The sequence below is a fragment of the Arachis hypogaea genome, chromosome 19 (assembly GCF_003086295.3).
Source record: "Arachis hypogaea cultivar Tifrunner chromosome 19, arahy.Tifrunner.gnm2.J5K5, whole genome shotgun sequence".
NCBI lineage: Eukaryota > Viridiplantae > Streptophyta > Magnoliopsida > Fabales > Fabaceae > Arachis > Arachis hypogaea.
In genome coordinates this window covers 141,890,111-141,962,199 of record NC_092054.1, presented here as the reverse complement: position 1 = coordinate 141,962,199, position 72,089 = coordinate 141,890,111, and the positions used below count along the sequence as shown (strand labels likewise).

The 72,089-nt window shown below is 36.0% G+C and overlaps 1 protein-coding gene and 3 non-coding genes across 4 annotated transcripts; 3 read left to right on the top strand and 1 right to left on the bottom strand.

The window, feature by feature from the left end:
* The first annotated feature begins 8,541 nt into the window (after positions 1-8,541).
* Positions 8,542-8,649, top strand: LOC112781738 (small nucleolar RNA R71). Its single transcript, XR_003192497.1, has one exon. It is a non-coding gene; the product is annotated as a small nucleolar RNA R71 (small nucleolar RNA).
* A 7,998-nt stretch (positions 8,650-16,647) lies between these two features.
* Positions 16,648-16,755, top strand: LOC112781737 (small nucleolar RNA R71). Its single transcript, XR_003192496.1, has one exon. It is a non-coding gene; the product is annotated as a small nucleolar RNA R71 (small nucleolar RNA).
* A 17,635-nt stretch (positions 16,756-34,390) lies between these two features.
* LOC112780110 (GDSL esterase/lipase At5g03610) lies at positions 34,391-40,980 on the top strand. Its single transcript, XM_025824451.3, has 5 exons — positions 34,391-34,534; positions 34,612-34,806; positions 38,965-39,227; positions 39,971-40,280; positions 40,614-40,980. Exons 1-5 carry the CDS (start codon positions 34,462-34,464, stop codon positions 40,826-40,828), a joined length of 1,056 nt encoding a protein of 351 aa, XP_025680236.3. The 5' UTR covers positions 34,391-34,461; the 3' UTR covers positions 40,829-40,980.
* Positions 40,981-59,611: 18,631 nt separating this feature from the next.
* On the bottom strand, positions 59,612-59,719 carry LOC112781233 (small nucleolar RNA R71). Its single transcript, XR_003192022.1, has one exon. It is a non-coding gene; the product is annotated as a small nucleolar RNA R71 (small nucleolar RNA).
* Between the last annotated feature and the right edge of the window lie 12,370 nt (positions 59,720-72,089).

Genomic DNA, 72,089 nt, shown 5'->3' with positions numbered 1-72,089 from the left:
ATGGTGAAAAAGACAAACAGTGTGAGGTTTGTAAGAAAAAGCTAGTGAGTGGAAAAAGGCAGAGTGTACAAAATTAAAGAAAAATCCATAGGTGTCTTAGAGGTCCTTTGTACATCTATGAGTTGTGTATCATGATTCTGTGGGAATCTCCTTGCAAGTTGGGTTAGCACTTAGCAGTTGAAAGCTTGGTAGTGACTAAGTCAAGTTCAGAATTGGGGATAGATTCTGAACTTGTCCCGGATAGGAAGGGTAGTTCCTAGAGAGAATTGGTATCTGTAATCTGTTTGATTATAGTGAAATTCCATCATTGTTGTGATGGAGATTGGACGTAGGCTGCATTGCACTTAGGAGCTGAATCAGGATACTTCTTGGTGTGATTCTCTTTTTCTCTTCTACTCCATTTCAGTTTCTGTTGCTAAGGAGACAAAATTGAAAATATCTCCTGATTGGGTATGAGACAAAAAGAAAATGTCTCGTATCTGATTATGAGACAAAATGCAGAAAAATCTCCTGAAACTAATTTAAAAGGCAGCAAGTTTTACTCAGCAAAAAGTGGCTAAGATTTAACCCCCCTTCTCTTAGCAACTGATTACCATCAATTGGTATCAGAGCTTGGTCTCAAAGAGATCAAGCTTTGCAGCTTGGAGAAATGATCCTGATGGTAGATAACAGCGGCTCAAACCTGGTGGCCTACGCTCTGACAGAAGGGCAGTCAAACAATAGACCTCCACTCTTTAATGGAAAGAACTACACTTATTGGAAGGAAAAAATGAAGATTTGTGTCCAATCAGTAGATTACAGACTCTGGAAGATAATTCTAGAAGGTCCTCAATTTCCAACAACTACAGGAGCTGATGGTGTGGTCTCTCTTAAGGGTGAAGCCAGCTGGACAGAAGAAGACAGTAAAAAGGTGGAGCTCAACGCCAAAGCTATCAAATTGCTCAACTGTGCGATCAGCTTCGAAGAATACCGACGGGTATCAAGATGCACAACGGTAAAGAAAATCTGGGACAAACTTCAAATCACTCATGAAGGCACAACCCTAGTGAAGAAGACCAGAATAGACATGCTGAATAGAGAATACGAAATGTTCTCAATGAAGGAAAGAGAATCGATAGATGAACTGTTTGAAAGGTTCAACATCATCATCAATGGCTTGGATGCTATGGGGATCACATATCCTAAATCTGTGCTTGTGAGGAGAATTTTGAGAAGTCTCACAAAAGAGTGGAAAACTAAGGCAATAGTAATTTCTGAGAGTAGTGGCCTTGATTCTATGGCTTATGATGATTTGAGAGGAAATTTACTTGATTTTGAAAACACATATTTGAAAAAAGATTCAAAAAGGAAAAGAATAGCCCTCAAATCTATTACTAACCCTCTGGATGATGAATCCAGTGATAACTCATCTAAAAATGATTTTGTTTTGTTTGCTAAAAAATTCAGGAGAATGGTGAAGCTAAAGGAGAAAAACAAAGGAAGCAGCTCAAGGAAGAAGGATCTCAGCAAAGTGATCTGCTACAACTACAAAGAAGCTAGGCACTTCAAATCTAATTGCCCAAAACTAAAGAAGGAGGAGAAGCCGAAAAAGAGAAAGAAGACGGGACTCATGGCTTCTTGGGAAGACTTGAAAAATGACTCTGATGAAGATGAAGAATCAGAAACCAAGTCTCAAACCTGCCTTATGGCCGATCACGTAGAGTAGGTAGTTTTTTATAACCCTGACACTGAAGATCTTCATCTCATGATTGACCATCTTTCTGAAAAAATCAAATGCTTCCTGAATGAAAACCAATATCTTGAGTCTCAAATTGCTATTTTAAAAGCTGAAAATGGTTTTCTCAAGGATAAATTAAGGGAGCTGAAACTGCTGTTGAACTTGTTGAAGAAAACAAGCAGTTAAAATATAACCTTAAAAGCTGTGAATACCACCATTCTGTGACTGCAAATCTGAATTATTTTGAAGAAAATGAGTGGCTGCATAAAGAGATAAAAAGGCTTAAGGAAGACTTAGCCAACTTTGCACAAAGTTTAGAAAATTTAAATCAACTCTTGGCTAGTCAAAAACCTCTTTATGATAAAGCTGGTTTGGATTTTCATAAAACTACAAAATCTGTTGAAAAACCTTATTTTACAAACATGGAGTCATCTTCAAATGATGTGAGGTTTCAAAACCCAACAAGATTTGTGAAAATAGCAACTCATAGATTTTGCAGATTTTGCAATCGGAATGGTCACTTTCCTATTCAATGTTTCTTTAGTAAAAGAATGATTGGAAATAAAGTCTGTAAAATTGTTTGTGATTACAATGGATTGGGACAAAGGAGATGGTTTGACGTCAAAGGATCCAAAAAGATTTGGATACCTAAGGTCACTTGAGCTTATTTTGTAGGTTTGCCTAGCATCCAAGCGAAAGGACAATATGTGATATATGGATAGTGGATGTTCTAGGCATATGACCGGAAAGGCAACCTTCTTCATTAAGCTTGATGAATATGATGGAGGGTTTGTCACTTTCGGTGATAATGAAAAAGAAAAAATAGTGGCCATTGGAAAAGTTGGTAAAATTTTCTCTTCTTTCATAAATGATGTTCTACTTGTTGATGGTTTGAAACACAATTTACTAAGCATTAGCCAATTATGTGATCTTGGTTATGAAGTTATTTTTAGAAAATTGGATTGCTTAGTTATTTGTGAAAAATCTGGTGAGATATTGTTTGAAGCCAAAAGATGTAATAATGTGTATGGATTGACTCTTGAGGATTTAAAAGATCAAAAAGTGACATGCTTTACATCACTTGAATCTGAAAAATGGCTTTCTGGTGCGCAGAAATTGTGATTACACTTTAATTATGTAAAATTCATCGCTCTTTTTTTCCCTGGTAATGGCGCCAAAAACATGATGCCAATACCATGGTTCACAACTTCGCACAACTAACCAGCAAGTGCACTGGGTCGTCCAAGTAATACCTTACGTGAGTAAGGGTCGAATCCCACGGAGATTGTTGGTATGAAGCAAGCTATGGTCACCTTGTAAATCTCAGTCAGGCGGATATCAAATAGTAATGGGGTTTTCGAAAATTAATTAATAAAAGAAGGGATAGAAATACTTATGTAAATCATTGGTGAGAATTTCAGATAAGCGCATAGAGATGCTTTCGTTCCTCTGAACCTCTGCTTTCCTGCTGTCTTCATCCAATCAGTCTTACTCCTTTCCATGGCTGGCTTCATGTAATGCATCACCATTGTCAATGGCTACTTTCGGTCTTCTCTCGGGAAAATGATCCAAATGCCCTGTCACGGCACGACTAATCGTCTGGAGGCATCACCCTTGTCAATGGTTACATCCTATCCTCTCAGTGAAAATGGTCAACGCACCCTGTCACGGCACAGCTATTCATCTGTCGGTTCTCGATCATGCTGGAATAGGATTTACTATCCTTTTGCGTCTGTCACTACGCCCAGCAATCACGAGTTTGAAGCTCGTCACAGTCATTCAATCATTGAATCCTACTCGGAATAACACAGACAAGGTTTAGACTTTCTGGATTCTCTTGAATGCCGCCATCATTCTAGCTTACACCACGAAGATTCCAATTAAGAGATCTAAGAGATACTCATTCAGTCTAATGTAGAACGGAAGTGGTTGTCAGGCACGCGTTCATAGGGAATGATGATGATTGTCACATTCATCACATTCAGGTTGAAGTGCGAATGAATATCTTAGAAGCGAAATAAGATGAATTGAATAGAAAACAGTAGTACTTTGCATTAATCTTCGAGGAACAGCAGAGCTCTACACCTTAATCTATGGAGTGTAGAAACTCTACCGTTAAAAATACACAAGTGATAATGGAGTTCATTGGTCTCGGCCCCAGAGGGGAACCGGAGTAACCAAGACTCTGAATACAATGATAAAAAGTTCTATTTATAATAAACTAGTCACTAGGGTTTACAGAAGTAAGTAATTGATGCATAAATCCACTTCCGGGGCCCACTTGGTGTGTGCTTGGGCTGAGTTTTAACTTTCCACGTGCAGAGGCCATTTGTGGAGTTGAACGCCAGGTTTTGATCCATTTCTGGTGTTCAACTCTGGTTCTTGATCCATTTCTGGCGCTGAACTCCAGAATTGGGCAGAGAGCTGGCGTTGAACGCCAGTTTACGTCATCTATCCTCGAGCAAAGTATGGACTATTATATATTTCTGGAAATCCCTGGATGTCTACTTTCCAACGCAATTGGAAGCGTGCCATTTTGAGTTCTGTAGCTCCAGAAAATCTACTTTGAGTTCAGGGAGGTCAGAATCCAACAGCATCAGCAGTCCTTCTTCAACCTCTGAATCTGATTTCTGCTCAAGTTCCTCAATTTCAGCCAGAAAATACCTGAAATCACAGAAAAACACACAAACTCCTAGTAAAGTCCAGAAATGTGAATTTAACATAAAAACTAATGAAAACATCCCTAAAAGTAACTAGATCCTACTAAAAACATACTAAAAACAATGTCAAAAAGCGTATAAATTATCCGCTCATCACAACACCAAACTTAAATTGTTGCTTGTCCCCAAGCAACTGAAAATCAAATAGGATAAAAAGAAGAGAATATACTATAAATTCCAAACTATCAATGAAACAGAGCTTCAATCATATGAGCGGGACTTATAGCTTTTTGCCTCTTGAATAGTTTTGGCATCTCACTTTATCCATTGAAGTTCAGAATGATTGGCATCTATAGGAACTCAGAGTTTAGATAGTGTTATTGACTCTCCTAGTTCAGTATGATGATTCTTGAACACAGCTATTTTATGAGTCTTGGCCGTGGCCCTAAGCACTTTGTTTTCCAGTATTACCACCGGATACATAAATGCCACAGACACATAATTGGGTGAACCTTTTCAGATTGTGACTCAGCTTTGCTAAAGTCCCCAATTAGAGGTGTCCAGGGTTCTTAAGCACACTCTTCTTTTGCTTTGGACCTTGAATTTAACCGCTCAGTCTCAAGTTTTTACTTGACACCTTCACGCCACAAGCACATGGTTAGGGACAGCTTGGTTTAGCCGCTTAGACCAGGATTTTATTCCTTTAGGTCCTCCTATCCACTGATGCTCAAATCCTTGGGATCCTCTTTATTTACCCTTGCCTTTTGGTTTTAAGGGTTATTGGCTTTTTGCTCTTGCCTCTTGGTTTTAAGAGCTTTGGCTTTTTCTGCTTGCTTTTTCTTTTTCTTTCTATTTTTTTTTCGCCTATTCTCTTTTTTTTTTTCTGCAAGCTTTGTTCTTTGCTGCTTTTTCTTGCTTCAAGAATCATTTTTATGATTTTTCAGATTATCAAATAACATGTCTCCTTGTCATCATTCTTTCAAGAGCCAACATATTTAACATTCTTAAACAACAACTTCAAAAGACATATGCACTGTTCAAGCATACATTCAGAAAACAAGAAGCATTGTCACCACATCAATATAATTAAACTAAGTTCAAGGATAAATTCAAAACTCATGTACTTCTTGTTCTTTTGAATTAAAACATTTTTCATTTAAGAGAGGTGATGGATTCATAGGACATTCATAACTTTAAGACATAGTTACTAACTACTAATGATCATGTAATGAAGACACAAACATAGATAAGCACATAACATAGAAAACGAAAAACAGAAGAAATAAGAACAAGGAATGAATCCACCTTAGTGATGGTGGCGTTTCCTTCTTGAGGAACCAATGATGTCCTTGAGCTCTTCTATGTCTCTTCCTTGTCTTTGTTGTTCCTCCCTCACTGCTTTTTGATCTTCTCTTATTTCATGAAGGATGATGGAGTGCTCTTGATGTTCCACCCTTAGTTGTCCCATATTGGAACTCAATTCTCCTAGGGAGGTGTTGATTTGCTCCCAATAGTTTTGTGGAGGAAAATGAATTTGAGGCATCTCTGGGATCTCTTGATGATGAGCTTCTTCATGTGCCTGTTGAGATCCATGAATGTGCTCTCTTGTTTGCTCCATCCTTTTCTTAGTGATGGGCTTGTGAGATGAATCTTTCCATCTCCCATGGCTCAGAGGTAGAAGCAATTGTCTTTCCTTTCCTCTTTCTTGAGGTTTCTCTGGCCTTAGGTGCCATTAATGGTTATGGAAAAACAAAAATGCTATGCTTTTACCACACCAAACTTAGAATGTTGCTCGCCCTCGAGCAAAAGAAGAAAGAATAGAAGAAGAAGAAGAAGAAGAAGAAGATATGGAGGAGATGGAGGGATGTGTGTATGGATGTAAGTGGTGAATGGAAAACAGAAGGGATGACCATGAATGGAGAGAGAGAGGGTGAGGTGGGTGGGGATCCTGTGGGGTCCACAGATCCTGAGGTGTTCAAGGATTTACACCCTTGCACCAAATTAGGCATGCAAAATACCCTTGCACGCAACTCTGGGCGTTCAGCGCCAGGTTGGTGCCCATTTTGGGTGTTCAACGCCCATTTGTTGGCCATTTCTGGCGTTGAACGCCAGAACCATGCCTGTTCTGGGCGTTCAGCGCCAGCTTTTCTCCAGGGTGCTATTCTGGCGTCCAGCGCCCAGATGCTGCCCATTTTGGGCGTTCAGCGCCCAGACACTGCCCATTTTGGGCGTTCAGCTCCAGAACCATGCTCTGTTCTGGCGCTGAACGCTAGACAGATGCTCCTCTAGGGTGTGATTTTTCTTCTGCTGTTTTTGATTCCGTTTTTAATTTTTTTGTTTATTTTGTGACTCCACATGATCATGAACCTATAAAGACATATAACTAAGAAAAATATAGTTAGATAAATAAAAATTGGGTTGCCTCCCAACAAGCGCTTCTTTAATGTCAATAGCTTGACAGTGGGCTCTCATGGAGCCTCACAGATGTTCAGAGCATTGTTGAAACTCCCCAACACCAAACTTAGAGTTTGGATATGGGAGTTCAATACCAAACTTAGAGTTTGGTTGTGGCCTCCCAACACCAAACTTAGAGTTTGACTGTGGGGGCTTTGTTTGACTCTGCTTTGAGAGAAGCTTCTTCTGCTTCCTCTCCATGGATGCAGAGAGAGATCCTTGAGTTGTAAACATAAGGTTGTCTTCATTCAATTGAAGGATCAATTCTCCTCTGTCCACATCAATCACAGCTCTTGCTGTGGCTAGGAAAGGTCTTCCTAGGATGATGGATTCATCCTCTTCCTTCCCAGTATCCAGGACTATGAAATCAGCAGGGATGTAAAGGCCTTCAACCTTTACTAACACGTCCTCTACTTGTCCATAAGCCTGTTTTCTGGAATTATCTGCCATCTCTAATGAGATTTTAGCAGCTTGCACCCCATAGATTCCCAGTTTCTCTATTACAGAGAGGGGCATGAAGTTTATCCCTGAACCAAGGTCACATAGAGCCTTAAAGATCATGGTGCCTATGGTACAAGGTATTATGAACTTTCCAGGATCTTGTCTCTTCTGAGGCAATGTCAGTTGATCCAGATCACTTAGTTCATTGGTGAACAAGGGAGGTTCATCTTCCCAAGTTTCAATACCAAATAATTTGGCATTCAGCTTCATGATTGCACCAAGAAACTTGGCAGTTTGCTCTTCAGTAACATCCTCATTCTCTTCAGAAGAGGAATACTCATCAGAGCTCATGAATGGCATAAGGAGGTTCAATGGAATCTCTATGGTCTCTAGATGAGTCTCAGATTCCTTAGGTTCCTCAGAGGGAAACTCCTTGTTGATCACTGGACGTCCCAGGAGGTCTTCCTCCTTGGGATTCACGTCCTCTCCTTCCCTTACAGGTTCGGCCATGGTGGTTATGTCAATGGCCTTGCACTCTCCTTTTGGGTTCTCTTCTGTATTGCTTGGGAGAGTACTAGGAGGGATTTCAGTGATCCTCTTACTCAGCTGGCCCACTTGTGCTTCCAAATTTCCAATGGAAGATCTTGTTTCATTCATGAAACTTACAGTGGCCTTGGACAGATCAGAGACTAAGTTTGCTAAGCTAGATGGATTCTGCTCAGAATTCTCTGTCTGTTGCTGAGTAGATGATGGAAAAGGCTTGCTATTGCTAAACCTACTTCTTCCACCATTATTAAAGCCTTGTTGAGGCTTTTGATCCTTCCATGAGAAATTTGGATGATTTCTCCATGATGGGTTATAGGTGTTTCCATAAGGTTCACCCATATAATTCACCTCTGCTATTGCAGGGTTCTCAGGATCATAAGCTTCTTTTTCAGAAGATGCCTCTTGAGTACTGTTGGATGCAGCTTGCATTCCATTCAGACTCTGAGAAATCATATTGACTTGCTGAGTCAATATTTTATTCTGAGCCAATATGGCATTCAGAGTATCAACTTCAAGAACTCCCTTCTTCATAGGCGTCCCATTACTCACAGGATTCCTCTCAGAAGTGTACATGAACTGGTTATTAGCAACCATGTCAATGAGTTCTTGAGCTTCTGCAGGCGTTTTCTTTAGGTGAATGGATCCACCTGCAAAAGTATCCAATGACATCTTTGATAACTCAGATAAACCATCATAGAATATATCCAGGATGGTCCATTCTGAAAGCATGTCAGAAGGACACTTTTTGGTCAGCTGCTTGTATCTTTCCCAAGCTTCATAGAGGGATTCACCTTCTTTCTGTCTGAAGGTTTGAACATCCGCTCTAAGCTTGCTCAGCTTTTGAGGAGGAAAGAACTTGGCTAAGAAAGCCGTGACCAGCTTATCCCAAGAGTTCAGGCTATCTTTGGGTTGAGAATCCAACCACACTCTAGCTCTGTCTCTTACAGCAAAAGGGAAAAGCATGAGCCTGTAGACTTCAGGATCTACTCCATTAGTCTTAACAGTATCACAGATCTGCAAGAATTCAATTAAGAACTGAAAAGGATCTTCAGATGGAAGTCCATGAAACTTGCAGTTCTGCTGCATCGGAGAAACTAGCTGAGGTTTCAGCTCAAAATTGTTTGCTCCAATGGTAGGAATGGAGATGCTTCTTCCATGTAAATTGGAATTAGGTGCAGTAAAGTCACCAAGCATTCTCCTTGCATTATTATTATTTTCGGCTGCCATCTCCTTTTCTTGTTCGAAAATTCCTGACAGGTGCTTACTGGTTTGTTGTAATTCAGAGTCCTTTCAGGTTCTGGATCTGCTTCAACAAGAATATTCTTGTCCTTGCTCCTGCTCATATAAAAAAGAGGGACAGAAAAATAATAATAATAGGGATCCTTTTTACCACAGGTATAGAGGTTCCCCTGTGTGAGTAGAAGAAAAGAAGGAGATGAGAGAGAAAGAGATTTTTCGAAAATAATTTTTGAAAAAGAGTTAGTGATTTCGAAAATAGTTTTTGAAAAAGGTTAGTAGTTTTTCGAAAATTAAAATAAAAAATCAAAATAATTAGTTAATTAAAAAGAATTTTTGAAAAAGAGGGAAGATATTTTCAAAAATTAGAGAGAGAGAGAGAGAGAGTTAGTTAGGTAGTTTTGAAAAAGGTAAGAAACAAACAAAAAGTTAGTTAGTTAGTTGAAACAAATTTTGAAAAGATAAGAAGTTAGGAAGTTAGAAAGGATATTTTGAAATCAAATTTTGAAAAAGATAAGATGAGAAAATATTTTTGAAAAGATATGATTGAAATTAGTTTTAAAAAAAAGATTTGATTTTTAAAATCACAATTAATGACTTGATTCACAAGAAATCACAAGATATGATTCTAGAACTCAAAGTTTGAACCTTTCTTAACAAGTAAGTAACAAACTTGAAATTTTTGAATCAAAACATTAATTGTTATTGTTATTTTCGAAAATATGATGTAAAATTAGGAAAAAGATTTTTGAAAAATATTTTTGAAATTTTCGAAAATAACTAAGAAAAATGAAAAAGATTTGATTTTTGAAAAAAATTTTGAAAAAGATAAGATTTTTAAATTGAAAATTTGATTTGACTCATAAAAACAACTAGATTTTAAAAAGTTTTGAAAAAGTCAAATCTAATTTTCGAAATTATGGGAGAAAAGAGGGAAAGATATTTTTTTGATTTTTTGAATTTTTAATGATGAGAGAGAAAAACATGAAAATTATGCAATGCATGAGAATTTTAGATCAAAACATGTGATGCATGCAAGAATGTTATGAATGTCAAGATGAACACCAAGAACACTATAAAGATCATGATGAACATCAAGAACATATTTTTGAAAAATTTTTAATGCAAAGAAAACATGCAAGACACCAAACTTAGAATTCTTTAATGCTTAGACACTAAGAATTCAATAATGCATATGAAAAACAAGAAAAGACACAAAACATGCGAATGCAAAGATCAAACAAGAAGACTCACCAAGAACAACTTGAAGATCATGAAGAACACTATGAATGCATGAATTTTCGAAAAATGCAAGATGAATATGCAATTGACACCAAACTTATAACATGACTCAAGACTCAAACAAGAACACAAAAAAATATTTTTGATTTTTATGATTTTCTAATTTTTTTTGTATTTTTTCGAAAATTATTTGAAAAACAAAAATAAGGATTTCAAAATCTTTAATATGAATTCCACGAATCTTGTGCTCTTTAGTCTAAAGCTCCAATCACAGGGTCAGACATGGCTTAATAGCCATTCAAGCTTTAGAATGGATTTACATCCATTGAGGTGATTAGTTGAAGACCAATCCCAAAGGAGTTTGGGTATGGCTTTTCAGCCAGATAGGATTCAACATGTTACCATGAAACTCTAGAATTCATTCTTGAAAGTTTTGAAGCCATAGAATAATTTATTTTTGAAAACATTTTTATTTTAATTTTTTTTTTCGAAAACAAAGGAAAAATTTTTGAAAGATTTTTGAAAAATTTTTGAAGAGAAAAAAAAAAGAAAATTACCTAATCTGAACAACAAGATGAACCGTCAGTTGTCCAAACTCGAACAATCCCCGGCAACGGCGCCAAAAACTTGGTGCGCAGAAATTGTGATTACACTTTAATTATGTAAAATTCATCGCTCTTTCTTTCCCTGGTAATGGCGCCAAAAACATGATGCCAATACCATGGTTCACAACTTCGCACAACTAACCAGCAAGTGCACTGGGTCGTCCAAGTAATACCTTACGTGAGTAAGGGTCGAATCCCATGGAGATTGTTGGTATGAAGCAAGCTATGGTCACCTTGTAAATCTCAGTCAGGCGGATATCAAATAGTAATGGGGTTTTCGAAAATTAATTAATAAAAGAAGGGATAGAAATACTTATGTAAATCATTGGTGAGAATTTCAGATAAGCGCATAGAGATGCTTTCGTTCCTCTGAACATCTGCTTTCCTGCTGTCTTCATCCAATCAGTCTTACTCCTTTCCATGGCTGGCTTCATGTAATGCATCACCATTGTCAATGGCTACTTTCGGTCTTCTCTCGGGAAAATGATCTAAATTCCCTGTCACGGCACGGCTAATCGTCTGGAGGCATCACCCTTGTCAATGGTTACATCCTATCCTCTCAGTGAAAATGGTCAACGCACCATGTCACGGCACGGCTATTCATCTGTCAGTTCTCGATCATGCTGGAATAGGATTTACTATCCTTTTGCGTCTGTCACTACGCCCAGCAATCACGAGTTTGAAGCTCGTCACAGTCATTCAATCATTGAATCCTACTCGGAATAACACAGACAAGGTTTAGACTTTCCGGATTCTCTTGAATGCCGCCATCATTCTAGCTTACACCACGAAGATTCCAATTAAGAGATCTAAGAGATACTCATTCAGTCTAATGTAGAACGGAAGTGGTTGTCAGGCACGCGTTCATAGGGAATGATGATGATTGTCACATTCATCACATTCAGGTTGAAGTGCGAATGAATATCTTAGAAGCGAAATAAGATGAATTGAATAGAAAACAGTAGTACTTTGCATTAATCTTCGAGGAACAGCAGAGCTCTACACCTTAATCTATGGAGTGTAGAAACTCTACCGTTAAAAATACACAAGTGATAATGGAGTTCATTGGTCTCGGCCCCAGAGGGGAACCGGAGTAACCAAGACTCTGAATACAATGATAAAAAGTTCTATTTATAATAAACTAGTCACTAGGGTTTACAGAAGTAAGTAATTGATGCATAAATCCACTTCCGGGGCCCACTTGGTGTGTGCTTGGGCTGAGTTTTAACTTTCCACGTGTAGAGGCCATTTGTGGAGTTGAACGCCAGGTTTTGATCCATTTCTGGTGTTCAACTCTGGTTCTTGATCCATTTCTGGCGCTGAACTCCAGAATTGGGCAGAGAGCTGGCGTTGAACGCCAGTTTACGTCATCTATCCTCGAGCAAAGTATGGACTATTATATATTTCTGGAAATCCCTGGATGTCTACTTTCCAACGCAATTGGAAGCGCGCCATTTTGAGTTCTGTAGCTCCAGAAAATCTACTTTGAGTTCAGGGAGGTCAGAATCCAACAGCATCAGCAGTCCTTCTTCAACCTCTGAATCTGATTTCTGCTCAAGTCCCTCAATTTCAGCCAGAAAATACCTGAAATCACAGAAAAACACACAAACTCCTAGTAAAGTCCAGAAATGTGAATTTAACATAAAAACTAATGAAAACATCCCTAAAAGTAACTAGATCCTACTAAAAACATACTAAAAACAATGTCAAAAAGCGTATAAATTATCCGCTCATCACAACACCAAACTTAAATTGTTGCTTGTCCCCAAGCAACTGAAAATCAAATAGGATAAAAAGAAGAGAATATACTATAAATTCCAAACTATCAATGAAACAGAGCTTCAATCATATGAGCGGGACTTATAGCTTTTTGCCTCTTGAATAGTTTTGGCATCTCACTTTATCCATTGAAGTTCAGAATGATTGGCATCTATAGGAACTCAGAGTTTAGATAGTGTTATTGACTCTCCTAGTTCAGTATGATGATTCTTGAACACAGCTATTTTATGAGTCTTGGCCGTGGCCCTAAGTACTTTGTTTTCCAGTATTATCACCGGATACATAAATGCCACAGACACATAATTGGGTGAACCTTTTCAGATTGTGACTCAGCTTTGCTAAAGTCCCCAATTAGAGGTGTCCAGGGTTCTTAAGCACACTCTTCTTTTGCTTTGGACCTTGAATTTAACCGCTCAGTCTCAAGTTTTCACTTGACACCTTCACGCCACAAGCACATGGTTAGGGACAGCTTGGTTTAGCCGCTTAGACCAGGATTTTATTCCTTTAGGTCCTCCTATCCACTGATGCTCAAATCCTTGGGATCCTCTTTATTTACCCTTGCCTTTTGGTTTTAAGGGTTATTGGCTTTTTGCTCTTGCCTCTTGGTTTTAAGAGCTTTGGCTTTTTCTGCTTGCTTTTTCTTTTTCTTTCTATTTTTTTTTCGCCTATTCTCTTTTTTTTTTCTGCAAGCTTTGTTCTTTGCTGCTTTTTCTTGCTTCAAGAATCATTTTTATGATTTTTCAGATTATCAAATAACATGTCTCCTTGTCATCATTCTTTCAAGAGCCAACATATTTAACATTCTTAAACAACAACTTCAAAAGACATATGCACTGTTCAAGCATACATTCAGAAAACAAGAAGCATTGTCACCACATCAATATAATTAAACTAAGTTCAAGGATAAATTCAAAACTCATGTACTTCTTGTTCTTTTGAATTAAAACATTTTTCATTTAAGAGAGGTGATGGATTCATAGGACATTCATAACTTTAAGACATAGTTACTAACTACTAATGATCATGTAATGAAGACACAAACATAGATAAGCACATAACATAGAAAACGAAAAACAGAAGAAATAAGAACAAGGAATGAATCCACCTTAGTGATGGTGGCGTTTCCTTCTTGAGGAACCAATGATGTCCTTGAGCTCTTCTATGTCTCTTCCTTGTCTTTGTTGTTCCTCCCTCACTGCTTTTTGATCTTCTCTTATTTCATGAAGGATGATGGAGTGCTCTTGATGTTCCACCCTTAGTTGTCCCATATTGGAACTCAATTCTCCTAGGGAGGTGTTGATTTGCTCCCAATAGTTTTGTGGAGGAAAATGAATTTGAGGCATCTCTGGGATCTCTTGATGATGAGCTTCTTCATGTGCCTGTTGAGATCCATGAATGTGCTCTCTTGTTTGCTCCATCCTTTTCTTAGTGATGGGCTTGTGAGATGAATCTTTCCATCTCCCATGGCTCAGAGGTAGAAGCAATTGTCTTTCCTTTCCTCTTTCTTGAGGTTTCTCTGGCCTTAGGTGCCATTAATGGTTATGGAAAAACAAAAATGCTATGCTTTTACCACACCAAACTTAGAATGTTGCTCGCCCTCGAGCAAAAGAAGAAAGAATAGAAGAAGAAGAAGAAGAAGAAGAAGAAGATATGGAGGAGATGGAGGGATGTGTGTATGGATGTAAGTGGTGAATGGAAAACAGAAGGGATGACCATGAATGGAGAGAGAGAGGGTGAGGTGGGTGGGGATCCTGTGGGGTCCACAGATCCTGAGGTGTTCAAGGATTTACACCCTTGCACCAAATTAGGCATGCAAAATACCCTTGCACGCAACTCTGGGCGTTCAGCGCCAGGTTGGTGCCCATTTTGGGTGTTCAACGCCCATTTGTTGGCCATTTCTGGCGTTGAACGCCAGAACCATGCCTGTTCTGGGCGTTCAGCGCCAGCTTTTCTCCAGGGTGCTATTCTGGCGTCCAGCGCCCAGATGCTGCCCATTTTGGGCGTTCAGCGCCCAGACACTGCCCATTTTGGGCGTTCAGCGCCAGAACCATGCTCTGTTCTGGCGCTGAACGCCAGACAGATGCTCCTCTAGGGTGTGATTTTTCTTCTGCTGTTTTTGATTCCGTTTTTAATTTTTTTGTTTATTTTGTGACTCCACATGATCATGAACCTATAAAGACATATAACTAAGAAAAATATAGTTAGATAAATAAAAATTGGGTTGCCTCCCAACAAGCGCTTCTTTAATGTCAATAGCTTGACAGTGGGCTCTCATGGAGCCTCACAGATGTTCAGAGCATTGTTGAAACTCCCCAACACCAAACTTAGAGTTTGGATATGGGAGTTCAATACCAAACTTAGAGTTTGGTTGTGGCCTCCCAACACCAAACTTAGAGTTTGACTGTGGGGGCTTTGTTTGACTCTGCTTTGAGAGAAGCTTCTTCTGCTTCCTCTCCATGGATGCAGAGAGAGATCCTTGAGTTGTAAACATAAGGTTGTCTTCATTCAATTGAAGGATCAATTCTCCTCTGTCCACATCAATCACAGCTCTTGCTGTGGCTAGGAAAGGTCTTCCTAGGATGATGGATTCATCCTCTTCCTTCCCAGTATCCAGGACTATGAAATCAGCAGGGATGTAAAGGCCTTCAACCTTTACTAACACGTCCTCTACTTGTCCATAAGCCTGTTTTCTGGAATTATCTGCCATCTCTAATGAGATTTTAGCAGCTTGCACCCCATAGATTCCCAGTTTCTCTATTACAGAGAGGGGCATGAAGTTTATCCCTGAACCAAGGTCACATAGAGCCTTAAAGATCATGGTGCCTATGGTACAAGGTATTATGAACTTTCCAGGATCTTGTCTCTTCTGAGGCAATGTCAGTTGATCCAGATCACTTAGTTCATTGGTGAACAAGGGAGGTTCATCTTCCCAAGTTTCAATACCAAATAATTTGGCATTCAGCTTCATGATTGCACCAAGAAACTTGGCAGTTTGCTCTTCAGTAACATCCTCATTCTCTTCAGAAGAGGAATACTCATCAGAGCTCATGAATGGCATAAGGAGGTTCAATGGAATCTCTATGGTCTCTAGATGAGTCTCAGATTCCTTAGGTTCCTCAGAGGGAAACTCCTTGTTGATCACTGGACGTCCCAGGAGGTCTTCCTCCTTGGGATTCACGTCCTCTCCTTCCCTTACAGGTTCGGCCATGGTGGTTATGTCAATGGCCTTGCACTCTCCTTTTGGGTTCTCTTCTGTATTGCTTGGGAGAGTACTAGGAGGGATTTCAGTGATCTTCTTACTCAGCTGGCCCACTTGTGCTTCCAAATTTCCAATGGAAGATCTTGTTTCATTCATGAAACTTACAGTGGCCTTGGACAGATCAGAGACTAAGTTTGCTAAGCTAGATGGATTCTGCTCAGAATTCTCTGTCTGTTGCTGAGTAGATGATGGAAAAGGCTTGCTATTGCTAAACCTACTTCTTCCACCATTATTAAAGCCTTGTTGAGGCTTTTGATCCTTCCATGAGAAATTTGGATGATTTCTCCATGATGGGTTATAGGTGTTTCCATAAGGTTCACCCATATAATTCACCTCTGCTATTGCAGGGTTCTCAGGATCATAAGCTTCTTTTTCAGAAGATGCCTCTTGAGTACTGTTGGATGCAGCTTGCATTCCATTCAGACTCTGAGAAATCATATTGACTTGCTGAGTCAATATTTTATTCTGAGCCAATATGGCATTCAGAGTATCAACTTCAAGAACTCCCTTCTTCATAGGCGTCCCATTACTCACAGGATTCCTCTCAGAAGTGTACATGAACTGGTTATTAGCAACCATGTCAATGAGTTCTTGAGCTTCTGCAGGCGTTTTCTTTAGGTGAATGGATCCACCTGCAAAAGTATCCAATGACATCTTTGATAACTCAGATAAACCATCATAGAATATATCCAGGATGGTCCATTCTGAAAGCATGTCAGAAGGACACTTTTTGGTCAGCTGCTTGTATCTTTCCCAAGCTTCATAGAGGGATTCACCTTCTTTCTGTCTGAAGGTTTGAACATCCGCTCTAAGCTTGCTCAGCTTTTGAGGAGGAAAGAACTTGGCTAAGAAAGCCGTGACCAGCTTATCCCAAGAGTTCAGGCTATCTTTGGGTTGAGAATCCAACCACACTCTAGCTCTGTCTCTTACAGCAAAAGGGAAAAGCATGAGCCTGTAGACTTCAGGATCTACTCCATTAGTCTTAACAGTATCACAGATCTGCAAGAATTCAATTAAGAACTGAAAAGGATCTTCAGATGGAAGTCCATGAAACTTGCAGTTCTGCTGCATCGGAGAAACTAGCTGAGGTTTCAGCTCAAAATTGTTTGCTCCAATGGTAGGAATGGAGATGCTTCTTCCATGTAAATTGGAATTAGGTGCAGTAAAGTCACCAAGCATTCTCCTTGCATTATTATTATTTTCGGCTGCCATCTCCTTTTCTTGTTCGAAAATTCCTGACAGGTGCTTACTGGTTTGTTGTAATTCAGAGTCCTTTCAGGTTCTGGATCTGCTTCAACAAGAATATTCTTGTCCTTGCTCCTGCTCATATAAAAAAGAGGGACAGAAAAATAATAATAATAGGGATCCTTTTTACCACAGGTATAGAGGTTCCCCTGTGTGAGTAGAAGAAAAGAAGGAGATGAGAGAGAAAGAGATTTTTCGAAAATAATTTTTGAAAAAGAGTTAGTGATTTCGAAAATAGTTTTTGAAAAAGGTTAGTAGTTTTTCGAAAATTAAAATAAAAAATCAAAATAATTAGTTAATTAAAAAGAATTTTTGAAAAAGAGGGAAGATATTTTCAAAAATTAGAGAGAGAGAGAGAGAGAGTTAGTTAGGTAGTTTTGAAAAAGGTAAGAAACAAACAAAAAGTTAGTTAGTTAGTTGAAACAAATTTTGAAAAGATAAGAAGTTAGGAAGTTAGAAAGGATATTTTGAAATCAAATTTTGAAAAAGATAAGATGAGAAAATATTTTTGAAAAGATATGATTGAAATTAGTTTTAAAAAAAAGATTTGATTTTTAAAATCACAATTAATGACTTGATTCATAAGAAATCACAAGATATGATTCTAGAACTCAAAGTTTGAACCTTTCTTAACAAGTAAGTAACAAACTTGAAATTTTTGAATCAAAACATTAATTGTTATTGTTATTTTCGAAAATATGATGTAAAATTAGGAAAAAGATTTTTGAAAAACATTTTTGAAATTTTCGAAAATAACTAAGAAAAATGAAAAAGATTTGATTTTTGAAAAAAAATTTGAAAAAGATAAGATTTTTAAATTGAAAATTTGATTTGACTCATAAAAACAACTAGATTTTAAAAAGTTTTGAAAAAGTCAAATCTAATTTTCGAAATTATGGGAGAAAAGAGGGAAAGATATTTTTTTGATTTTTTGAATTTTTAATGATGAGAGAGAAAAACATGAAAATTATGCAATGCATGAGAATTTTAGATCAAAACATGTGATGCATGCAAGAATGCTATGAATGTCAAGATGAACACCAAGAACACTATAAAGATCATGATGAACATCAAGAACATATTTTTGAAAAATTTTTAATGCAAAGAAAACATGCAAGACACCAAACTTAGAATTCTTTAATGCTTAGACACTAAGAATTCAATAATGCATATGAAAAACAAGAAAAGACACAAAACATGCGAATGCAAAGATCAAACAAGAAGACTCACCAAGAACAACTTGAAGATCATGAAGAACACTATGAATGCATGAATTTTCGAAAAATGCAAGATGAATATGCAATTGACACCAAACTTATAACATGACTCAAGACTCAAACAAGAACACAAAAAAATATTTTTGATTTTTATGATTTTCTAATTTTTTTTGTATTTTTTCGAAAATTATTTGAAAAACAAAAATAAGGATTTCAAAATCTTTAATATGAATTCCACGAATCTTGTGCTCTTTAGTCTAAAGCTCCAATCACAGGGTCAGACATGGCTTAATAGCCATTCAAGCTTTAGAATGGATTTACATCCATTGAGGTGATTAGTTGAAGACCAATCCCAAAGGAGTTTGGGTATGGCTTTTCAGCCAGATAGGATTCAACATGTTACCATGAAACTCTAGAATTCATTCTTGAAAGTTTTGAAGCCATAGAATAATTTATTTTTGAAAACATTTTTATTTTAATTTTTTTTTTCGAAAACAAAGGAAAAATTTTTGAAAGATTTTTGAAAAATTTTTGAAGAGAAAACAAAAAGAAAATTACCTAATCTGAGCAACAAGATGAACCGTCAGTTGTCCAAACTCGAACAATCCCCGGAAACGGCGCCAAAAACTTGGTGCGCAGAAATTGTGATTACACTTTAATTATGTAAAATTCATCGCTCTTTCTTTCCCTGGTAATGGCGCCAAAAACATGATGCCAATACCATGGTTCACAACTTTGCACAACTAACCAGCAAGTGCACTGGGTCGTCCAAGTAATACCTTACGTGAGTAAGGGTCGAATCCCACGGAGATTGTTGGTATGAAGCAAGCTATGGTCACCTTGTAAATCTCAGTCAGGCGGATATCAAATAGTAATGGGGTTTTCGAAAATTAATTAATAAAAGAAGGGATAGAAATACTTATGTAAATCATTGGTGAGAATTTCAGATAAGCGCATAGAGATGCTTTCGTTCCTCTGAACATCTGCTTTCCTGCTGTCTTCATCCAATCAGTCTTACTCCTTTCCATGGCTGGCTTCATGTAATGCATCACCATTGTCAATGGCTACTTTCGGTCTTCTCTCGGGAAAATGATCTAAATTCCCTGTCACGGCACGGCTAATCGTCTGGAGGCATCACCCTTGTCAATGGTTACATCCTATCCTCTCAGTGAAAATGGTCAACGCACCCTGTCACGGCACGGCTATTCATCTGTCAGTTCTCGATCATGCTGGAATAGGATTTACTATCCTTTTGCGTCTGTCACTACGCCCAGCAATCACGAGTTTGAAGCTCGTCACAGTCATTCAATCATTGAATCCTACTCAGAATACCACAGACAAGGTTTAGACTTTCCGGATTCTCTTGAATGCCGCTATCATTCTAGCTTACACCACGAAGATTCCGATTAAGAGATCTAAGAGATACTCATTCAATCTAATATAGAACGGAAGTGGTTGTCAGGCACGCGTTCATAGGGAATGATGATGATTGTCACGTTCATCACATTCAGGTTGAAGTGTGAATGAATATCTTAGAAGCGAAATAAGATGAATTGAATAGAAAACAGTAGTACTTTGTATTAATCTTCGAGGAACAGCAGAGCTCTACACCTTAATCTATGGAGTGTAGAAACTCTACCGTTAAAAATACACAAGTGATAATGGAGTTCATTGGTCTCGGCTCCAGAGGGGAACCGGAGTAACCAAGACTCTGAATACAATGATAAAAAGTTCTATTTATAATAAACTAGTCACTAGGGTTTACAGAAGTAAGTAATTGATGCATAAATCCACTTCCGGGGCCCACTTGGTGTGTGCTTGGGCTGAGTTTTAACTTTCCATGTGCAGAGGCCATTTGTGGAGTTGAACGCCAGGTTTTGATCCATTTCTGGCATTCAACTCTGGTTCTTGATCCATTTCTGGCGCTGAACTCCAGAATTGGGCAGAGAACTGGCGTTGAACGCCAGTTTACGTCATCTATCCTCGAGCAAAGTATAGACTATTATATATTTCTGGAAAGCCCTGGATGTCTACTTTCCAACGCAATTGGAAGCGCGCCATTTTGAGTTCTGTAGCTCCAGAAAATCCACTTTGAGTGCAGGGAAGTCAGAATCCAACAGCATCAGCAATTCTTCTTCAACCTCTGAATCTGATTTTTGCTCAAATCCCTCAATTTCAGCCAGAAAATACCTGAAATCACAGAAAAATACACAAACTCCTAGTAAATTCCATAAATGTGAATTTAACATAAAAACTAATGAAAACATCCCTAAAAGTAACTAGATCCTACTAAAAACATACTAAAAACAATGTCAAAAAGCGTATAAATTATCCGCTCATCACTTTGGCATAAGAAATTGGGTCATGCTAGCATGTACCAAATTTCTAAGCTTGTTAAGAAAAACTTGGTGAGAGGAATTCCAAACATTAAATTTGATAAGGATATTACTTGTGATGCTTGTCAATTAGACAAACAAGTAAAATCCTCTTTTAAACCAAAAGATAGAATTTCTACCAAGAGGCCATTGGAAATGTTGCATATTGATTTTTTTGGTCCAACTAGAACTCAAAGTTTAGGAGGTAAACATTATGGTTTGGTGGTGGTGGATGATTACTCTAGATTTGGTTGGGTTCTCTTCCTAGCTCATAAGAATGATGCTTTTCATGCTTTTTCCACTCTTTGCAAAAAGATTCAAAATGAAAAGGATTTGAAAATAGCCCATTTGAGAAGTGATCACGGAAAAGAATTTGAAAATCATGATTTTGAAAAATTATGTGATGATTTTGGAATTGCTCATAATTTTTCATGTCCTAGAACTCCTCAACAAAATGGGGTAGTTGAAAGAAGGAATAGAAGCCTTCAAGAAATGACTAGGGCTATGCTTTGTGAAAATGATGTTCCAAAATTTCTATGGGCTGAAGCTGTAAATACAGCTTGTCATATTTTGAATAGGACTATCATTCAAAAAGGGTTAAAGAAAACTCCTTATGAGCTATGGAAAGGAACCCCACCTAATCTTAAGTATTTCCACATTTTTGGATGCAAATGTTTTGTACTTAACAATAAAGAAAATCTTGGAAAATTTGATCCAAAATCCTATGAAAGAATGTTTGTTGGATACTCCATCACTAGCAAAGCGTATAGAATTTACCTCAAGGAACATAGAAAAATAGAGGTATCCATACACGTGTCCTTTTGTGATACTAATTCAATTCCTAGTGTTGTAGTTGAAGATGATGCAGGTTGTGAAGATATTGTCAACCAGGAAGTCAGTGAAGAAAATCCCAAAACTGTCCCAAGTGAAGAACCTGTCCGTCCAGAAATGTCTCATCAAGATGGAAGAGACATTTTAATTTTGTCTCCTGAACCAGTCAGAGAATCCGGAACAGACCATATTGCTGAATCTCATCAAGGCAAATCCTTACCTCAAACGCCAAGAGAATGGAAGTTTTTGAAGGGTTACCCCTATGATTTTATCATTGGTGATCCTTCCCAAGACGTGACTACTAGATCCTCAAGCAAGAAGCAAGTTGAACAAAGCAATGTTGCTTTCTTGTCCCAATTAGAGCCTCTCAATGTTTAGCAAGCCCTTGAAGACCCCTAATGGGTTAAAGCCATGAAAGAGGAGCTTGCTCAATTTGAAAAGAATGAGGTTTGGACACTTGTACCCCATCCTAATGGTAAGAAGGTAACCGGTACAAAGTGGATCTTTAAAAATAAATTGGGTGAGGATGGTAGTGTTGTTCGTAACAAGGCTAGATTAGTGGCCCAAAGTTACGATCAAGAGGAAGGTATTGATTTTGATGAGTCTTTTGCCTCGGTAGCAAGAATGGAAACAATTAGGTTGCTTCTTTCCTATGCTACCCATAAGGGTTTTAGAATGTTCCAAATGGATGTTAAATGTGCTTTCCTTAATGACTTTATAGATAGAGAAGTATTTGTGGCTCAACCCCCTAGTTGTGAAAATAAAGAATTTCCAAATTGTGTTTTTAAACTTTCAAAAGCTCTTTATGGGCTTAGGCAAGCTCCAAGAGCTTGGTATGAAAGGCTTAGTGCCTTCTTGTTGGAAAATCACTTTCAAAGGGGTACCACTGATACTACCTTATTTATCAAAGAATCTAATGATGATATTCTACTTGTTCAAATTTATGTGGATGACATAGTGTTTGGTTCGGCCAATGAAACCTTGTGTGAGGAGTTTGAAAAACTTATGACTAGTGAGTTTGAAATGAGTTTATCGGGAGAATTAACTTTCTTTCTTGGTCTTCAAATTAAACAAACTCCTAGTGGTATTTTTATTCACCAAGGTAAATATGCAAAAGAATTAATCAAGAAATTTGGCCTTAAAAATTCTAAACCAATGGGAACACCTATGCATCCGAATACTAAACTTGAAAAGGATGAAAATGGCAAAGATGTGGATGAAACACGGTATAGAGGAATGATAGGTTCACTCATGTATCTTATATCCTCTAGACCGGATATTGTTCAAAGTGTGGGTGTATGCTCAAGGTTTTAATCTCACCCAAAAGAATCCCATCTTTTAGCCGTCAAAAGAATCATTAGATACATTAAGGGAACTTGTGATTTTAGCTTATGGTATCCTAGATCTAATGATTTTTGTGCGGTAGGATTTTGTGATGCAGATTATGCAGGAGATCGAGTGGATAGAAGAAGCACATCCGGAATGTGTTGCTTTCTTGGAAGCTCGCTAAACATGTGGTCAAGTAAGAAACAAGCCACAGTTGCTCTATCCACGGCTGAAGCCGAATACATATCTGCCTCTGCTTGTTGTTCTCAATTAATTTAGTTAAAAAATCAGTTAGAGGATTATAAATTAAAAATCAATAGTATACCTTTGTTCTGTGATAATATGAGCGTAATAAACATTTCTAAAAAATCCTGTTCTGCACTCTAGAACTAAGCACATTGAGGTTAGATATCATTTTATTAGAGAACATGTGTAAAAATGTACTATTGGTATTCAATTTGTAAAATTCAAAGAGCAACTCGCTGATATATTCACTAAACCTCTGTGTGAAGATAGGTTCTGTTCATTGAGGAACAGTTTGGGTATGCTGGATTTAAGTTCTGTTGAAAAATTGTAATTTTATTGATTCTGGTTATTTTTGTCTCATAGGTTGGAAGGAGACAAATCTGGGAAGGTAGTGAACAAGCCAGGAAACAAGGGGAGACTGATCACAGGCGTTTTTAAACTTGAGCCCAACCAAACCTTTTTGACCCACTCCATGTCTCTGGCCCATTTGAGTTCTTCATCACATTTTTTTGAATAATTTATGGAGGTTATCACATCATATCTTTATAGGGGGAGTTAATGTCAAATCAAAATCTTTTTCCTTTACTCTCTCCCTTGATTCAAGGAAAATATCTTTCAATTACTTTTTAATTTTAAAAAGATTTCCTTGATGATAACCGCTCCATTAAATACCCATTATTCTATTAATCCTCTCTCCACTCAGCATTAAATGCAGTTATAACCTCTCTCCACTCTCCAATCCATTCGGCCATCCCTTCATCTTCTCACTTGCTTCTTCATTCTCTATCATGAAAAAGAAGTTGGCACCTAAAAGAAGCAACCGAATCCCATCTTCCAAAAATCCTTCATCCGCTCCTCAAACCCACACCCATATCCATATACATTCTACTTCATCTTCTTCCCCTTCTTCACAATCAACCAAAGCCATGAGGAGGAAAGTAATTGCTCAGAGAACCTCTTCTCGTAAAAAGATTGGAAAAGAGAAAGAGCCTATGGTCGAAGAAGAAGAAGCTTCACAATCCTCTCCACCTCCGTCACCCCCAAGGCGATCAACTCCTCATCCATCTGGCCGAAGCTCTAAGCGTCCAAAAGGCTACATTCTTCACAACACTAGAGAACCACCAAACTTGGATTCTCTAGACTTCAAGAATAAGTTCAACAAGAATCACTCCCACTTTGATCCGGCACGGTTCAACTCTTGCGTTGCCTACGAGTTCCATGAACAAGTTCTGGTCAACCGTCAACTGTGTGCCTCTCACATAGTGAATTTAGAGACTCTGAGTACAAAAGAAATTGACTTCTCTACTCTGTTTGACAATCTCAAGTGGACTCCATTGTTCAAGATTCAAAAGCCGGTTTATCCAAATCTAGTTCGCGAGTTCTACGCGAATATGATATACCATGATGGAGCAATTCATTCTTATGTCAAGAAGGTCCATATGACTCTGAACAGAGAGACTATCAGCGTTGCCTTAGGGTATACTGATGAAGGAGCCACAGCATATATGTCAGGAAAGTGGGACTCTCAAGTTGGGATTTCTTATCAGATTGCTCTAACTCAAGTCTGTGAAAATTTCTCTGCATTGGATGGGACTGTACTGACTCACAAAGCTCTTGGGCCTGTGAGAGCTCTGCTTCACCGAATTATCAACCACATTCTAATGCCATAGAGCGGCTCTTATCAGAGAGTAACAGTTTGCAATACCCTAGTTCTCTTTTCTATTCTTACTTCTTCATCTATTTTATTTGCTTATTTAATGGTGCGTAACATGTGGGTCTGTGTGCGTAGTGATAAGAAGGCAAATCTGTCTTATGGTATTTTTCTCACATGTATCTTTGAACATTTTCATGTTGATTTAATAAACGAGCCTGTAGAAAACAGGGTATCTACCATCAAAGGAGGCGGAGTTTCTGGAACAGGGAAAGGAAACAAAGGAAAAAGCTCGATGCCAGCCATGTCATTTGACAGTTATCTTGAAAGTCGTCCTTCTGAGCCATCTAAGCTTGCTGAGTCACTCAAGGACGTTGTAAATGAGCTTTCACATATGTCCAAACTGATGGCACGTTCCTACAAAGAAGCTCGTAAGCAGGCTTACCAAAATGAAAAAGTTTAGAACAAATGTAATGAAAGGATCAATCTACTCCAAAGCTTTGAAAAGGATATGGCTCCCTCCGACAAAGACAGTGATCTCTCTGACTCTGATGTGAATCTGTCTGATGCCTAATTGTTAGGCTCACTGCTGCCCATTTTTTGAACAATTTCTAGTTTACTGCTCCTTTGGATTAAGTACTATTTTTTGTGTTGTTGGTTGACTGTACTTGAATAATTTGGACCCTTTTTCTTTGGTTATTAAACTACTATTCTGTAGTTTGGCATGTTTTTTTTTTCATCTATTTTGTAGGACCCCCATTGATGACAAAAGGGGGAGGAATTAAAAAGAGAAAAGAAACAGGGTTGAATCTATTGATAACTGGACAGGGGCTGAAATCTGAATGATTAATGATTACTCCTGTGCTTGTGCTCTAAATTTCTGATTTTTATTTCCAATAATTCAATGGTTTATGCTCTGATTTCTGCTTTATCATGTTTTGAATTTTTTTTGTGCTCTGATACCTTTTGCCAATTTCTGATCTAAAATTCTTTGCCAATCTTTTATGAAGCTTTGTTATTGATAACTGAATCTGAGAAAATGCTTTATTAAGCCTGAATTATTGTTTTGCAAGAAATTTTACTTGGGAGGAAATAATTTTGAACATGTTGATATAAGTATGTTGAATCTTGTTTATTTGTTGCTATGTACTCTGAAAGTACTCTAGCATACTTTGTTTTATTGAGTAGTAAGATATCTAAAAAGATAACAAATCAAGTTTTGATTATCTTATTCATCTGCTCAAAAATCAAGACATTCAATATTCTTATGTTCTATATGTTGAATACATTTTTCTGGAACTGTATCAAGCTTAGTTTTAAGAATGTTACAGGTATTGCTCCCACTAATAAAATAGCACATATTAAGGGGGAGCTATATAACAGATAGAAAGGGGGAGGCTTCAAAATCTTCAAGGGAGTACTCTTAATCCTTACCCTCTTTCAATTTAATTTTTAATAATGTTTGTCATCAAGGGGGAGATTGTTGAGTTTGAAAAACTTCAAATTATTGTGATAATCAAACATTGTTAAAAATATTATTTACAAAATTGTTAATTTAATTTTTAGTTAATTACCAATTAGTTGTTTAACAAGTTTGTTGAAGTGTGCAGATTTTGGTATTGGGCAAAAAGAAAATTAAGCCCAATATGATGACAAGGGTCAGCTTTTGCAAAAATAAAGTTCAAGCAAAGTGGCTGTGAATTATTTTGATGCTAAGCTAATGCTTATTGGGCCAGAGAAATAATGAGAAGCCCAAAATAATTTCTTTTTGATCCAACATTGGGTTGGTCCGAATTGAAAGAAGAAAGAATGAAATGGAACATGAATGAGTTCGGTTACCCACTCCCCTCTTTGAATGGAATTCAAAGTTAATTAAATGGATTTAATTGCATTGGTAACAGGAAAGAGAAAGTTGAAAATGATTTGATTGCTTTTAATGAGTTACATTCATCAATTACTTTGAAAGCTTTTCTCTCTTCTCTCTCCTCTCTCTTTCGGTCATGTCTAGCAGGAAAAGAGGATTGAAGCAAGCTATAAAAGAAAATCATAAGGAAGTTATGAACAAGCAAGAGGCTAAGGTGATGATGGCCTTAGCAAAAAGAAGATCCATGGTATGGCGTGGCTGAGATCTTTTCCACTTAAGGCAAGATGTGGTGAAGAAGCCTCAAGATCTCCATACCTAGAAATGGTAGCAATCCATTTCGGTCAGAGAAGAAGATCCCGTGGTATGGCTCGTTTCTACTTTTTGTTCATCCATCACAGAAGGTAGCTACTGTAGCTACGTGGAGGAGGAAGCAGAAGTGGAGCAGGTGGAGCTGTCAAAGATCAAGTGTTCATCAAGGGTCACAAATCCTTCTTGGGGACCAAGTCAACATGGAAGGCTTAGATTGATAAAGCTTGAAGAAAAGGGATGAGAGAGAGAGGTAATTGTATGTTGGTTTTGCTTTTGGTTCCCTCTCTCTTCTCTCTGTCCGAACCGGATTTGGTGTTGAAGAAGAAGAAGTTGGCTCGGTTAAACCGTTTCAACCTTGGAAGCTTCTCCTTCTATAATAAGGGTGAACGGCCAAGGCTTGAGACAAGGAGAGTAAGCACAGAGTTCTCATAGCTACCCTAAGCTAACAGAAGTTCTTCTCTTTCAATGTTTCATTTTGTATTTTCTTTAGTTTTGTCTGTCTGAGTCTCATGGTGAAAAAGGCAAACAGTGTGAGGTTTGTATGAAAAAGCCAGTGAATGGAAAAAGGCAAAGTGTACAAAATTAAAGAAAAAGCCATAGGTGTCTTAGAGGTCCTTTTTACATCAATGAGTTGTGTATCATGATTCTGTGGGAATTTCCTTGCAAGTTGGGTTAGCACTTAGCAGTTGAAAGCTTGGTAGGTGACCAAGTCAAGTTCAGGATTGGGGATAGATTCTGAACTTGTCCCGGATAAGAAGGGTAGTTCCTAGGGAGAATTGGTGTCTGTAATCTGTTTGATTATAGTAAAATTCCATCATTGTTGTGACGGAGACTGGACGTAGGCTACATTGCACTTAGCAGCTGAACCAGGATACTTCTTGGTGTGATTCTCTCTTTCTCTTCTACTCCATTTCAGTTTCTATTGCTAAGGAGACAAAATTGAAAATATCTCCTGACTGGGTACGAGACAAAAAGAAAATGTCTCGTGTCTGGTTATGAGACAAAATGCAGAAAAATCTCCTGAAGCTAATTTAAAAGGCAGTAAGTTTTACTCAGCAAAATGTGGCTAAGATTCAACCCCCCTTCTCTTAGCCACTGATTACCATCAATGCATACAATATCACTAGAATTAACATAGAATTCACTAATCCAAAAATTCACAAAGGTTTAATAGTTTCTTACCGTATCTACGAATGATTGAGACAAAATCTAGTAATTTCTCACCACTAGAGCACACCTAGCATCATCAAAACACAAAATCCCTCAACATTCAATATCCAAAATCACGAAATTAAAGGGGGTGAAAACTAGGTGAGAAATTTCAAATTCCTTACCACTTTGTTCTGATGGATTTGAAGAAAATTCTAAGACGAATGCGTGGCGCTGACGGCTCGTCAATCGGAACTCCGGATTGAAAGTTAGAAGGAATTGAAGTTAAAAGTGAAATGAAAGCTAGGGTTCCATGGCTTCCCCTTTCTTCCTTCAGCGTGCTTCAATGTGATTATGGGGAAGAAAAGTTGAGTTAAGCTATTTTTATGTTGGACTTTAGGTCCAGTTTGGGTCCAATCTGACCGGTTCGGTCTGTTAGTCCAGTTTTGGGCCAAATCTTTAAAACTAGCGTTAAAAATTCGTATTTTAAATATTTTTACTTCTCTAAACTATAAAACTTAATTTTATAATTTTTTTAAATAATAATTAATTTATTAATTAACTATTTATTAATTTTTTTAATTTTACACATGACTTCTTTCACAATAAGAATATTGTCATGAATTTTTCGTCCCAATATGAAGCTTGATTGATGGGGAGAGATTCTGCCACCAAGAAAAAGGTTTTATTCACTGAACAAGGATTTTGGTGATGATTTTGCATTTCACGTTGCACAAAGCAATGGGTCTGAATTGATCAATGAACTCTAGGTATTGTACTTTTAGAATGAGTGCTAGCAAAGTAGTGTTTATATCCTTAATAAAGGTAGGATCAGCCCTGCAAGCTTTGACAAAGCTGCGATCTCTTTAGTAATTTTCAAATTATTTTTTAAGAAGGCTAGGGAATTCATCTTCTCCAGAAGCTTTTAGAGACCCAATACTAAACAAACCTTTCTTTATTTCTATTCTGTCAGCATAGCTTCTAGGTACCTGTAGTTTGAACAATCAAAATTAGATATGTCACTATGTTTAAATTTATAGGACTAGTAATTACCTCCTCTTTGTAGAGCTTTTGGTAGAAGTTGGAGATGTGATTCTTTAATTGTTGTTCTTCCTCTATCCAATTTCCTCATTGATCTCTGAGCTTTAGAATCTTATTTTTCCTTCTTATAATAATGGTCCTAGTGTGATAGAACTTCATATTTTGGTCTCCATCCAATATCCACTGTTCCCTTGATTTTTAAAGCCAAAAGGCCTCTTCTTTGTCAAGGAACTCATTGAGCTCCTTATTGAACAATGCTTCAAGTTCATCCAAAAAATGGTTACGGCCGTAGCTATTGCTTCTTTGAATACTTGTTCACCTGTTTAAAATAGTTCTTTTAGTTTTAAAGATGTTTCCAAACATTTATGAATTCCACTTTTTGAGCTCTTCTCTAATGTTGGATAAGGTCGAGTTAAGGTTGTTACTATTGCTCCAATGGTTGTTCAAAAAAGATTCACATTCTGGGTGAAAAGTCCACATAATTTCGAATCTGAAAGGTATATTCTCTCTTTGGTTGATGTCGGTGCTGTCCTTTATGAGGAGAGGGTGATAGTCAAATTTTGTTCTAGAAAGAACTCTCACAACTGCTTCTTGGTACTTGAGCCTCCATTCTGTATCAGAGAGTGCCCTGTCCATCTATTGCTCCGAGCAGTTGATCTACCAAACGTCAATCTATGTTTCTTGCTTGTAACGCAGTGCTTACAAAACGGTAAGTTTACCGATTTGAGCATGGGAATGAGATTACGTTCTACAAGAATCTTCAAGCCTCGTTCTGACATGTGACCCAGTTTGCAATGCCATATCATCGTCATTTCTTCTTGGCTTGCTGAAGCAACTGATGCCTATGCCTCTTGCAAAGTATCTCCCACAAGCATATATAGATTTGCTGCAATCTTTTCTGCTTTTATTACCACAAGAGCTCCTTTCAAGATCCCACCTTCAATATGGGTCTTACAACCAAGTTCATCCAATTGTCCAATTGACAACAAATTTTTCTTCAAGCATTTCACGTGTCTTACCCCTTGAAGTAAACGAATAGAACCATCAAACATTTTTATTTTGACAGTACCCATTCCAACAATTTCTAAGGCATGATCGTTTTCCATAAACATCGATCCTTCCAAGACAGGTTCATATGTACAAAACCAATCACGATGAGAAGTCATGTGCCATGTTGCTCCTGAATCAACAATCCAAATATCAGTAAGCTGTTTGCTGCCGTTAGAACCAATTGTTGCTTCGCCATACAGGATTTCTCCATCATCAGAGGTGCTCGCAACACATCCTTGAGAACTTGATCCTTCTGGAACCATCTCTATACTCTTCTTATTCCAACAATCTTACTTGAAGTGCCCTCTCTTACCACAATTGTAGCATTTGACATGCTTCTTATTTTGTGACTTTGGTCTACTTTGACTCCCACTAGAACCATGCTCCATTGATCTTCCTCTTGTCATCAACAAAGCCTCTACTTGTTTTGAGTTCTCTAATCTATCTTCTTTATTCTTGTGCCTAGATTCTTCTTCAAGAACCGCAGCAGCCATGTCATAAAAAAAAAAAGATATTCAGTCAAAAACATTATTAGTTAAGTTAATGATAAGCTAATCATATGAATCCGGTAGACTTTGAAGTAAGAGCTCTGCACGTTCGTTTTCTGCTATGGTATATTCCAATGATGAGAGTTGGGAAAATAGCGTATTTAGATTGTTGATGTGATCTGTTGCCGACGTGGACTCACTCATTCGAAGAGTATAAAATCTTCTCTTTAAGAATATCTTGTTGTGAAGTGACTTGAATTCATATAATTTGGTGAGAGCATTCCAAATTTCTTTTGCTGTCTTTTTCTCTGCTACACTTGATAAAACTGAGTTAGCTAGTGCCAAGTGTAAGTTTGCAACAACATTATTGTCCATCTCCTTCCATTTTTCATCTGTAATTCCAGTGGGTCTACCTTCAATTGCTGTAACGCAATTGTCTTTTCTCATAATGGCTTTTATCTTCAATTTCCATACGGAAAAATTACTCCCACTGAATTTTGGAATTTCATACTTTGCTGCCAGTTTTTTTTAGATGATAACTCGCAGCGGAGAAAAAAATATTAATCAGCAATCTTTGGCTCTGATACCACTATTAGGTACCAGACAAATGACACATCAAAATATAGAAATGAAAAATTAGAAATTTGTATAAAATATGGAAACAATTGAATAACTTTCTTTGAGAATTACAACTTCTCTCTATCACAAGGAGACTACAATAATACTCTTTCTTGACAAAAGGAGAACATACTTCTCTCTACATATATAGGAGAAAACTACTCAAAGAAATATTATGTTATTCTATTTGGATGACTTGATTGAAATGAATTAAAAAAAAAACTCAATTTATAGGCGAGTCTCTTCAATATGAATCATCCGTCAATTAAAGGTATATAATTCTTCTTTTTTTCAACTATTAAAATTTTAAGGTTATAAACTAAAATTGTTTATTACCTATTAGTTATTATTTATTTATTTATTTATTTTCTAAAATTAGTTTTGCTAATTTTCACAGCAAAGAACTAGTACAACCACACAACTAAGATCTCTTAAAATTACATAAAACACACCCAAAACCAGCAATAATAAAATAAAATAAAATATATTAGAGTAAAATTGGACTTCTCCAAAAATGAATGATCAGACTAAGAAAAACTGTCAAAAAATTAATAATAATTATTTTTTTCCAAATGGAACAAGAAGCATAACAAATCAAATTACACTTTGGATAAGCATCGTAGTTCGAGCTAGGCTCAAAACTTGGAAAGAAAAACATCAATCTATACAAAGGGATATACTCATCAAACTTGGGAACAAACTAAAACTAAAAGAATTATAGCATCATCACAAAAGGACATTGATTACATTACAGCTGCAAATTTACTACTCACCGGATGTGCAAAAACAATCAAGGTGTACTATCTCAGATGATAAAAAATTTTCCAACATTCTTGTAGCGATGATCTACAATTTCAGAAAGAGCAAGCACTAAACACCTTCAAGCATTTTGATTTTTATCTTTTCGTTCTTAAAACTTTTATCGAATATCTTATTTTTCTACTTTATTTTTATGTAAAAAGCAAAAGACAAACTTAACGAGGAATCAATGCAAAAGCTTTGAAAGGAAAAAGATAAGAGAGATAGATAAGAAAAATTATAAAATTCTTCATTTTTGTAAAGATGGTTTCGGGTAGATGAACTAGGATGGTTCCTTTTTTTTTTTTTTTTTTTAAGTTGGGTTAGCATTATTGACTAAACTAAGTTGAAATTTAGTTGTGTTTTGAGCTTGGTGAAATGTATCGGAATACTAATTAAATAGATTAGGGTGTAATCTATTAGTATTTGGATGATATTTTTGCTAAAATTATAATAAAAAATCTGCTATTATCACATTAAAAATTAGATGTAGATTTTACTGCATAAAGAAATTGAATCAAGATGTATAGTAATGTCATATTTTCTTCCATTCTTTATTTTGCATTATTCGAAATGAACAAAATGAAAAACTTTTTTAAATCTTCATTTTGCAAAACTAACAACAAATATATTTAAAGTTATAAATTTATAAAGAATTCTCGATTCAACCTCTTTTTTAAAGCCATACAAACACTTTAAGAATAATATACAAAATTTTGTTTCTGTTATGTAAAAATAAATCATTTAAGTTGATAAAAGAATTAAACCTTTTAAATATTAAATGCTATATGGGTTTTTTTTTTCCTGTCTGAATCATGTTCATGCTATATAGCAATTTGTTAGGTTTAGTATTTGTCATAATATAATAATTTTAATATATATAATCTATAAAGTATTGATTAATGAAATACAAATACTAAACTAGGACCCCGGCCCCCTCTAAAAGAAAACAGAAATTAATTATTTCTGTATTTTAATATTGGAAGGAGGATCCTCGATCTTTAATAGATTCCCTTATTTAACTTTTGGTATCATCAAGTAAAATAAAGTATTCAAGTTATAAATTTAGTGAAAAATGAAAATGGATAATCTCAATTTGATGATAAGGATCTTACATCATATTCATTAGAAGATTATTCCATGCATATGTTTCAGATTTTTAATCATCTGATAAGATTGACCCACACAATTAAAATGGTGAAATAAAATTATTTATTTTAAAATGCATTTAGTTTTTTTGTCTTGTTAAAAAATTTTGACAAAATAGTAGTAAAGTCGAAATGTTTAAAAATATTAAGAATAAAATTGATAAAAAAAGGATAAAATTTAGAAGTAATAAAATTAAAATAAAACATTGAAAATAAAAAGAATATTTTTTTCTCATAGTATTACTTAGTTAAAAAGTCTTATAAGTACGCTTGTTAAGAAGAAAATAATAAATTCTTTTTTATTATTAATTTCTTTTAATAATATTCTTAATTAATGCCTTTAAAACATTTGCCAACAAAAATAACCATAACAAATGTATTGTAATGAGGAAGTATTGTATGGAAAACAATCAGTGGAAAATTATAGATGATGAATCCTTTTAAATGCAAGGAGATCGAGTTTGGCATTGTTCCATTCCATTTATGCCATCAAATAAATTATATTTTCACGTGTAGTTATATTAATATAAAGTTAATAATTAAAAATTATTAGATAAGAGGATAAGTTTGATTAAATTATTATTTAATAATTTTTAGTTATTAATTTTATATAAAATAACTATAAGTAAGTTTTTGTATTATATATATATATAAAAGTTGATTATGTTATGTATATATTAAAATTAGTTATTAAAATTGTTAATGAATTATAGTTCAAATGATATAGTCAATCTATTTTTATCTAAAAGTTTTGACTTTGAATCTTATTTTTAATTAAAAAATAATTACTAAAATTAAATATTAAAATCAACTATTAATATAAAATATATATTAAAAATAAATTAAATTACACATATTTATATATAAATATTACAAATAGTAATTTTTATATATGTTGAAGTAATTTAATAATTAACTTTTGGTATATATAATTTTTTATGTGAAAATTTAAATTCGTTTTATGAAAAATTTTATAATTAAAATTATTAAATAATAATTTAATTAAATCTGTCAAATTATTTATAAGCTGTAATCTATCACCTGATTTTTTTCAACTATTTATACAACTTTACTGCCTCGCCTAAATGTGTGGAAGCAAACGCGGAATTGATGGTTTGCTAGTACTCTCTCTCATCATTCAAAATCAAAAGCTCATCACAGTCCCAATGAGGAAGAAGCAATCTCCATTCATAATCACCCTCACAACCCTTTTTGTTCTCCTCCTCTCCATCTTCACAGGTACAGCTCAAATCAAAGCAATATGATTCTTAGCTTTACTTGTTGGTTTTCATTTCATTGTTATTGTTATGGAACAGTGGAAGGGGCTAAGAAGACATATGGGGTGGTTGGCAGCAGCAATGGGAATGTGAAATTGTTTGTGTTTGGGGATTCATACGTAGACACTGGCAATTTCATTCACTCGCAGTCTTATAAGCCTCCCTGCGGAATCACATTTCCTGGCCATCCTGGCGGAAGATTTTGCGACGGTCGTGTCCTCACCGATTATCTTGGTAACTGCTATGAAACTTTCTCAACATTAATTATATTTCTGCGTCCTCATTCTTCTTTTTCAATGCTCATAGAAATAGTAAAAACGAGCCCATTTTTCGTTTCCTCTTTCACTCCCTTTAATCAATTAAGTTGCCTTTGTTTTTTCCTTCAAAAAAAAAAAAAATAGTTAATTTTAGAATTTAGAATTATAATTTAAGTTTTATGATTAAAAATTTACGATTTAAAGTCTAAAATTTAAAATAGACATAGTAATCTTTAGAAAAATTAATTAATATTGACTAAAAAATATTAATTACTTTACATTATTCTTTTTCATTCAATGAATTTGAAAATTAATTATATAATAATACATGATTTTAGATGTTTGAATAAAAATTTTATAGTATGAAAATTAAATTCTTTAAATTTATTACATAATTTGTATAATTATAAATTTCTCTCATTTGTATACATAAGTATTTGAGGATAGTTGTTAAAATTGTACTTTTGAATAATATTTTTCCTTTTGTTATTATGGATGATGTCATATTTGCTGCTATAGTATTTTTATAATTAATAATAAAATATGATAATAAACTAAGAAAAAGCGATAAATGATTGTTATTTTTAAATAGATCATTTTACTATCTCATTAGATAAATTATATTATTTTACAATGAAATTAATCTAAGAAATTTTATATTTGATATTTTCCTTTTAATAAATACTCTCATCAAACAAATTAATTTATCATTTATCTGATCTATTGTTTTTAACCTATATATATATATATATATATATATATATATATATTAAACAAATAAAATCTCTAATAAATTTTATTATAACACAATTAATTATTCTTAAAATTTTATGTCTACTTCTGCAATATCTCCATCTTCTTTTCATTGTGATGATAACATCAATGATTTCAAGAAGAAAAAGACAACTACGTAATTTAATAAAATTAAACCACTTCTAAAATGTCAAAGTGATGATAAATTAAACGGCAAGATATTGGAATGGCGCCAAAAAAGATTGGGTACTTGCTACGCAAGAAATTCATATGTTACAACTTACAACAAGGATAAATGTGTAAAGAAAAATTAGATTAGGATTCTACTATCATAGATACAGTTTGGGCTGGAAGTGAGCCGAGCTGAGTCGAGTTAGACTAAACTCAAACTCGACTCAATAAAATTGAGCTTGGCTCACGACTCGACTCATTAACAATCGAGCCTTTTTCTTCAACTCAAGCTCGGCTCACCGAAAACTCACGAACTGGTTCAAATAATAGAAATATAAATATATAATCCATAATTCTATATCAATAAATTATAATTTATATATATTTAAAAATTATTTAAAAAAATTAATTTTATATATTATTATCTATAAATAAATTATAAATTTTTTATTTATGTCCTACATCAAAATTATATGTAAAAAATAAATATAAATTTTAAATAATTAAGATAATTAATATATATTACTATTTCATATGTTTATATATAATATTAAAAGTATAGATTAAATGCATATAGAATATGTGTCTTAATATATATAATCGAGTAAGCTTACGAGCTAATAAACTGAGTTTTTCCAAGTTTAAATTCGTCTCATTTAATTTATAAGCTCAATTTCAAGCTCAAACTTGTCTCATTAGCTCACGAGTTTAGCTTATCGAGATATTAACGAGTTGAGCTCGAGCTGGCTTGACTCACTTCTATCCCTAGATTCAGTATCAAAGATTATGTTATATTTCTTGAGCGATATTTTCTTTTTCATCTAAAATAATATACTTTTCTTTAAATCAATGTGTCTTTTTACAAGTATATTTAATTTTATTTAGAATATAGTGTATCTTTTTGGCTCTGAAATTTTTGAAGAATATATAAAAAATATTTCTAATATTTAATTCAATTTAATTTTATTTTTTAAATAAATTTTTACTTTATTCTTTTGTTAAGTTTTTATGGGTAAAATTAGTCAAGATAAATTATTCCACCCTCTTTTGTTAAGTAACCATAGCTCTTCGATTTCGAGGAAAGAATGACAAGAGTGAATCCTTGGGAAGCTGAATCAAAGAACTAATATTCTTGCTATCCAATTCAAGACAATCTCTTATTTAATGACCTTCCACCACCTTTCTTAACACGCCGTGCAAGGTGCAACAACATAAAAAGATTAAGAAAGATTGGAGGTTCAATTTATTAAAATTTATCTCTCATGTGTCTTTAAGGTATATGTTGAAATTATAAAACAAAATTTTTTTTATTAAAAATATAAAAAAATTTAATTTTTTAATAATAATAAATTTATTATGTGTTTTAAAAATAATTTTAAAATTTATTATTTTTATTTAATAATTAATTGATAATATTTAAAGATTAAAAATATCTTATTAAATTATCAAACTAAAAAATTAATTTAATTACTAAAAACATTGAACAAAAATAATAAATTTTAGTAATTTTTGAACTTTTAACTAAAAATACTTAAGATATTATAAACCAAACCAAGCCTACGTGTATGTTACTTGAACTGGATTATTATCCAAAAAATAAATAAGTAACTGGGCTACATGATTAATTGTAGGTGGGCTCATTCAACAATTGTTTTGAATTAATTAAGTTGAGTCCATTTAACGTCTTATTTTTAAAGGTCTAATTTTAGAAAAAAAATCCATCAATTTAAGTCAAATAAATAAATTACGAGTGGAGTATCGTTTTTATCCCTAACGTTTGGAGTAAATTATATTTGTGTCTCTAATGTTTAAATCGTCCTATTTGTATCTCTAACGTTTGTAAAAGTGATTCAATGTTATCCTGCCATCAATTACACATCATGAGCGCTTTAATTTGAGTTTTAAAAACCTCTTCTTAAAGTTAGAATATAAATGTTTGGGATAGAATCGATAATCTACTCCGAAAAATAGCTCATCAAGTATTGAAACTAATTCCTACAACATTTATATAATTCACTTTTCCAAGGATATAATTGAATCTAAACACAAATAGTGGATATAATATTAAAATCGACCACATCCAAGTGAGACCTAATTGAGAATGAATACATTCAAGTGACAATAATTGAAAAATATAATCTGATTTGTTAGTATAATTAATAGTAGGATAATATTGAATTACTTTTATAAACGTTAAGGATACAAATAGGATGATTTTAATGTTAGAGACACAAATAGGACTTACCCCAAACGTTAGGGATAAAAATGATACTTTACTCATAAATTAACCTGAAGACTGATCGAGAGAAAGAGATTAAATTAAAGATCTATATTATTCTTGGTGTGAAGTATATAAAATTGAATTATACTTTAGTATCTCATTTTTTCTTTTACAAAGTCAGAAGTGAGATTCGAATCTGCAACTTCTAAGTGAGTATGGAGAGATTATTTCATTTAAGTTATAACTCGTTGGCTATTTTAGTATCTCATTTAATTTAAGATAAATATGAAATAAAATAACAATATTTACTAAAATACCCTTAATTATTAAAAAAAATTGTTATAATTTTAGTCTTTATCTAAAAAATTTTAGTCTTTTGTGTCCTTATATCCTGAAAATACTAAAAAGATTGAGATTTTGTGACCTAAGACTGAAATTTTAATTTTAATTTTTGACCATCAAACATATATTGAATTTCAGTTTTCAGAAACAAACATTACCAACAGAGATGCGGCGGCTAGAGAAGATGATAAAGAATGAGAGAGAATGTGAAAATGATGATGAAATTATAAAGAAATCATTTTAAAAATAATCATATTACTTAAACACAAAAAATTATCTATTAATATAGAATATACTAAAATATAAAATATATATTAAAAATTATTTAAATAATATATATTTATATATAAATATATAATAACCGATTTAATAATTGATGTAAATTATATTCATAATAATATTTTTGTTTTGGATTAATTTATGTTGATTGATTTTGACCATAAAAAAATTTAATAATTAATAAAATTAAAATTTATTTTAAATATTAAAGTTAAAATAAAATTATATATAATATTTTAAAATTTTTAATATATATATATATATATATATATATATATATATATATATATATATATATATATATATTACCTTTTTATATATTTTCGTTGTTTCTTGTGTAGTGTTTTCATATCATTACGTTCCATGTAGCTTTGTACCTGAAAATTGATTCACCCATACCAAACGCGTATAGAAATGCATCAAACATTCAAAATGGAATTAACTTTGCCTATGGAGGAACTGGAGTATTTGATACCCATATTGATGGACCAAATTTGACTGCACAAATCAACACATTTGAGCAGCTAATTCAACAAAATCTCTACACCAAAACAGACCTTCAATCCTCCTTAGCTCTTGTCAACGCCGGTGGTAATGATTATACCGCACATATACAACATGGCAGCTTCCTTGTAAGTACTAATTTTGTCTACCAATAACTATAATTTTTTTATTTGTTTTTTGTGTCTAACTATTATTTTTTTTAAACAACCATATTGTATGTATACAACAAATTAATCATCCATATAAAATACATTAGAAAAAATATTAGGAGGCATCAGAATTTATTATTTTTAATCATCATTTAGTCATCAACTCAATTTCTTTAGTCTAATAACCCAACAATATATTTTATCACATATCTATAAACATTAATAGCTAATTGATGGCTAAAAATAATAAATTCTGACTCTCTAGCATTCTTCTTAAAATATAAAATACACATTAAAATAATGAGTTAATCAACATATATATTATATATCAACCATGTTACGTATAAACTAAAATCAACTACCAAAATTAGTTATTAGTATAAAATACATATTAAAATACAAAATACATATTAAAAATAAATTAAACAATATATATATAGTGATTGATTTTAGTAAATAATTTTAATATATAAATAATATTTTTGGTTATTTATAATATTAAGAAGACAAAAAATAGTTAAAATTTTATCTTATTTAATAATTAATAAATATTAAATAAAATAAATTTAAATTTTTTATTATTACTAAATATTTTTTTATTATATACAAATATAATAATTAATTTGATAATTAATTTTTAATGTAGACGTATATATTTATAAATATTGTTTATGTTGAGTTGACGATATTATTCTTAAAGAAGTGTTGTTTGGGATGTGTAGGACATACCAAAATTCACTAAATCCCTTGTGGAGCAACTGGCAAGAGATATTAAACGAATCCAAAGCTTGGGAGTGGGGAAAGTGGCAGTGTCGCTATTACAACCAATGGGGTGTTTGCCTGTGATAACTGTCATAGATATGCATATGAATTGCATTGACCTTGTTAACAAAGTCTCCCAAAACCACAACCAACTGTTGAATGATGCGATCAAACAGTTCAACACTCAAGCTGGTAAAACCGTTTTGGTAACACTAGACCTCTACAACGCTTTCCTCTCCGCAATTGATACAATGAACAAAGCACACGATAGTATGTTCTCTCTCATTCCCTTTGATGATTGTAACTAACACTTGATAACTTTAGGCTCTCCAATGACTAACAATCATATTGCTTATTGATATAATGGTTAAAAAAGATATTATATGTTATTTTATAATCAAATTCATTCAAGTCTTTTTTTTTTTATGTCCATCTTTTTTTTCTTCAATTAAAATTTCTAATTATTAATCTTTAAACTGTTGGACCGACTTGGTTAAATTTGATTATCAAAATGAATTAGTCGTATAATATTATCGAAAACTTAAATATGTTAATGTATAACTATATACTTCTTTTTTTACCTCTCCTCATTATTATGTATAGGAAACTCAAGCCTGATGAATCCATTGGAGGAGTGCTGTGTGGCAAACATGGGACATGAATGTGGGGATGTGGATGATAAAGGAGCAAAACAATATAAAGTATGTCAAAATCCTAATCTTGCATTCTTCTGGGACACCGTTCACCCGTCACAAAACGGTTGGAACGCAATCTTCACTTTGTTGCAACCTTCAATAGCCCAATTCACTCTACCGTAAAAACTTGGTGTCATATATGGAATTCTATTCTGTTTTTGCTTTTAAGTTTAGAATCCTCATCAGCTGCACTGTAAAATCCTAAACTAGAATATGGTTTAGTTACTAATTTATAATAATGTTTGAGAGATAATAAAATTTTAGATATTTGTTATATATGTTTTGTCGATTTTTAGCAAATCGATGGTGGTTCGATATCTAGTGGTCTAGGAGCGAAACCTACTCCTCTTTGCAAGTACCAGTTTTCTAAAAGTGCATCAAAGTGTATTCGATTAAACAGATATTGGGAATAAAGATAAAATAAAATTTATAAATCAATAAAAGAAACAAAAAGGAAAGTTTTCAAAAAAAAAAGTGCTGAAAATGGAAATGTTTGCGTTGAAAATAAAAGAAAGCGGTAAAGTGCCTTCGACTGGGTCAAAGGACTTTGGCATAAAAATCTAAAATGCAGAAATATAAATTGAACAATGAAGATAAAGAATACTTGAAAGATAAATTTGTTTGAAAAATAAAGTTTGCAAGAAGATAAATTGACAGAATGAAAACATGGAAGGAACCCTACAGAAAAAGTTACTCGATCGCAGACCCAGGAATTCTCTGGGATGTGAGTGTGCTTGAGTGTTTTTCTGAGTTAAAGTTCTAACCCTTATTCCCTAAAACCTCCTAGTATTTATAATCTACTTTTTTTGTAACGGACAACTAATTACAATTAATTACAAAATCACAGTCTTGAATGCATACTCTTTGGTAACCGTATAAACATTTTCCATGATTTTCTCGCATGACGAAAGCCTCTAACTTCTCCACTACCATAACTGCTCGATCTACTTATTCGAATATCTTGTTCGATTGTCTGTCTCGAAAATCTTGTTCGATTCAGCCTATTCGATTTAATAAAGTAAATGTAATCGAATCCGCATCGATTACCTCTAGCCCACGCTTGCGCGTATATCTTTTCGAAAACCGTTTGAATTCTTCGATTTTTTCATCACTTCGAACTACCTCGCCTTAATCGAAAAATATTTTTCGATCAACAAATTGCCCCCTTGGATTAATGTGTTTGCATTCGATAACATTATTGGAAGATAAAACACTTAATCCAAATTCAAATTCAAATTCAAATTTCAATCCCTTAAATCAGCAATAATTACCATTTAACCTCTCCATTAATGCTAATCTACTCAACATGTTTTCTGAGACTTACGCTTTCTCTTTCCACCACTTCACCTTCTTTGCGAAGTTACCTCTTTTGTATTCCTCCTGTAATAACGACTATAGTAACACTTTAAATTCATCATTCTCGCCCTTGTTCAAATTTTTCTCGAACCCTTGCTCTCCGAATTCCTCCCGTGTTACCCTAAACTTTCAAAACTTCCTTCTTCTCTGTTCTGCAATGGCTACTTCCTCTTCCCGTGCTGCTGCCCAAGACAAGGGTAAAGGTCACATGGTTGCGCCACCAACTCCACCAGCCCTCAATATACTGAATCAAGTCAATGATGAAGTCATTGATGACCCACAACTTCAAACTAATGATACCAGAATCTTAATCCTTTTCATAGTAGGGGGAGATATCCACTGTTTCCTCGGGCCCGTCGAATCCCTGGAGAGGGCAAACAAGAAAACATCTTTCTTCCCCAGTGCACGAGGGAAAGATTTGTTAATTAACCAAACCTTTGATATCTCCCTCTTCATCAATCAGAAACCTTTCAGGAATAATCCAAAAATTAATCTTCGAGTGTCTGATTTTACAGCTTGGTATCAACGCCTCGCCCCGACAAAGACTACTGACTGGGGGGCTCTGGGGATCCAAGAACTGTTACGGCTTTCCCATTTCTCACCTTCAACGCTCCCCTAAATGATTGGAGCTGTGACTTGTTTTTGGAACCGGACAACCAACAACTTCCACCTTCCTTGTGGAATGATTGGTATGTCTCTTTTAAATGTAGTCGCTATCACAGGGCTTCCAATAAATTTTTCAGATTGTACTCCTAATATGCAACCTGAGCGCCACTACAATATTGTCTTATCCACTTCTTACAGTGAGTTCATTGCCAAAAACATGGGTGCAGAAGGCACTTCTGTTACAGATGATGAGCATGTAGCCTTCCTATTCTATTGGCTGAATGCAATCATTTTCTGTTCTCGAAGCGTTTAGATGTCAAAATTTTTTCTTCCCTTGTTTGCTCTACTTCATGAAGGGAAAGCTCTCAATTTGGCCAAACTTCTCCTAGGGCATATCTTTGAAGAACTCGGCCAATTTATACATTGCCTCCGAGACAACTGTATGATTAGTACAAGTGGCCCTCTCTGGCTCCTCCAACTATGGCTTAATGCCATTTTCAAAAATTTCATGACAAAGCCTAGAGGAGGTGGTACTGATAAATAACACATCGAAGACTTTCGATTAGCTGATTACAAGCCCAACTTCCCAAATACACAAACGGATGAAGACCGATTCTGGGCTGTTTTTTCTCTCTTCCACTCTTGTAAAGATTTCTACAATGACAACCTCAATTTTACTCCTTTTATGCGTTGAAATTGTGGTCCCGCTTGGCTTGATCATTTACTCTTCCCAAATGATACTGAAGAAAACGAACTTGCCAATCGTAATTGGGCAAATTTACTAGCTGTCCAAATAATTTCTACAGGGCTACCTCAACACAAAAAAGAAAGGTTTGATGGTTATCAGTGGCTAAGAGAAGGGGGGTTGAATCTTAGCCCCCTTTTTGCTTGATAATACTTGCTGGCCTTTGAAACCACTTCTGGAAACTTTTTGTCTTTTTATCTCGTAACTGGCCACGAGACTTTTTCTTTTGTCTCGTCCCCAACCACGAGACTTTTCTTTTTGTCTCGTCAGTCAGCACGAGATATTTTCAGTTTTATCTCCTGGGCAGCAGAAATAGAAATGGAGTAGAAGAAAGAGAGAATTACACCAAGATATATCCTGGTTCAGCTGCTAAGTGCAAGGCAGCCTACATCCAGTCTCCATCACAATAATGATGAAATTTCACTATAATCATCCTTGATTAATTACTAACACCAATTCTCCCTAGGAACTACCCTTCCTATCCGGGACAAGTTCAGAATCTAAACCCAAACTGAACTTGACTTGGTCGCAGCCAAGCTTTCAACTGTAAAGTGCTAACCCAACTTACAAGGGGATTCCCACAGAATCATGAAACACAACACAGATGTACAAAGGAACTCTAAGGACATCTATGACTTTTTCTTTTAATTTTGTACTCTTTGCCTTTTTTCGCTCTATGGCTTTTTCATACAAACCTCACTGTTTGCCTTTTTCCATGAGACTCAAGACATGACAAAATTAAACAGAAAAATTACAAAATGAGAACATTGAAGGAGAAGAAATTATGTTAGCTTAGGTAGCTCTGAGAATCCTATGCTTTGCACTCTCACTCTTTCTCCTTGAATCAAACCCTAACTGTTCACCCTTACTTATAGGGAGAAGCCTTCAAGGTTGAAACCAAACAAACCAAGCCAATCTTCTTCTTCTTCAAGTCAGAACCGGTTCGGCCAGAGAAAGAGAAGAGATAACTCATGCAAAACCCAACATGCAATTACCTCTAGTCCTTCCTTGGTCACTACTCTTCATCAATCCGAGCCCTTCATCCTTTCCTTGCTCTCCAAGATGAACTTCTGGCCCTTGATGTTTCATGATAATGATAGCTTCATCTGCTCGAATCTCTGCCTCTTCCATCACATAGCCACTGTAGCTACCTCCTGTGGTGGTTGAGCAGAATCAGAGACAAGCCATCCTCTCCAAGGATCTTCTCCTTGCTGGCCGAGATCTTCTTCTTTCTTTTTGGATATGAAGAGCTCGAGATTACCTCACCAAATCTTACCATTCTTGATGAGAATCTCATCCACTACATATTTTTAGTTTACTTTTTCTTGCCATCATTGTGATGGTCTTTCGACGTGCATCTCCTTCCCTTCGGTGAAAAGCTTTTTCTTCCATGGTTTGCTGTGTAATGACCGAATAGAGAAGAAAGAAATGAGAGAGAGAAAAGAAAAGCTATTAATTAATAAAACAAAGAAAGAGTGTAAAAGTGAATTAATCTTCCCACTCTCTTTGCTGAGTAGCGTGTAGCTAGATGCAATCAATCATGTCAATCACATTTTCTCTCTCATGGTTCCCAATGCATTAACTTCACTTTAATGAAATTTGAATTCCACCATTTGGTAAAAGGTTGAGATCTGTTGGAAGCAAAAATTTGCTTTCCCTTAATATGTTTCGGACCAAGCATTGGATTTTTGGTTTAATATGGGCTTAATGATGAAATTCATAGAAACTGGCTCAATTAAACAATTCAGCCACCATTTATTTCCTATAAGGCTAAATTTTGATTTCATACTGGGCTTTGGTTTTCCTTTTATATTCGGCCCAAGAAACAAAAATTATTTCAGCCATGGTCTCATCAATTTAATATTAAAACTAAAAAACTGGTCCAATATAAACCTGCATTGTAAAATTATTCAATCAACATATGAAAATTAAGATCAAAATAATAATCTTGAAATTAATCACATTTATAATGTTTGATCATTACTTAAATTAAAACTAGAGTTTTCCAAACTCATCAATCTCCCCCTTGATGACAAACATTATAAAAATTGAAATGGAAAGAAATTTAAGATTTGAGTAAAGAATACTCCCTTTGAATATTTGAATTTTTTTCCCTTTCTAATTGTCATATGGCTCCCCCTTGATGTATGCTTATTTTACCAAGGGAAGCTTCATACCTGTAACAATTTTTATCAAGCGTAAGGCAACAATGTTATTCAACATATTCAGTATACAATGTTGAATGGCTTGATTTATGAGCAGAAATGAATGATAATCAAAACTCATTTGTTATCAATAATTTGATTTTCTGCTCAAACTTTCACACAAAAAATCTGTTATAAAAACATTTTCCAATCATCTCATCAGAACAAGTTATTCATAACCAACAAATATTGTTAAACAGGCAAGGTTATCTCAAAACATAGCAGTTATGTACATGTCTCAAATTAAAGGAACTGCCAAAAATAAACCCAAAATAGCCATCATTATATCAAGGTAAAACAAAATATATCACAATTATAATCAACCAAACATTTTACCAAGATAAACAACATTCAACTGCAGCAATCACAGGATAAAACAAATGCATTATCAACATGCATTATCAAGCATCAGCTGTATCATTTTAACAAGGGTGATCATGAATTCTTAAAAGAATTTCATCTCCTGTTTTCCATTTTCAATTTTCAGAACCAATTCCTCCCCCTTTTGGCATCAAGGGGCACCTGCAAAAAGAATATGACATAGCAAACATAATATCCAAAATATTTCCAGAAGTGTCCACAGAGTATCACAGAGTTATAGTACTAACAGCAACAAGCCAAAACAGAGTATCAAATTGAGCCTAAGTGTGCCAATATCAAACAGTAAATAGAAGTTTAATCATCAGAGAGATGAAAATCAGATGCTTCAGCCCCTTCTTCACTTGCATTTTCTGGATCCTCATCAAGACTTTCTAGCATCAAACTGACTTTATCTTTGCATCTTCCCCAAGCTTTCTCATTTTCATACGCTAACTTGCGTCCTGCTTTATGGAATTGTATCAGGAGTTCTGACATATTTGAAAATTCAGTGAGAATTTCCCTAATGGATTCGGTTGCCTTGGAAGATTCGGGCCAACTCTCATAGTCGCTCTCCGAAGCCCCAGATTTCTTGCCCTTTGTTCCCTTAACCGCTCCACCTCCCTTAATCATTGACACTTTGTTCTCTATAGTCTCATTCAAAAGGTCAACTTTAAAGTATTCAAAGATGCTGGTTAAGAACATACCATAGGGCAGATTTGCCTTTTTGGTGCTCTTTACCGAATCCCACATATGACGGATCATAAGATAACCAAAAGATATTGGAGTAGATGTAACAAGTGCAAAGATGATTAGAGAATCAGAAAGTGTTACTCTATTGTGGGAGCCACTTTGAGGAGTCAGAATATGTGTGATAATCCTGTGAAGCAAGGAGTTGGTTGGTCCGAGAGCTTTGTGGGTAGGAGTAGTGCCATCCAAGCCAGAGAGATTCTCACAGATGTGTTGGAGAACAACCTTGTAGGGAACGCCGACCTGTGAGTCCCACTTTTTGGCCATGTATGCTCGCGGCCCTTCCTCCTTGTAGCCCAAGGCCGTCCCAATGGTGGCAGTATCAAGAGTGATGTGAACTCTCTTCACATATGAATGTATGGTACCATCTATAAATCTCATGTTGGCGTAGAACTCTCGAACTAGACCTGGGTAAACTGGCTTCTGGATGTGAAGCAGAGGAGTCCATTGAAGCAGTTCAAAAAGAGGAGATACATTTATCCCCTTGTTGGTGAGAGAGTCCAGGTTGACAAGGTAGGTTGCACAGAGATGACGCTTTTCTAGGACTTCTTTATGGAATTCATATGAAGCGCAGGAATTGAATCGGGCAGGGTCATAGTGAGAGTATATCTTGCTGAATTTGTTCTTGAAGTCCAAAGATTCCAGGTTTGCAGGTTCCTTGGTGTTGTGCAGAGCAAATCCTTTTGATTTCTGGCCACTCTTCCTGGGTGTGGCTTTCTTCTGTGGAGATGGTGGTGGAGACGGAATAGGTGATGTGTGAGACTCTTCCTCTTTCTCCACGGGAACTCTCTCTTTCTTCTTCCTTGAAGAAGTTTTTGTAGCTATGACCTTCCTACGCATGGTGTCTGTTTGCTTTGAGGGAGGTGAGGGAGAAGATGATGATGTAGAGTGAATATAGATGTGGGTATGAGATTGTGGAGTGGACGGTTTTTGAGAGAAGAGAATGAGTTCGCTTTTCCTAGGAGCAGTTTTCTTTTTCATGGTAGTGAAAATGGAGAAGTGGGATATGAAGGGGTTGAGTAGAAACTGAATAGAATGAGGGAGGAGGGAGGTTAGAGAAGCAATAAATGTGGAGTGGATAGAAAATTGAGGGGAATTAAATGTCGATTAAGTGGCGGTTAATACCTAAGGAGTTTCTCCTTTTTATTTGAAATAAATTGAAAGGTGGTTTCCTAGAATCAAGGGATTAGGTGAAGAGAAGGATTTGATTTGACAATAACCACTTCCAATAAGATTTGATGAGACAACAAAAAGATATTTTGATTTTCAGAGAGAGAAACTAACAAAACAGTCAGAATGGGTTCAAGAGAATTTGGTGGGGCCCATGAGAATTAATTTTTGGCACTGTCTCCCCTTTGATCACAGCCCTTCCAACACTTTTATTTTTATCTCGTCCATTCCTACGAGACAAAACTGAGCAGAATCAATATTTCACAAGTTATCAATAGAACTTAAATCAAGCATTCCCAAACTTTTTCTCAAGGTGCAGAATCTGTCTTCACAGAGGGGTTTTGTAAAAATATCAGCAAGTTGGTCTTCAGATTTTACAAATTGAATATCAATAGTACCCTTTTGCACATGTTCTCTAATGAAATGATATTTTATCTCAATGTGCTTGGTTCTTGAGTGCAAAACAGGATTTTTTGAGATGTTAATAGCACTCATATTATCACAAAATAAGGGTATACTATTGATCTTTAACTTGTAATCTTCCAACTGTGTTTTTAACCAAATTAATTGAGAACAACATGCAGATGCGGAAATATATTCAGCTTCAGCCGTGGATAGAGCCATTGTGGCTTATTTTTTGCTTGACCACATGTTGAGTGAACTTCCAAGGAAGCAACACATGCCGGATGTGCTCCGTCTATCCACTCTATCTCCCGCATAATCTGCATCACAAAACCCTACTGCACAAAAGTCATCAGATTTAGAATACCACAAGCCATAATCACTAGTTTCCTTAATGTATCTAATGATGCGCTTAACGACCGAAAGATGGGATTCTTTTGGGTGAGATTAAAATCTTGAACATACACCCATACTTTGAACAATGTCCGGTCTAGAAGAAGTAAGGTACATGAGTGACCCTATCATTCCTCTATACCTTGTTTCATCCACATCTTTGCCATCATCATCCTTTTCAAGTTTTGTGTTAGGATGCATTGGTGTACCCATTGGTTTGGAACTTTCTAGGCCAAACTTTTTGATAAGTTCTTTTGCATACTTTTCTTGGTGAATAAAAGTACCACTAAGAGTTTGTTTAATTTGGAGGCCAAGAAAGAAAGTTAGCTCTCCCATTAAACTCATCTCAAACTCACTAGTCATGAGTTTTCCAAACTCTTCACACAAGGACTCATTGGCCGAACCAAAAACAATGTCATCCACATAAACTTGAACAAGGAGAATATCATCATTAGATGCTTTAATGAATAAAGTAGTGTCGGTGGTACCCCTTTGAAATTGATTTTCCAACAAGAAGGCACTAAGCATTTCATACCAAGCTCTTGGAGCTTGTCTAAGACCATAAAGAGCCTTAGATAGTTTAAAAACATGATTTGGGAAATTTTTATGTTCGAAATCGGGGGGTTGTGCCACATACACTTCTCTATCAATAAATCCATTAAGGAAAGCACATTTAACATCCATTTGAAACATTTTGAAACCCTTATGGGCAGCATAGGCAAGAAGCAATCTAATTGCTTCCATTCTAGCTACCGGAGCAAAAGACTCATCAAAATCTATACCCTCTTCTTGATCGTAACCTTGGGCCACTAATCTAGCCTTGTTACGAACAACTTGTCCATCCTCACCAAGTTTATTTTTAAACACCCACTTAGTACCCGTAACTTTCTTACCATCCGGATGAGGTACTAGTGTCCAAACCTCATTCTTGTCGAATTGAGCAAGCTCTTCTTGCATTGCTTTGACCCATGATGGATCCTCAAGAGCTTGTTTGACATTATTGGGCTCCATATGTGACAAGAGGGAAAAATTGCTTGGTTCGGATTGCCTTTTGGTTGAGGATCTTGTTGTTACACCTTGAGAGGGATCACCAATTATAAAGTCATGAGGATAACCCCTCATAGACTTCCATTCTCTAGGCTTCTGAAGTGGTGTTGAGCTTTGATGAGTTTCTGGTGGTCTCACTGTTTCAGTTTCTCGTGTCTGCTCAGGAGACAAAATGGAAATATCCCCTTTAATCTGACGAGACAAAACTGGACTGGCAGATTCTTCATTTTGAGCAGATTTGGGATTTTCTTTACTTATTCCAGCCTCTTCACAATCTGAATCATTATCTATCACAGTACTGGGAATTAAATTAGAATCACAAAAAGTAACATGTATGGATTTCTCTATGGTTCTATGTTCTTTGAGATAAACCCTATAAGCCTTGCTTGTGGTGGAGTATCCAACAAACATTCCTTCATAGGATTTTGGATCAAATTTTCCAAGATTTTCTTTATTGTTAAGTACAAAACATTTTCATCCAAAAACATGAAAATACTTAAGATTTGGAGGGGTTCCTTTCCATAGCTCATAAGGGGGTTTTCTTCAACCCTTTTCTAATAATTGTCCTATTTAAAATGTAACAAGCTGTATTTACAGCTTTAGCCCATAAAAATTTAGGAGTCTCATTCTCACAAAGCATGGCCCTAGTCATCTCTTGAAGGCTTCTATTCCTTCTCTCAACCACCCCATTTTGTTGAGGGGTTCTAGGACATGAAAAGTTATGAGAAATCCCAAAGTCATCACAGAATTTTTTAAAATCTTGGTTTTTAAATTCTCTTCTGTGATCACTTCTCAAATGAGCAATTTTTAAATCTTTTTCATTTTGAATTTTCTTGCAAAGAATTGAAAAGGCATGAAAAGCATCATTTTTATGAGCAAGAAAAAGTACCCAACCAAATCTAGAGTAATCATCTACCACCACAAGACCATAGTGTTTACCTCCTAAACTTTGAGTTCTTGTTGGACCAAAAAGATTAATGTGTAACATCTCTAATGGCCTTTTGGTTGAGATTTCATCTTTTGGTTTAAAAGAGGATTTTACTTGTTTGCCCAATTGGCAAGCATCACAAGTAAGATCCTTATCAAATTTGATATTTGGAATTCCTCTAACCAAATTTTTCTTAACTAGCTTAGAAATTTCATACATGCTAGCATGACCCAACTTTCTATGCCATAGCCATTTTTCAGATTCAAGAGAAGTAAAACATATTACATTTTGTTCTTTCAAGTCCTCAAGAGTTAATCCATACACATTATTGCACCTTTTAGCTTCAAATAAAATATCTCCAGTTTTCTCACAAACAACCAAACACACAAACTTCCTAAAAATAACTTCAAAACCAAAATCACACAATTGGCTAACACTAAGTAAATTATGTTTCAAACTATTTACAAGAAGAACATCATTTATACAAGATGAAAAGCTTTTACCAACTTTCCCAACAGCCACTATTTTTCCTTTTGCATCATCACCAAAAGTGACAAGTCCTCCATCATATTCATCAAGCTTTATGAAGAAGGTTGTCTTTCCGGTCATATGCCTAGAGCATCCGTTGTCCATATACCACATATTCTCCTTCCGTTTGGATGCTAGGCACAGCTGCTCAACATGGTCAGCCATAAGGCATGGTTGAGACTTTGTTTCAGATTCTTCATTGTCTTCAGAGTCATTTTCAAGATCTTTCCATGATGCCATCAGTCCCTTCTTCTTCCCTTTCTTCGGTTTTTCTTCCTTCTTCAACTTAGGGCAGTCAAATTTGAAGTGCCCCATTTTTTTACAGTTGTAGCAAGTCACCTTGCTGAAATCTCTCTTCTGTTTTCTTGAGCTGCCTCCTTTGCCTCTCTCCTTGAGCTTTACCATTTTCCTGAATTTTTTTGCAAACAACACAAATTCATTTTCAGATGAGTTATCACTGGATTCATCATCCAGAGGGTTAGTGACAGATGAAAAAGCTATTCCTTTCTTTTTTGAATCTTTTTTCAAATAGGTGTTTTCAAAAGTAAGTAAATTTTCTCTCAAATCATCATAAGTCATAGAGTCAAGACCACTACTCTCAGAGATAATTAAAGCTTTTGTTTCCCACTCTTTTGTGAGACATCTCAACACTCTTCTCACTAGCACAGATTCAGGATACTTGATTCCCATAGCATCCAAGCCAACAATAATGGTGTTGAAGCGCTCAAACAGCTCATCAATGGATTCTCCTTTCTTCATTGCAAACATTTCATATTCTCTATTTAACATATTTATCCTGGTCTTCTTCACAATGGTTGTTCCTTCATGAGTAACTAGGAGTTTGTCCCAGATTTCCTTTGCTGTTGCACAACGTGATACCCGTCGGTATTCCTCAAAGCTGATAGCATAATTTAGCAGATTGATAGCCTTGGCGTTGGGTTCAACCTTCTTTCTATCTTCTTCGGTCCAGCTTGCTTCTGGTTTAGGAGTGACAACTCCTTCGGCACTCGTTACGGTTGGATATTGGGGACCTTCCAGGATTATCTTCCAAAGTCTGTAGTCCACTGCTTGCACAAAGATCTTCATCCTCTCCTTCCAATAGGTGTAATTTTTCCCATTGAAAAGAGGAGGTCGGTTGCTTGATTGTCCTTTGGTTAGATTGTAGGACACCAGATTTGAGCCACTGTTTTCTGCCATTCGGATCTTTACTCCAAGCTGCAAAGCTTGATCTCTTTGAGACCAAGCTCTGATACCAATTAATGGTTATCAGTGGCTAAGAGAAGGGGGGTTAATCTTAGCCCCTTTTTTGCTTTATAATACTTGCTGGCCTTTGAAACCACTTCTGGAAACTTTTTGTCTTTTTATCTCGTAACTGGCCACGAGACCTTTTCTTTTGTCTCGTCTCCAGCCACGAGACTTTTTTTTTGTCTCGTCAGTCATCACGAGATATTTTCAGTTTTATCTCCTGGGCAGCAGAAACAGAAATGGAGTAGAAGAAAGAGAGCATTACACCAAGATATATCCTGGTTCAGCTGCAAGTGCAAGGCAGCCTACATCCAGTCTCCATCACAATAATGATGGAATTTTACTATAATCATCCTTGATTATAAACACCAATTCTCCCTAGGAACTACCCTTCCTATCCGGGACAAGTCCAGAATCTAAACCCAAACTGAACTTGACTTGGTCGCAGCCAAGCTTTCAACTGTAAAGTGCTAACCCAACTTACAAGGGGATTCCCACAGAATCATGAAACACAACACAGATGTACAAAGGAACTCTAAGGACATCTATGGCTTTTTCTTTTAATTTTGCACTCTCTGCCTTTTTCCGCTCTATGGCTTTTTCATACAAACCTCACTGTTTGCCTTTTTCCATGAGACTCAAGACATGACAAAATTAAACAAAAAAATTACAAAATGAGAACATTGAAGGAGAAAAAATTCTGTTAGCTTAGGTAGCTCTGAGAATCCTATGCTTTGCACTCTCACTCTTTCTCCTTGAATCAAACCCTGACTGTTCACCCTTACTTATAGGGAGAAGCCTTCAAGGTTGAAACCAAACAAACCAAGCCAATCTTCTTCTTCTTCTTCAAGTCAGAACCGGTTCGGCCAGAGAGAGAGAAGAGATAACTCATGCAAAACCCAACATGCAATTACCTCTAGTCCTTCCTTGGTCACCACTCTTCATCAATCCGAGCCCTTCATCCTTTCCTTGCTCTCCAAGATGAACTTTTGGCCCTTGATATTTCATGATGATGATAGCTTCATCTGCTCCAATCTCTGCCTCTTCCATCACGTAGCCACTGTAGCTACCTCCTGTGGTGGTTGAGCAGAATCAGAGACAAGCCATCCTCTCCAAGGATCTTCTCCTTGCTGGCCGAGATCTTTTTCTTTCTTTTTGGGTATGAAGAGCTCGAGATTACCTCACCAAATCTTATCATTCTTGGTGAGAATCTCAGCCACTACATATTTTTAGTTTGCTTTTTCTTACCATCATTGTGATTGTCTTTCGACGTGCATCTCCTTCCCTTCGGTGAAAAGCTTTTTCTTCCATGGTTTGATGTGTAATGACCGAATAGAGAAGAAAGAAATGAGAGAGAGAAAAGAAAAGCTATTAATTAATGAAACAAAGAAAGAGTGTAAAAGTGAATTAATCTTCCCACTCTCTTTGCTGAGTAGTGTGTAGCTAGATGCAATCAATCATGTCAATCACCATGGTTGTCAAACTCGCGAGTTAACTCGTAAACTCATACAAGTATACGAGTTTAGGTAGTGGAATCGAGTTGACTCAGACACAAACTCGTTTCTGGGTAGACTCGGGTTGACTCGGCTAGACTCGGATAAAATCGCTCAAACTCGCGAGTTTGATAACGAGTCAGCGAGTTTAAATTCATTGCCCATTTTTGCCAAAACGGCGTCGTTTTGGCCCAGAAAAAAAACCTACATCTAACCTCCATTTTCGTAACCCTAATTTGAAACCATCATCAGTCCCTCATGGCCTCACACTCCAGTGACACCACCAAGCCCTCACGGCCGGCCTCCCTCCTCACTCTCTTCTTCTAATCGCCACCATCTACTGGCGCCGTTGTCTTCGCCGCCATGCAGAGGCCAGACGGATCCCTCATCCGTCGCCTTTTCGCCTCCCCTCGCCTCATCCCTCATCCCCCACCGCTCACCCCATGCAGAGTCGCAGAGCCCACTAGGTCACGACCACGCAGTGAAGGACCACCACGCAGAGGCCACGCAGAGTCGCAGTCTCGCAGAGCCCACCACCACCGCCCCTGTTCTGTCCTTGTCGGAAGTCGCACTCCTCCCTCCGTGTTCTGCTTCACTGCGTTTGCTTCAATTCTGCCGATCTCCAAGGTAATTTTGTTAAACTAATTCAAATGCTAACAATTTTGGTATCAATTATTCAATTCTGCAATTTTATTAAGGCCCTGATCTGCGTTTGATATGTTGAAAAAAAGAAATTAAACTGTTGTTGCGTCAATAAGTTAGTAAACTGATGCTGCTTGCCTGCTTCTTTGCTTCATGCTTCATGCTTTAGCCTTCATGGTTAAAATGTGTGGATAGTGCTTATGATTAGATTCAGAAGAGAAAACATCATATATATTCAAATGCTATCATTATATATTTTTTCTTTTGTTTTCTGCTTCTGTTATGTACTTATGTAGTTATGTTTAGTTTACTAAAACTCTGAAGTCTGAATTGTTAGTGTTACTGTGTTAGTTTAGTTAGTGTAATTCACATATCAACAATCTCAGAATTTGGCTAAGTTTTTAATTGTAATTTGCAATGTGCTATCCTCCTTATTCTCTTAATCAGCGCTTGTTTAAATGAAAATGTATCTGTTGTGTGATAAGGTGAGTATTGGAGTGATGATTAAGTCTTCTGATGCTAAAAATTTTTCATCCTTTGAACATTATGGTTGTAAGTGTAGTTGAAACCAATGTTAGTTATGAATTTACTTAGTGGATAATCTGAATCTGAATTTGTTATTTGGGTTGTTGATTTTTAGGGATAAAAATACAAAATGTCTGAAAATGTTGGTTCAGGAACAGGGTCTTTGCTTTCTAGTATTCCTAGATGATATTTTAATAGAGGAAGAAGATGAACATGTGAATGATGATGATGATTTTGTTGGCCGTGTTGAACCTGAGCCTGAAAGAAATGATATTTCTGATGAAGATGGTGAAGATGATGATGTTGATGCCATGGAAGATGAAGATATTGGAAGATTTGAGTTTTAGAGTTTATTAGAAATTTAATTGTTGCTTTGTTGTTTTCTTTTGTGTTTTAGTTGTGTCTTATGAACCTTTGATTGTGTAATTGTGTGATTTATGTTGAACTAGATAGATACTTATGAAGAATTTAAATGTGTGATCCAAAGTACTTGTTGTAACTTGTAATTGTAGTATTATGTTAATTTATTATGTGTTTTGATGTTGAAACTGTTAGGTTTGAATGTCTATATCTGAGTAAATATATATATTATACATGATATATATATATTTTTTTTTTATAAAAAATGTATAACAGGTAAACTCGTACGAGTCTACGAGTCGAGTCTAGGTCAGCTCCACGAGTTTACCTAGATTCGCGAGTTTGGCAACCTTGTCAATCACATTTTCTCTCTCATGGTTCCTGATGAGCGGATAATTTATACGCTTTTTGGCATTGTTTTTACATAGTTTTCAGTGTGACTTAGTTAGTTTTTAGTATATTTTTATTAGTTTTTAAATAAAATTCACATTTTTAGACTTTACTATGAGTTTGTGTGTTTTTCTGTGATTGCAGGTAATTTCTGGCTGAAATTGAGGGACTTGAGCAAAAATCAGATTCAGAGGTTGAAGAAGGATTGCAGATGCTGTTGGATTCTAACCTCCTTACACTCAAAGTAGATTTTCTGGAGCTATAGAACTCCAAATAGCGCTCTCTTAATTGCGTTGGAAAGAAGACATCTAGGGATTTCCAACAATATATAATAGTCCATACTTTGATTAAGGATAGATGACGTAAACTGGCTTTGAAAGCCAGTTCCATGCTGCATTCTGGAGTCAAACGCCAGAAACAGGTTGCAAAGTGGAGTTAAACGCCAGAAACAGGTTACAAACTGGCGTTCAACTCCAAGAAAGACCTCTACACGTGTAAAGCTCAATGCTCAGCCCAAGCACACACCAAGTGGGCCCCAGAAGTGGATTTCTGCATCATTTACTCAATTCTGCAAACCCTAGTAACTAGTTTAGTATAAATAGGACTTTTTACTATTATGTTTATATCTTTGGATCATCTTTGATTAGTTTTATGCTATCTTAGACTTTTGTGAGGGCTGGCCATTCGGCCATGCCTGAACATTTATCACTTGTGTATTTTCAACAGTAGAGTTTCTACACACCATAGATTAAGGTGTGGAGCTTTGCTGTTCCTCAAAGATTAATGCAAAGTACTACTGTTTTTCTATTCAATTCAACTTATTCCGCTTCTAAGATATTCATTCGCACTTCAATATGATGGATGTGATGATCGTGATAGTCATCATCATTCTCAACTTATGAACGCGTGCCTGACAACCACTTCCGTTCTACCTTAGATTGAATGGATATCTCTTGGATATCTAATACAGGGGACCGAGTCCGAGTTATTAGTGTCTTCGTGGTATAAGTTAGAACCCATGGACGGCCATTCTTGAGAATCCAAAAAGTTTAAACCTTGTCTGTGGTATTCCGAGTAGGATTCAGGGATTGAATGACTGTGACGAGCTTCAAACTCGCGAGTGATGGGCGTAGTGACAGACGCAAAAGGATCAATGGATCCTATTCCAGTATGATCGAGAACTGACAGATGATTAGCCATGCAATGACAGCGCATTGGACCATTTTCACTGAGAGGACAGGTGGCCATTGACAACGGTGATGCCTAACATACAGCTTGCCATGGAAAGGAGTAGGAAGGATTGGATGAAGACAGCAGGAAAGCAGAGGTTCAGAGAGACGAAAGCATCTCTATACGCTTATCTGAAATTCTCACTAATGAATTACATAAGTACCACTATCCTATTTTATATTTTATTTATCTTTTACTTATCAATTCATAAAATCAGTTGAATCCTCCTGACTGAGATTTACAAGGTGACCATAGCTTGCTTCAAGCCGACAATCTCCGTGGGATCGACCCTTACTCACGTAAGGTTAATTACTTGGACGACCCAGTGCACTTGCTGGTTAGTTGTACGAAGTTGTGAAACAGAATTAAGAACATGAACGTGCGTATTAAGTTTTTGGCGCCGTTGCCGGGGAAGGAATGATCATAATTTCGCACACCAAGTTTTTGGCGCCGTTGCCGGGGATTGTTCGAGTTTGGACAACTGACGGTTCATCTTGTTGCTCAGATTAGGTAACTTTATTTTAATTTTAACCTTTTTGTTTTTACTCTTTTATTTTCGAAAAAAATCCAAAAAAAATTATAAAATCAAAAATATTTTTTGTGTTTCTTGTTTGAGTCTAGAGTCAAGTTTTAAGTTTGGTGTCAATTGCATATTTTTAATTTTCTAAAAAAAATTATTTTCAAAAATTTCATGCATTGCATTCTTCATAATCTTCAAGTTGTTCTTGGCCAGTCTTCTTGTTTGATCTTCATATTTTCTTGTTGTGTGTCTTTTCTTGTTTTTCATATGCATTCTTGAAACATTAATGCCTAAAGAATAAAAATTTTTAAGTTTGGTGTCTTGCATGTTTTCTTTTCTTGAAAATTTTTCAAAAATAAGTTCTTGGTGTTCATCTTGACATTCAAAGTGTTCCTGTGTTCATCTTGACATTCATAGTGTTCTTGCATGCATCACACGTTTTGATCCAAAATTTTCATGCATTGAGTCTTTTTGATGTTTTTCTCTTTCATCATTAAAAATTCAAAAATCAAAAAAATATCTTTCCCTTTTTCACTCATAAAATTTGAAAATTTAAGTTGACTTTTTCAAAAATTTTTAAAATCTAGTTGTTTCTTATGAGTCAAATCAAATTTTCAATTTAAAAATCTTATCTTTTTCAAATCTTTTTCAAAAATCAAATCTTTTTCATTTTTCTTTCATAATTTTTGAAAATTTCAAATTGATTTTCAAAAATCTTTTTCTTATTTTGTTTCATAATTTCAAATCTTTACTAACAATTAATGTGATTGATTCAAAAAAAATATTAAGTTTGTTACTTGCCTAGTAAGAAAGGTTCAATCTTTAAACTCTAGAATCATATCTTTTTAGTTTTTTGTTAGTCAAGTAATCAACTTTAGTTTTCAAAATTAAATCTTTTCAATTCCTTATCATATCTTTTTCAATTTCAATCATATCTTTTTCAAAATCAATTTCAAAATTCTTTCTAACTTCTCCCCTAACCTCTTATCATTTTAAAATTGATTTTCAAATCTTTTTCAATCAATCTTATCTTTTTGTTTCAATAATATCTTTTTCAAAAAACAAATTTCAAATCTCTTTTAATCAATCATATCTTTTTGTTTCAATCATATCTTTTTTAAAACTGCCCAACTAACTCTCTACCTTTAATTTTCGAAAATCCCTTCCCTCTTTTTCAAAATTTCGTTTTAATTAACTAATTGTTTTAATTTTAATTTAATTTAATTTCAATTTTAATTTTCGAATTTTAAATTTAAATTTAAAATATTTTTATTTTATTTTGTTAAATTTTCGAATTCTTCTCTCATCTCTAATCTCCTTCTATTTATTTATTCATCCATTAACACTTCTATCCTCACCCCTGTATTTGGATTCTCATCTTTTCCTTCTTCTATTCTTACTTTCTTCTACTCACATAAAGGAATCTCTATACTGTGACATAGAGGATTCCATATTTTCTTTTCTGCTTTCTTCTTCTTTTTCATATGAGCAGGAACAAGGATAAGAATATTCTTGTTGAAGCTGATCCTGAACCTGAAAGGACTCTGAAGAGGAAGCTAAGGGAAGCTAAAGCACAATTCTCTGGAGAAAATCTGACAGAAATTTTCGAAAAAGAAGACAACATGGCCGAAAATAATAACAATGCAAGGAAGATGCTTGGTGACTTTACTACACCAAATTCCAATTTACATGGAAGAAGCATCTCAATCCCTGCCATTGGAGTAAACAATTTTGAGCTTAAACCTCAATTAGTTTCTCTGATGCAACAGAACTGCAAGTTTCATGGACTTCCATCTAAAGATCCTTTTCAGTTCTTGACTGAATTCTTGCAGATCTGTGATACTGTTAAGACCAATGGGGTTGATCCCGAGGTCTACAGGCTTATGCTTTTCCTGTTTGCTGTAAGAGACAGAGCTAGAATATGGTTGGACTCTCAACCTAAGGATAGCCTGAACTCTTGGGATAAGCTGGTCACGACTTTCTTAGCCAAGTTCTTTCCTCCTCAAAAGCTTAGCAAGCTTAGAGTGGATGTTCAAACCTTCAGACAAAAGGAAGGTGAATCCTTCTATGAAGCTTGGGAGAGATATAAGCAACTGACCAAAAGGTGTCCTTCTGACATGCTTTCAGAATGGACCATCTTGGATATATTCTATGATGGTCTGTCTGAACTATCAAAAATGTCACTGGACCATTCTGCAGGTGGATCCATTCACCTAAAGAAAACGCATGCAGAAGCTCAAGAACTCATTGACATGGTTGCTAATAACCAGTTCATATACACTTCTGAGAGGATTCCTATAAGTAATGGGACGCCTCAGAAGAAGGGAGTTCTTGAAATTGATACTCTGAATGCCATATTGGCTCAGAATAAAATATTGACTCAGCAAGTCAATATGATTTCTCAGAGTCTGAATGGAATGCAAGCGGCATCCAACAGTACTCAAGAGGCATCTTCTGAGGAAGAAGCTTATGATCCTGAGAACCCTGTAATAGCAGAGGTGAATTACATGGGTGAACCCTATGGAAACACCTATAATCCCTCATGGAAAAATCACCCAAATCTCTCATGGAAGGATCAACAAAAGCCTCAACAAGGCTTTAATAATGGTGGAAGAAACAGGTTTAGCAATAGCAAGCTTTTTCCATCATCCACTCAGCAAAAGACAGAGAGTTCTGAGCAGACCCCATCTAGCTTGGCAAACATAGTCTCTGATCTATCTAAGGCCACTCTAAGTTTCATGAATGAAACAAGGTCCTCCATTAGAAATTTGGAAGCACAAGTGGGCCAGCTGAGTAAAAGGATCACTGAAACCCCTCCTAGTACTCTCTCAAGCAATACAGAGGAAAACCCAAAAGGAGAGTGCAAGGCCATTGAATTGATCATCATGGCCGAACCTACAAGGGAGGGAGAGGACGTGAACCCCAGTGAGGAAGACCTCCTGGGACGTCCAGAGATCAATAAGGAGTTTTCCTCTGAGGAACCAAAGGACTCTGAGGCTCATCTGAAGACCATAGAGATTCCATTAAACCTCCTTATGCCATTCATGAGCTCTGATGAATATTCTTCTTCTGAAGAGAATGAGGATGTTACTGAAGAGCAAGTTGCCAAGTACCTTGGTGCAATCATGAAGCTGAATGCCAAATTATTTGGTAATGAGACTTGGGAAGATGAACCTCCCTTGCTCACCAATGAACTGAGTGATCTGGATCAACTGAGATTGCCTCAGAAGAAATAGGATCCTGGAAAGTTCTTAATACCTTGTACCATAGGCACCATGACCTTTGAGAAGGCTCTATGTGACCTTGGGTCAGGGATAAACCTCATGCCCCTCTCCGTAATGGAGAAACTGGGAATCTTTGAGGTGCAAGCTGCCAGAATCTCATTAGAGATGGCAGACAACTCAAGAAAACAGGCTTATGGACTTGTAGAGGACGTGTTAGTAAAGGTTGAAGGTCTTTACATCCCTGCTGATTTCATAATCCTAGACACTGGGAAGGATGAGGATGAATCCATCATCTTTGGAAGACCCTTCCTAGCCACAGTAAGAGCTGTGATTGATGTGGATAGAGGATAGTTGGTCCTTCAACTGAATGAGGACTACCTTGTGTTTAAAACTCAAGGATCTCCTTCTGTAACCATGGAGAGGAAGCATGAAAAGCTTCTCTCACTGCAGAGTCAACCAAAGCCCCCACAGTCAAACTCTAAGTTTGATGTTGGGAGGCCACAACCAAACTCTAAGTTTGGTGTTGGGAGGTTCCAACCTTGCTCTGATTATCTGTGAGGCTCCATGAGAGCTCACTGTCAAGCTATTGACATTAAAGAAGCGCTTGTTGGGAGGCAACTGATGAGAGAACTTTTGCGTGGTCTAGAAATTTGCGGATAAATCCTCGTTGCAAGTATAGTTTCTAAACCTTCAAAAGTCCTTTCATACAAATGTTTTGGTTGTCACAAGTAACAAACCCCTTTTAAATTGATAACCGAGTATTTAAACCTCGGGTCGTCTTCTCAAGGAATTGCAGGGAGGTATATTCTTATTATTGGTTATGAGTTTTGTAAATTGGGGGGTTTTGGAGCTTGGGCAATGAGCACAGATATATTTAAATGACAAATAAAATAAATAAATAACTGTAAGATAAACTTTTGGCAAGGTATGAGAAATTAGAAGTCCAGACTTAGTTATCCTTATCAATAATAATGAAAGTTGAATCTTAATTCCACTTAGTTAACCTTTACTAAAGCAAAGGAAAGTCAAGGGACTAATTAGTTTGATCTTCGAATCCCATTTATTTCCTAAGAAAAGATTGGGATTATTGAAGTTCAGTTCAATTATCAAAGATAACAGTTATCAATTATGTTGAGCTAAGATAACTCCTGAGTTACTGCTTTCTTAACCAAGACCAAAAGGGGAAAAAGTAAATTTACTAGAATAAAAATGTCTTCAGATGGGAATAACAATAATGTAAATAAAAGAAAGCAATATTAAACTGAAATACCTCAAGTAATATTAAATCAAAAGAGTAATCTGTAACATGGAAGAATTCATAAAATTGCAAGAGTAAATAAGAAGGAATGTTGAACCTGATAAACAGAGATAATCTTGAAGGCGAATAAAATCCTAAATCTAAATCCTAATCCTAAAGAGAGAGGAGAGAATCTCCCTCTCAAACTAAATCTAAATCATGAGAAGTGAATTATGAGAGCCCGTTTATGAATGGATGCATTCCCCCACTTTATAGCCTCTAATCTGTGTTTTCTGGGTCGAGAACTGGGTCAGAAACAACCCAGAATTTGCTGGTTGCAAATTCAAACATGCTGAATTTCCGTCACTGCGACGCGTCCGCATGGAGCACGCGGTCGCGTCGCCTAGCGTTAGAGCAACTATAGCATATTATATATCAAATCGAAGCCCTGAATGTTAGCTTTTCAACGCAACTGGAACCGCATCATTTGGACCTTTGTAGCTAAAGTTATAGCCGTTTGAGTGCGAAGAGGTCAGGCTGGACAGCTTAGTAATTTCTCCAACTTCTTGTATTCCTTCCACTTTTGCATGCTTCCTTTCCTTCCTCTGAGCCATTCCTACCCTGTAATCTCTAACATCACTTAACACACATATCAAGGCATCTAATGGTAATAAGAGAGGATTAATATTAGCAAATATAAGGCCAAGGAAGCATGTTTTCAATCATAGCACAAAATCAGGAAGGAAAACGTAAAACATGCAAATAGTATGAATAAGTGGGTAAAGAGTTGATAAAAACCACTCAATTGAGCACAAGATAAACCATAAAGTAGTGGTTTACCAACCTCCCCACACTTAAACATTAGCATGTCCTCATGCTAAGCTTAAGAGAAGCTATAAAGATGAAGAGGAATGGTAGAATGTATGAAATGCAACCTATCTATATGAATGCAACTACATGCAGAATGTTTCTACCTACTTAGTTAAAAGTAAACAAATCCTTCAAGAAGAAATATGAACTGGATTTTACTAATTCAAATCATGAAAATGAAGTACAAATAGACTTGCAAGAAGAAAATAGCTCATAAAAACAGGGAACAAGGAATTGAGCATCGAACCCTCACTGGTAGTGTATACACTCTAATCACTCAAGTGTTTTAGGTTCGATTCTCTCAATTCTCCACTAACCTTGCTTTATAAGACTTGCTCTTCATCTAACAATCAACATAAATTTAATGCACAGATACACATATCAAGAGGTCTTTTAAGGGTTGTAATGGGGTTAGGGTCAAGGTAGGATTGTATTTGGTCAAGTGGACTAAAATCTAAATCCTTAATTAACTTTAAACTTTCCACCTAACTTTAGACAATCCATGTAATCATAATACCACATCTAACTATCCATTAACCATGTTTTTCACATATTCATGCATTCTAATTTCAAGTACAGTACATATGCATTGCTTTCACCATTTACTTTGGGGCATTTTATCCTCTTTTTGCTTAATTGCTTAATTTCAAGTACAGTATATATATATTTCTTTTATTTTCTCAATGCATATGGTTAAGATATTGAATGCATGAATCATGTTCTACACATTTCTTTCACATTTTCATAAAGATATATAATACCCAATTCTTAAACCAATTGTTTCCAAATTCACTTTTCCCCACACTTAATTCATGAGCACTTTCACTAGTCTAAACTAACCAAGGATTCAAATTAAGGACATTATTATTTTTCGCTTAGAGTTAATGATGTGCTAAAGTAAAGAACAAAGGGGTAAAATAGGCTCAAATTGGTTTGCAAAGGATAATGAAAGGTGAGGCCATATAGGTATGTAAGCTTAGTGAAACAAAGGCCTCAATCATGTAAGTGCATGCATACATCAAACCATGGAAATATAGAATTAAGCAAGACAAATATCACAATTTTAGAGAGAAAAACACACACCAAAAATAAATTATTGGTTGATAAAATGCAACCAATCAAATAGGCTCAAAATCTCACTGGTTTTATGTATTCGAGCTCTAAACCATGTTCCAGTATAATATTTCTTCAAACAAGTGTAACATTTTATTTAAATTAGTGAAATGCTCTAAAAGGTTTCTTGAAAAAGAAAATATTACTTCAACCAAGTGGTAAAATATGCAAAAAATCAAATAAATATGCAATTAAATATGCAAATGCAGCAATTAACAAAGAAAATATTGGTGTTGAAAAGAAGGTAACTAACCCCTGGAAGTCGGTATTGACCTCCCCACACTTAAAAATTGCACCGTCCTCGGTGCATGCTAAGATGTACAAGTGGACGGGTTGTTCCAAATGACGCTTTTCTCCAAAGATTGTGCAGATGGACTTGTCTGTCTCCCCATGTAAACGTCTTTCAGTTCTCTTTCTGGTGGCCGTCTTGAAAGAAAAAGGGAAGAAAGGTAATCCAATAATAGAAGTAAGAAAATAAATGAAGTATGGTTGGGTTAATACTAAATGAAAAGGGTCTCATTTACATGGAAGCTTCAACATGTAAGTGAGAAAACAATAGAGGCCATGGCATACCAATGGTGCAAAATTTGCAACAATGGGAAAGAGAGTGGGTAATGAAAGACAATGTGAGTTCATGTCAATGCAAAAGGAATATAAGTATTATAAAAATTAGCATTGATTTAAATAATATTACCCAATCAGAATTAAACAAGTCACTAAGCACCAAGAAAATACCAGAAAAGATGTAATAGTTGAATAAGAACATTTGAACACCAATAATAAATTTAGAAAAATAAAAATATGCAATGAATGAAAGTATGAAAATAAATTAAATAAAATAAAATGAAAGTGAAAAAGAATAAGTAGAAAAAAAAAGTGAGAAAGGAGAGAGAAGGAAGAAATTAGGATTAGAAAAGAAAAGATAAGAAAATTGGCACTAATCTGGATAGGTTGTGCGACGCTGGCGACGCGGTCGCGTGGGTGATGCGGTCGCGTGGTGCGCGATAAGGTTGGGTGACGCGGACGCGTGGGGTACGCGATCGCGTGACTCGATTTGTGCTAGTGGCACGAGTGCAGCCTCGCGGTCGCACAACTCTCTGTGCAAAACTTAGTATTGCCAAAATCCAGGGTGACGCGGTCGCGTGGGGCATGTGATCGCGTGAGTGGCCAGTATAAGCATATGACGCGGACGCGTCGGTCATGCGTCCGCGTGGGAAGGATTGTGCGTTCAGCACCAATCCAACACCACTCTCGCACAACTTTCGGTCGTGCACCACTTTGACGTCGAAATCCTGGTCACGCGGCCGCGTGGGGCACGCGATCGCGTGGGAGGCCATTATTCCCATATGACGAGGTCGCATCAGCGACGCGGTCGCATGGGGTGATTTGTGCCATTGGCACGCCTCCAGCCCTGCTCCTGCGTAACTTTCTGTTCATTTTCTTTTCTTCCCATTGCACTGGTGACGTGGACGTGTTTTTTTTTTTAAATAATGCAGTATGCAGAATGCAATGCTAATATGAATGTTATGCAAAATTCCATGTTTAATACAATAAAATAAAATAAAATTCGAAAACAAATAAAACTAAATAAAAATAAAAAAGGAACGACCATACCATGGTGGGTTGTCTCCCACCTAGCACTTTTAGTTAAAGTCCTTAAGTTGGACATTTGATGAGCTTCCTGTTATGGTGGCTTGTGCTTGAACTCATCCAGAAATCTCCACCAATGTTTGGAATTCCAGTAGCCTCCGGGATCCCAAACTAGGCGTAGAAAGCCTTCAAGTAAGTTAAAGCAAGTGACAAGGTCCCAAGAGTGCTGATTTCTAGATTGAATTTTGGGATCCCAGACTTTGCTTTTACACCCGTCTTTGTGTTGATCATTATGATTCCATCCGGGTAGCAAGCAATCTGAATTCTCACTAAAGCGGCCAAACAACTTCCTAGACCCATTCAGTTGAGCTTTACACCAACCCTTGCGTTTAAACTTAAAGCTTCCAACCATAATGAACCTTGCAGGACAATTCTTACCACTGGCCATCTTCCTCTTACTCTTAATGCCACAAAGAGCTCTAAGTTGACCATCCGTCTCCAGTAGCCCATATTCAAGTGGGATTAGAAAGCTAAGGGATATGAATTTTACCCACTTGAATGTTGTGAAGGATGATGGCAACTTAGGGGGAGGAGTCTCCAATAACTTTGGCAAGGTGATTTCAAGCTCCACTCCCTTGTGCTCTTTGACAACTTCCACCTCTTTGCAAGCTTCTTTAATTTCAACCTCTTCCTCTTGGTAGCTTTCTTCCAATTCAATCTCTTCTTCATTACTTACCAAAGGCATGGGAGGTAGTGCTTCGTCTTCTTGAATCTCCATCTCTTGATCGACCTCTTCCAATTCCTTAACCATGATATGCCTTGGAGGTTGTACACCCTCCTCAACATCAAATGCAACCATCTTGAAAGGAGGTTCTATGTCTTTACTTTCCCATGGAGGTTCAGCATCTCCTAAGTCTTCAACCACTTCTTCCTCTGCAACTATTATGGCTTCCTCCACTTGTTCCAATACAAATCCATGTTCCTCATTGTCCACCAAAGTTTCTAGTATCTCCTTCATGCTTTGCTCTTCTTTTGATTCTCCACATGTAGCCATGGGAGTTCTTTGAGTGTTCGAATGTCTAGAAGCTAATTGAATTACTGCTTGCTCCAGTTGTCGAATGGTTGTTTGAAGTTTTGCACATGTTTCCGTGAGACGCTCTGTTGAGTCTTGAGGTGATGGATATGAACATGATGCATAGGGAGGTGGTGGTTCTTGGGAGTAATTGGGTTAAAATTGGGGTGGTTCTATATATGGTTCATATGGTTCATAAGGTGGTTGGTATGGTGGATGAGGGTTAGGATCATATGGAGGTGAATGGTGGTAGTTGGCTTGTGAGTGTGGTGGTTCAAAGTTGTGTTGAGGAAAGGGTTTATAGGCATATGGTGGTGGTTGTTGATAGTCCATTGGAGGTGGTTGTTGCCATGAGGGTTGAACAAATCCTTGTGGCTCCTCCCATCTTTGATTGTTCCAACCTTGATGCCTGTTCTCATTGTAATTTCTTCTTCCTGCAACATAATTGTAACCAGACTCATAGCCAAAGGGGTGAGAGTTCATAGTAGTAGGAGAAAATAAAAACAAAAACTAATAAAAAGAAAATATTTTGAAAAAGATATGATTTTTGAAAAAGGATAAGAAAAGATTTTGAAAAAGATATGATTTAAAAAAAAAATATTTGATTTTTAAAAATAATAATGATAAGAATTTTTTTTTTAAATATTTACAATAACCAATAATAAGGCACACGTTTGCAATTCCCCGGCAACGGCGCCATTTTGATGAGAGAACTTTTGCGTGGTCTAGAAATTTACGGATAAATCCTCGTTGCAAGTATAGTTTCTAAACCTTCAAAAGTCCTTTCATACAAACATTTTGGTTGTCACAAGTAACAAACCCATTTTAAATTGATAACCGAGTATTTAAACCTCGGGTCGTCTTCTCAAGGAATTGCAGGGAGGTATATTCTTATTATTGGTTATGAGTTTTGTAAATTGGGGGTTTTGGAGCTTGGGCAATGAGCACAGATATATTTAAATGACAAATAAAATAAATAAATAACTGTAAAATAAACTTTTGGCAAGGTATGAGAAATTAGAAGTCCAGACTTAGTTATCCTTATCAATAATAATGAAAGTTGAATCTTAATTCCACTTAGTTAACCTTTACTAAAGCAAAGGAAAGTCAAGGGACTAATTAGTTTGATCTTCGAATCCCATTTATTTCCTAAGAAAAGATTGGATTATTGAAGTTCAGTTCAATTATCAAAGATAACAGTTATCAATTATGTTGAGCTAAGATAACTCCTGAGTTACTGCTTTCTTAACCAAGACCAAAAGGGAAAAAAGTAAATTTACTGGAATAAAAATGTCTTCAGATGGGAATAACAATAATGTAAATAAAAGAAAGCAATATTAAACTGAAATACCTCAAGTAATATTAATTCAAAAGAGTAATCTGTAACATGGAAGAATTCATAAAATTGCAAGAGTAAATAAAAAGGAATGTTGAACCTGATAAACAGAGATAATCCTGAAGGCGAATAAAATCCTAAATCTAAATCCTAATCCTAAAGAGAGAGGAGAGAATCTCCCTCTCAAACTAAATATAAATCATGAGAAGTGAATTATGAGAGCCTATTTATGAATGGATGCATTTCCCCACTTTATAGCCTCTAATCTGTGTTTTTTGGGCCGAGAACTGGGTCAGAAATAACCCAGAATTCGCTGGTTGCGAATTCAAACATGCTGAATTTCCGTCACTGCGACGCGTCCGCATGGAGCACACGGTCGCGTCGTCTAGCTTCAGATCAACTATAACATATTATATATCAAATCGAAGCCCCAGATGTTAGCTTTCCAACACAACTAGAACCGCGTCATTTGGACCTCTGTAGCTAAAGTTATAGCCGTTTGAGTGCAAAGAGGTCAGGCTGGACAGCTTAATAATTTCTCCAACTTCTTGTATTCCTTCCACTTTTGCATGCTTCCTTTCCTTTCTCTGAGCCATTCCTGCCCTGTAATCTCTGAAATCACTTAACACACATATCAAGGCATCTAATGGTAATAAGAGAGGATTAATATTAGCAAATATAAGGCCAAGGAAGCATGTTTTCAATCATAGCATAAAATCAGGAAGGAAAACGTAAAACATGCAAATAGTATGAATAAGTGGGTAAAGAGTTGATAAAAACCACTCAATTGAGCACAAGATAAACCATAAAATAGTGGTTTATCAGCAACCCAATGTTATTTAATCATTTTTATTTTATTTTCTCTTTGTTATTTCATGTTTTATTAGGTTGATGATCCTGTGGAGTCACAAAAACTACTGAAAAATCGAAAACAGAATGAAAAACAGTATTGAAAACAGCACACCCTGGAGGAAGGGTTTACTGGCGTTTAACGCCAGAACAGAGCATAAAACTGGCGTTAAACGCCAGAAACAAGCAGCAGTCTGGCGTTTAAATGCCAGGATTGCACCCAAAGGAAAGCTGGCGTTAAACGCCAGAAACAAGCATCAGACTGGCGTTTAACGCCAGAAACATGCACCACACTGGCGTTTAACGCCAGAAACATACTATAGACTGGCGTTGAACGCCCAAAACAAGCATGGAAGTGGCGTTTAACGCCAGAAACATGCTGCAGTCTGGCGTTAAACGCCAGGATTGCATATATAGGGCGTTTTACACGTCTAAAAGGTGCAGTGATGAGAAATCCTCAAACACCTCAGGATCTGTGGACCCCACAGGATTCCCTCAGGATCTGTGGACCCCACAGGATCCCCACTTACTTCTTCTCTCCTCATCACATCCATCCTCTCTTCCCCAAAAACCCCACCTACCTTTAAATGCAAAATAATTTTCCTCCCAAACCCAACCCTAAATGGCCGAACCCTAAACCCCTCCCCGCTCCTATATAAACCCCTCATTCCCTCTTCATTTTCACACAACAAAACCCTCTCTTCTTCCCCTTGGCCAAAACCATCTCTCCCTCCCTCTCCTCCATTTTTCTTCTTCTTCTACTTCTTTCTTTCTTCTTTTGCTCGGGGACGAGCAACCATTTTAAGTTTAGTGTGGTAAAAGCATAGCTTTTTGTTTTTCCATAACCATTCATGGCACCTAAGGCCAGAGAAAACCTCTAGAAAGAGGAAAGGGAAGGCAATTGCTTCCACCTCTGAGTCATGGGAGATGGAGAGATTCATCTCTAAGGTCCATCAAGACCACTTCTATGAAGTTATGGCCAAGAAAAAAGTGATCCCTGAGGTTCCTTTCAAACTCAAAAAGAATGAGTATCCGGAGATCCATCTTGAAATCCAAAGAAGAGGTTGGGAAGTTCTCACCAACCCCATTCAACAAGTCAGGATCTTAATGGTTCAAGAGTTCTATGCAAATGCATGGATCACTAGGAACCATGATCAAAGTGTGAACCCAAATCCAAAGAATTGGCTCACCATGGTTCGGGGGAAATACTTAGATTTCAGTCCGGAAAATGTAAGGTTGGCGTTCAACTTGCCAATGATGGAAGAAAATGCACGTCCCTACACTAGAAGAGTCAACTTTGATTAAAGGTTGGACCAAGTCCTCATGGACATATGTGTGGAAGGAGCTCAATGGAAAATTGACTCAAGAGGCAAGTCGGTTCAATTAAGAAGGCATGACCTCAAACCAGTGGCTAGGGGATGGCTAGAGTTCATTCAACGCTCAATCATTCCTACTAGCAACCGGTCTGAAGTTACTGTAGACCGGGCCATCATGATCCATAGTATCATGATTGGGGAGGAAGTGGAAGTTCATGAGATCATACCTCAAGAACTCTACAAGGTGGCTAACAAGTCCTCCAATTTGGCAAGGTTAGCCTTTCTCCACCTCATTTGCCACCTCTGCAATTCGGCTGGAATTGACATAGAGGGAGATATCCTCATTAAAGAGGATAAGCCCATCACTAAGAAAAGGATGGAGCAAACAAGAGAGCATGGACCTCACATGAGCATGAGGAAATTCCTCATCATGAAATCCCTGAGATGCCTCAAGGGATGCACTTCCCTCCACAAAACCACTGGGAACAAACAACACTTCCCTAGGTGAATTAAGTTCCAACATGGGACAACTAAGGGTGGAGCACCAAGAGCATTCCATCATCCTCCATAAAATTAGAGAAGATCAAAGAGCTATGAGGGAGGAGCAACAAAGTCAAGGAAGAGACATAGAGGAGCTCAAAAGCACCATTGGTTCTTCAAGAAGAAGAAGACGCCACCCTCACTAAGGTGGACTCATTACTTAATCTCCTTGTTTATTTATTTTCCTATTTTTTGATTTTTGAGCTTTATGTTTTATTTATGTTTGTGTCTTTACTATATGATCATTAGTGTCTAAGTGTCTATGCCTTAAAGTTATGAATATGAATCCATCACCTCTCTTAAATGAAAACTATTTTAATTACAAAAGAACAAGAAGTACATGGTTTTGAATTCATCCTTGAAACTAGTTTAATTATTTTGATGTGGTGGAAATACTTTTTGTTTTCTAAATGTATGCTTGAACAGTGCATATGTTTTTTGAAGTTGGTGTTTATGAATGTTAAGTATGTTGACTCTTGAAGAATAAGGAAAAAGGAGAAATGTTATTTGATAATCTGAAAAATCATAAAAATAATTTTTGAAGCAAGAAAAAGCAGTGAATACAAAAGCTTGCTGAAAAAAAATTTTGCGAAAAAAAAAAGAAAAAGAAAAAGAAAAAACAAGCAGAAAAAGCCAAAAGCTCTTAAAACCAAAAGGCAAGAGCAAAAAGCCAATAACCCTTAAAACCAAAAGGCAAGGGTAAATAAAAAGGATCCAAGGCTTTGAGCATCAGTGGATAGGAGGGCCTAAAGGAATAAAATCCTGGCCTAAGCGGCTAAACCAAGCTGTCCCTAACCATGTTCTTGTGGCGTGAAGGTGTCAAGTGAAAACTTGAGACTGAGCGGTTAAAGTCGAGGTCCAAAACAAAAACAGAGTGTGCTTAAGAACCCTGGACACCTCTAATTGGGGACTTTAGCAAAGCTGAGTCACAATCTGAAAAGGTTCACCCAGTTATGTGTCTGTGGCATTTATGTATCCGGTGGTAATACTGGAAAACAAAGTGCTTAGGGCCACGGCCAAGACTCATAAAGTAGCTGTGTTCAAGAATCAACATACTGAACTAGGAGAATCAATAACACTATCTGAATTTTAAGTTCCTATAGATGCCAATCATTCTGAACCTCAATGGATAAAGCGAGATGCCAAAACTATTCAAGAGGCAAAAAGCTACAAGTCCCACTCATCTGATTGGAGCTAAATTTCATTGATATTTTGGAATTTATAGTATATTCTCTTCTTTTATCTTATTTGATTTTCAGTTGCTTGGAGACAAGCAACAATTTAAGTTTGGTGTTGTGATGAGCGGATAATTTATACGCTTTTTGGCATTATTTTTACATAGTTTT

Excerpts from the sequence above, each read along its gene's own strand:
- LOC112780110 (XM_025824451.3), top strand. The coding sequence starts at position 34,462 with ATGAGGAAGAAGCAATCTCCATTCATAATCACCCTCACAACCCTTTTT. Across the intron at positions 34,807-38,964 it reads TGTCCTCACCGATTATCTTG|CTTTGTACCTGAAAATTGAT; the intron begins GTAACTGCTATG and ends CGTTCCATGTAG. Across the intron at positions 39,228-39,970 it reads TACAACATGGCAGCTTCCTT|GACATACCAAAATTCACTAA; the intron begins GTAAGTACTAAT and ends TGGGATGTGTAG.